This window comes from Pygocentrus nattereri, chromosome 1 (assembly GCF_015220715.1).
Source record: "Pygocentrus nattereri isolate fPygNat1 chromosome 1, fPygNat1.pri, whole genome shotgun sequence".
Lineage (NCBI taxonomy): Eukaryota > Metazoa > Chordata > Actinopteri > Characiformes > Serrasalmidae > Pygocentrus > Pygocentrus nattereri.
Genome location: NC_051211.1, coordinates 39,577,035 through 39,637,982, shown reverse-complemented (window position 1 = coordinate 39,637,982; position 60,948 = coordinate 39,577,035). Strand labels below are relative to the sequence as shown.

Genomic DNA, 60,948 nt, shown 5'->3' with positions numbered 1-60,948 from the left:
TATATAAAATATTGACATACATAAATTCATTACTTTTCATTACTAATTTTGTCAGGTATCTAAAACTTGCACAGTAATTATATATATATGAATGTATGAATTGATGAAAGTATATTATATGCACTGTATCAAGAATAGTCATAACAGTAGGACTGTAAAGTTATAAAGCTGGTATGTCTTACTGGTCACTGGTGTAATGACACCATACAGCAGCGTAACATCGAATGTAATAAGTTACAGAAAGACCTGAAAGAAGAACTAAAATAATGAACGGAAAAATACGCGGCCAGTAGTTTAGACTCTGTTAGACACCGCAGGTTAATGTAGCCCGAAACACAGGACTTTTATTTGTTAGCAGAGCTGAGAGGGCGGAGCCTGACGTCACCTCCCCACACTTTTCTTTTAGTCATCAACATCTGAAAGGCAAGCCGAGGAGCGCATATGGAGAAATAAAGGTAAAACGGGCCGTCGTACCTCAGTATTTACGCAGTCGTCCGGCCTGACGGGAATAAAGGTTAGCTGCATAACAGTCCTGTCAGTGCAGGTGAAGTAGCTGCAGAGAATACAGGAGTCTAACGTGAGCCATAAGCCAAACTGCAAGGCAGACCCACCAACGAGCCTTCACCAGCCTTCATTTACTTCAGCTGTGAAGAGCTTCATTACTGAGTAATGAACGCGCTGTCGGTTGACCACGAAGCTGAAGCTGGACTGAGAAAATGCGAACCGAAGCTGGTGAATAAGGTGCTGCCTCGCCATTTAAGATTGCTTTGGTGTTGTTTTTGTTGGTGCCTGTTTTTCAGGCAGCAGCTGTCGAGCTTGCTCGCGTTACAACGGTCCCCATTAGCTAGTTAGCGTTATGTAGTTCCAGTTTAGGGTCTCTTGCCAATTTCTCCAAGCAGCGCTTTCTGTCAGCTTTGGCTTGAGGAGAGGTGTGAGCCACAATTAGGTCGCCATTGTGTAAAACAGGTAAAGGCGTCACTGACATCTTTTCCTGTTATTTTACTTTGCTTTTATTATGTTTACTGGTATTTACTGATACTGTAATTCTCAGTTGGGTCAGTTTTTCGGTCAGCCAGCTATGTCGAGTAATGCTTCTGGATATGTTTGATAGAATCCAGAATCGCGGTATTTTCCTAACATGTCACAGTATCAGTGTATTTAAGATGATTTTTAGGTTAACGCGAGTAAAGTGAGCGAGCCATGCTTCCTGAATAGTGTTAAGTCAACGTGTTGCACGCCTAGCAAAGGGAACCTGACACAGTGTTATAAAGGCCAAAGGGAGGATTCCACCTTGTTTAATCAAGGCGTTGCTCTGATATAAGCGGAGACATTCAGAGTTGGTTGATGTGAAATGCTAATTTCTAGAGAAACATACCCAGTCAGAATTTTTCACCGCAGTGGTGATGGGAACCAGATGTCTAACGAGTTTAATGCCTCAAAACTCTCACTCACAGAAAGTTTGTACATGAGATGTTTGTCTGAGACATTGATGTGCTATAGTTTTGATGTAAATGTTATTGAAGATATCATGCTTATTATTATATCACGCTTATTACAATCAATAGCGCTAAATCTGAAACCCATGCTGTGCCACTATCACAGTGTACTGGTATAGAGAATATAGGCTATGCTGTATAGTAAGTGTGGTAATGAAATCATGTGTTGCTGCTAACATATTTGTGTAAACTGATATGTCCACTTTTTTCAAGTAAAACAAACCAATGGGGACAGGAGCACCACTGTATGGACTTAATTTTAGAGAAAAAGACAAATACATTAAACTTTGAATACCTTTAAAGATGAAGACTGAGCCTTAAGGTTCATGTGTGGCTAAATTTCTAATTTCTGTCACACTGAACATTTTGCCAGTGTCATACAGTGTCACATGTGAAGTCTTCCTGTGAAGTGAAGTGAAGTGAGTTCTGTAGATGTGCTCTGTGAACTGTGTTTGTGTCTGTAGCCCCGGATGATACATTAGTGTGCTGTTCCCTTTCCCTTCTCCTGAAGACCTCCATCCCCTCCTCTTTCTCCTCCTCCACATCCTTCTGAGACCCCAGTGATGTGGCCCCACGGCTGCGCCTTCCTGTCACAGTACACCCACCATCACCTGGTCGCGTTCCTCCTCACCTTCTTTAGGTAGGCTAAATGCTGTTTGCTGGGCAAACAGTCAACTTCAGTGCTTTCTTAAATTGATATGGTGCAGCTAGCTCAGAGTAAAGCAAGTGCTAGACAGTAGTGCTGAATGATGTAGATCAGGGCTGTCCAATCTTATCTGTATATGACTGATGTGGCAGCAGATTTTGTTGCAACAAAAGCAGGGGTTCAAGACTAAGACTGACCAATTAAACAAGTGGAATCAGGTGTCCTCTTCTTGTTTGAGATGAAAACCTGCACCCACATCAGCCCAGATGTGGTCAATATACATAAATATACAATACAATATACAATATTTTCCAAACATACTACACATTCTGCCTCCCTCTCTTAAGATTATACCAAAGGGAACTTTACACATTATTGCAAATGTTAACCCATTACAGATTTTCAAATTTCCTAAAAGGAAACTTTTTAGTTTTTGTGCATGTTGAGTATATTTGTATCCACCCAGCCAATTACGTACATTACAGTTAAACATCAGGAGCTAGACTCCATGTACAAAGTACACAAAATGCAGTTGAACCCTAATAAATATGTAGAATATAATGTTATGGATATAATTATAATTTATATCACTGGAAAAATGCCATCATTGTACATAGAGCTAGAATGTCATTCATAATGTTGGAAACCACAAAACATTTTTTTGTGAAAGGGCTGAGATTTAGTCCCTGCTGTATGTTGCCTTCCTGTATTGTGTGCATTTTTGCTGGTGTCTTTACAGTAGTACTTTATCTTCTCCATTCCATTTGATAAATTTTACCCCCTTGAACGCTGTGTTTATTGTTTTGATATTATTCTTAAGACTTTATTCAGTAACTACTATGAAGCTGAGGCCCTGTCCACACACATCCATTTTTTCCTCTGTGTTTTGGCATCCAGTCCACACAAAACCACTGTTTTCTGTAACTGGAAACAGTTTTTTGAAAACGCTTTCCAAGGGTGGAGATCTTTAAAAAAGTTTTGAGATTTTTGTTTCTGTGTTTTGGTTCCACTCAACTCAAACCAAACAACAGAAAACAGCAGAAAAAATACATTCAAATATCTCATCAAAAAGAGAAGTGCCATTCTTTTTCTGCCAATTCATATTAGAAACAGCACAAAGACTACAGATAAGACTTAAAAGAAAATCATGAAAATGAGTAGACATGGGTTTTAAAGCTTTTCAGATTTTTAAGCAAAATTGGATTTTGTATCTGTGTGAAATATCAAATTATGCAGCTCTGAAGTTCTGTAGGTCAAAGTCACATTCATGTTGTAAGGAGATTTCTGCTATAGCTTTGACACACTTGATGTTTTGTTCAATGCATATGCTCACAGTGTTCTCCAGTCATTTTTTGCGATCTCATGTGGATGGAGAGATTTACAGAAAACAGGAAAAAACAGTGGGCCTCATTCACCGTTCTTAAGAAGAAATTTATTCTTAAAACCCACTTACACTGTTTTAACAAAGATTCTGACCTTCACCAGTGTTTTCTTATTTGTTCTGAGGTAAGAACGGAGTCTATGCAATCAAGAGCTCAAGGTGTTGAACAGTTCTGCAGTTTAAGAACACATCATGAATCTTATGTGGACTTTTTAAAACTTAAAAAGATGTTGGTGAATGAGGTCCTATGTTTTTAAGCATGTCGTGTGGATGAGCCTTATATTTAAATTGTGTTGTTATGAGAATGAGGAAGTGGGGGTTTACATTAAAGTCTGTTTTTACATGTTTACATGATGAAAAAATGTTCCATGATTACATATCCAGTAGCATTGTGCAGTAGTGTGAACATTTCCATAATGGTGTTCAGGTGCAGGACAATGTTGTCATCCACTGTGCTGTTCCATAGACTGGTTTTAACATGCACCAATGATTTTTCAAAAGGTTTTGGTGTGTGTGTGTTTGTGTGTGTTTTGCCAGTTTGTTGTCTTAATTCATCCTCTGCATCCAACAGCAAAAGTTTGAACAGAATATCTTGTTTGCTGTTGCCCATCTACCATCATAAAAGCTTTAGAGTTTAAGTGAATTAAAGAAAATCCAGACTGATTTCAATAGGGTTGTTTTTTTTTTTTTTTAAGATAGGCAACTATTTTTCTGTTGAGCATTGCACTGGCCTAAAACATTACACTGTGCTGTTGATGTATGCAGCCATCATAATCATACAGCCACTCAGTCAGTAACCCAGCCATAAACCTAATTATGTTGTAAATGTCTCATCTACCTGCTGATAGAATTTAGCTGCTGGTGTGTTGCGATCAACTATGAATGAAAGATGTTGTTATAATGGATTTATTAAAAACAAAAACAGTGTTTTGTATCTGCTCTCATCTGTAATTTTCTTGTTTCCTCATGATCTACTCTGCGCTCACACAGCTATGTCTTGCTGCATGCCTCCCGTAAGACATTCAGTAATGTAAAAGTTAGCATCTCCGCACAGTGGACTCCTTCAGTGCAGAACGCCAGCTCGCCTGCTTTTTCCCCTGGGGAGGTACACACACACACACACACACACACACACACACACACACACACACACACAGTCTCTCTTTGTCTGTGCTTCTTGGAGCCACTGTGAGCTACTGAGCAACTGAAACCCAGCCTTTTTCTGTTTGTTTTTTTTTTTTTTTTTTTTTTTTTTTTTTTTTAAAGCCGAAATCATTTTTAGCAGCTGAAACCAAAGCCCATTTCCATTCAGTAAAATATAAAACATTTATTAGCAACTAATGTAAACCCAATTTCTGAGAAAATATTACAAACATTTCTCTAACTGTTCATTATTAAAGTATGGCAACATAGAGAAGTTAGAAAGTAAAACAGGCAGTATAAGTATATGTGTATATATGGAGCAGTCAAAGTAAACCTTCAGAGTACCAGGCAAATTATCTTAAGAAGTTTAGAGTCATTACTGACATTTTGCAATACTATTGAAATTATGTAATTATATACTTCATTGCACTCTATGGGGCAACTTTATAGGGTCACTTCATAGGGTAGTTAGAGAGTGACCCCCACTCTTGTTTTCTTTCCTAGTTAAATGATGCGGCCAATTTAAATATAGAGGCATTTACTGAATGACTGCGCTTTAGTTCTGTAATTTCATCTGGGTCTCTGCATTCCGAGGATTTATTACACTAGAAACCTTTTGGGAAAAGACATCCCCCTCCAAACAAGGGGCAAAAGGCCACCTTAGCAAATTCCCACAAGTATATTACTTAATGATAGTTAGTTGTTTTCATTTGAATAACTTAAGTTATTCACTAGCGTTTTACTGGTAGCTAGAAGTTATCTGCACAGATCATTGACTAAAATTAGGAAGCCTTTTGAGTCATTTTGATGGAGATTTATATAGGATTTCAATGGAGTTTATATAGCAGTTTAGCAGCTGAACAGAGTTATGTTTACATCTGATCCGTCATGTTCTGCTTAATAATCATTTACACCTAACAGTCAAATGTTGAATGCTGTACCAGTTCCTGTAATAATGTTATAGTTAGTTTTCTCAAACTGTATGTACACTCAAAAGATCATTCTTCGAGGGTTCTTTACTTTTATGTAGAACCTTTTTGAAAATTGTTGTAATTATTGTAACAAGGTTGAGATTGAAGCAATAGCAGAACCCACTTTGGTGCGGTATTGAACCCGTTTGTATGTGTGTGTGTATATATGTGTGTGTGTGTGTATATGTGTATATATATATATATATATATATATATATATATATATATATATATATATATATATATATATAAAAAATGCACGCACACACGTGTATAATATAACACATTCTCCATCAGTCTGAAGAACACTTGCACAATGCTAAGAATCAATCATGCAAGGGGTTCTTTGAGTCTTAATGGTTCTAAATATAACCTTTCTTTACTAAAGAACCTTTGAAAAAATATTTTTTTTAAAGATTGTAGTTGTAAGCATCATTCTGTTCAAGATGCACAGATTTGATTTAGCTTTAAAGAAAATGGACATTGTACTTAAGGAGGCGTTTCCCCTTGTTTTCCCTCACAAACAGTTATATTTACATTAGATTTACATTCTGTTTAAACAAATGTATTAATTTTAAAGTTTAGAATCTGCACTTGTAATTGAATTTCTTGTTTCACAGAGATATGAGTAATACATAATTAATATAGAATTTCACCATGCTTGTGTAATTGCTGGCAGGAGCTGTGACTTCAGAGTGTTAAAGAAAACTGTATGATTAAATGTTATTTTTGTTATTGATCTGTGTTGACTGTGACAGACATGGGAAGAGAATAAGCTGTTTGCAGACAATGGGGAGGCCACACTGTTCTTGGGTGCACTGGACACCATCTTTCTCTTCTCCTATGCCGTGGTGAGTGACGGAGGAAGAACACAATGAGGGTTTATTGCTGTATAATAGTGCCTAGTTCCGCAGGACTTTCTAAATGCTTCAGCTTCTGCAGCTACAGAATGTGTCTAGACTGTCAAGAGCAGGAGCAATAAATATTTGAACAGACACATTCTTTAAGAGCTCATGTCCTGCTATTACTGGTTAGATATAAACACTGTGCTTGAAGCACAGTGTGTGCTGTCGAGGAGTACTCGCACCACCCTCTGCCAGTCGTAAACAGGCATGACTTATGACTCAGACCTTTGAAGGCTTGCTCTAATGCACAGACAAACACAGAAAGGTGAGTAATGTAATACATACAGACACTGCTGAGACGTTGCATGCATGTGCTGGAGATTGGGCAATGTGATGATATAATATCTTAATAAATTCCATTATGACATGTGGATAACATCAGCACTTAGAACACTGAACAACTGCATGTATCATAAAGAGACTGTTTAGGCCAGTTATAGAAAGCCTGTAAACAACAACAGTATATAGTAACTGTAAGAAGTGTATAGTAACAAGAAGCTGACTGGATGACTGTTTTGTCATCATTATTACAATTGTTTATTTTTACAAATAGTAAGATTTTTCTCTTTTTTTCTGTAATTGTTCATTTTTGAAAACACTGAATTAAAAAGTTAATTATTACTGGCATGTTTTTAAATGTAGTGTAGATGTTTCCTTTTTTTTTTTCTTTTTTCTTTTTTCATTCCCACTTGTTTAAAAAGCTCAGAAAAACATATATATGTATATATCTCACTGTTGTTGGACCTTGTATCTCCAAAATGCTAACTTTACAGGAGAAAGAACATGCATATAAAACATATTTAACTTTTATTGTAAGTCAATGGAACTAGGCTTTTTGTCCAAGTAATTTTGGGATATTTCTTAATGAAATTTACACGCAATCTAAAGCACAACAAACTGAGATACGTTGGGTGTGTGTGTGTGTGTGTGTGTGTGTGTGTGTGTGTGTGTGATAGATATATATATCAGATAAAGGAAAATAATATGACTGTCCAACAGTAAAAATACTGAATAATTATTAATTATATTACTCTGAGTATTTAATTGTGATTAATTACATTTGTCTTATTTACTCAGATTTGACTCTGAAGAAGAATGTTTTCACTGTAAACAAAAAAAACTAACAAAAAAACAAGCAGCTCATTCTGTTATAACTGTATAGACAAAATGAACTTTGTCAGATTATATTTATTACTTTCAGTAACACTATTCATTATGTGAAATCAGCTTTCACATTAACCTGAGCATGAAGTAAGAGCAACAGTGGCTGCATGTTCCAACCAATGACTGTATAATGTATATGAATCATTCTACTGAATTGGTTCAAAGTCAAAGTGGAGAACCCATTTCAGAAGTTAATGCCATGTAAAGCTGTGTTTGAACAAGACGGCCACAGTAGTATTCCATCTTAACAAGGTACATTGCATGAACAGCTGGGTATCAGCCTGCGCTACAATAGATAGTTATGGGTCAAAATGTCAGCCCCAGCCTTGTGCTGGGTTTGTTCCCCAAATGCAATGCAGTCTTAATGCTGATTTCTAAACTCATGCTAATCAGCTACTGCTGCTGTCCTCATTTCTTCTTCTTCTTCTTCTTCTTCTTCTTCTTCTTCGTGTGTGATTTGTGTATTGTTGTTTTCCCACAGGGCTTGTACATCAGTGGGGTGATAGGTGATCGTCTGAACCTTCGTTATGTTCTCTCTGCTGGACTGTGTGGTTCAGCTGTTGTGGTATGTTAGTATTTTTGAAATAATATTTTTTTTAGACTGGTTATATTTCAGCACTGCGCTGCAGATTTTTACAGTAAAAAAACATTATACTACAATACAACACAAATATACAGGACCATATGCCATGCATAAGTGAAAATATCCCTCTGTCTCTCTTTTCATGTGCTTATATGTCTATAGGAGTTCCTATTTGGCACTTTGACGGAGTGGCTGCACTTTTATAATGTGTATTTCTACTGCTCTCTGTGGGTCCTGAATGGCCTGCTTCAGTCTGCAGTATGGCCCTGTGTGGTGGCCGTCATGGGCAACTGGTTTGGTAAATCTGGGTGTGTGTCAGCATAAGATTTACTGTATTGCAGAAACAAAAGTAGGCAGATTGGGTTTGTCTTTGGGACATAAATTGTAAATTGCTGTTGTTCTACAAGTATGCCTGGATAGGGATAACAGATAACAGTATGTTGTTGTCATAATAAATATATCATGGATCTCGTCAGGAATACTGAACAACTTTTTATGTATCATAAGGAAACCGATTTAGATCAGTCACAAACAACCTGTTTTCCATAGCCTTCTTCAGTGTAGCACTGGTGTTTTAATTTATCTTCAAACCTCAAGAAAAAAATACTATGATATATAATGTCTTCAAGTATAGTGAGTCATTTATTGCCATACCACCCTTACTACATTTCTAGCAGTCTGAATTGCCTTTTGAACTGTTTGTGTAACTTATTCTAGGTTGTGTTTGTGCTTTCTGTTAGCCGAGGTTTTGTGTTTGGCCTGTGGAGTGCCTGCGCATCAGTGGGGAACATTCTTGGAGCGTTCCTGGCCTCCAGTGTCCTCAAGTATGGCTATGAGGTGAGCGTAGTACAGGAATTACTTTTTGACTCTCAGCAATCCATCTGTTCTCTGTCCTTCCTTATATATGTCCATCCATCCATCCATCCATCCATTTTCTAAGCCGCTTCTCCGTCAGGGTCACGGGGGGGGTGCTGGAGCCTATCCCAGCAGTCTTTGGGCGGAAGGCAGGATGCACCCTGGACAGGTCGCCAGTCCATCGCAGGGCAGACAGACAGACACAGACAGACACTCACACACTCACACCTAGGGGCAATTTAGCACGTCCAATTGGCCTGACTGCATGTCTTTGGACTGTGGGAGGAAACCGGAGAACCTGGAGGAAACCCACACAGACACGGGGAGAACATGCAAACTCCACACAGAGAGGACCCTTGTCGCCCGGCCGGGGAATCGAACCCAGGCCCTCCTTGCTGTGAGGTGACAGCGCTACACACCACGCCACCGTGCCGCCCCTTATATATGTGTCTCTTGGAAATGCTACTTGCCATAGATTGTGTTTTTTTTTTTTTCTCTGATGTAGTTTCCCTCCAGCATCTTGCCCAGTCCTCTTGGTTCTTGATTCTAACCACAAGGAACTTTTGTCACAGGAAAACACCTGAATAAAAGAAAATTGATGAGTCTTGTGCAGGAAATGTATACATGTTTCTGTGTGTGTGTTTTCAGTATGCTTTCCTGGTGACATCAGTGGTGCAGTTTGCAGGTGGGGTAGTTGTGTTTTTTGGCCTGCTCACGTCTCCAAAGGAAGTGGGTAAGTAGCAGAAGAAGATTACACCCCCTTTCAAGTTCTGTCAACTTATCTTTTAGAAACCTCTTTTTGTATTCAACATACTACAGTTACACTACAGTTATGCATGGTTACCAAAGCTATGCTCATATATATAACAACTTCCACAAATGTTGTGTATTAAGTATTAAGGATGGGATGTAGGTAGTAACATGCACTTTTCACTTTTTTAGCAACTCTACTGGCACTAATCGTTCATTAAAGCCATCTCACTTATAAGTGGGTGATGGGTTATATATATCCTATCCAATACAGACCACCATTTCAAATCACTGAAATGATACTCATCTTTTGAATTAGGCTGGTGTGAATTGACACTAATGGAGATGAACCAACTTCCAATTTTGAAGTAAATTTAAGATTTAAAGTGAGATTTAAAGTATTACCCAGTAATGTCTTTGGCTTCAGTGTCTTCAGTGGCCTTACACTATGTAATATAGCATACACTGTCCTGGTCAGTCATGATATTGCCAGATTTCTTTTGTATGTTGGAAAATAACATACATTTTACACAATGACTTATACCAGAGAAACTGCTAATTTAGACCATTTTAGATAGAACATTTAGCATTTATTAAAACAAGTGCTAGCCAAGCTATAATCCAGATGTGAAATTTTACTTTGGGAGTATAACAGTTTACCGCATGCTATGACCCTCTCTTGACTCCCCTCTCTCAAAACATACATAGACAACTCCTGTCCTGGTGGTGTGGATTTCTGCACATTTTCTGTTTAATTATTTTCCTGTTCAGTTATTCCTGATTGATCTCAGAAGTTAATTGGCTGGTTTAGTAGGTGTGATAAAGCAAGGAAATCACCAAACTGTGTTGAACTCTGGCCCTGGGTTCCCCACTGCTGACTCAACACTTTCATTCTTGAAATCTCTGTAGTTTTGCTGCTATAGGATAACATGAGCAAAAGGTTATAAATGTTTTCTTTAATTGCTCAAAGGGAGTGACCTTTCTATTATCTTAATCCCTATGTTAGTTGTTTGTCAAATTTGAAGTGATTTTGCATCTGTGAACTAATTTTGCTCTCAGGTCTGTGTGATGGCTTTGCAACAGGCCTGATACCAGTGGAAAGGGACCCAGACAGCCAACAGCCACTCATGAGTGATGACGAGGAGCCTGATGAAGACGTGGTTTGTGATGGAGGCTATTATTCTATACAGCAGCGGGATGAGGAACCTGTGTCTCAAACCAAAGCCATCGGCTTCTTCCAGGCCTTCTGCCTGCCGGGAGTCCTACCAGTGAGTGTCAGAGGAGATTTGGAATCTCTTATTTGTTATACACAGTGGGTTTTTGAACCTTTCACTGCCATACGCAAAACCCTCTATTGTTATAGCAAATTAGCTTATTATTTATGTATTTGATGTTCAGTGGCTCTGTGATATAGATTGTTGCTGATTCTTGTTTCTTGCTGTACACTGACACAGTTGTGATCCATTTTCTCTCACTCTGCTCTGCCAGTACTCTCTTGCCTATGCTTGTCTGAAGCTGGTGAACTACTCCTTCTTCTTTTGGCTGCCGTTCTATCTGAGCAACAACTTTAGCTGGAAAGAGGCTCAGGCAGACCGGCTGTCTGTATGGTATGATGTAGGAGGGATCATTGGTGAGTGCAATCTCTTTTCACAACTGTTCCATTACTTTTTATTATCATTGCTATTGCACCAACATCATACTTACCTCATAGCTGTGGATTGTTGTGTCATTAGAATTTAGCTTGACAAAACCTGATTAGGATGGTTCATTAGGATGTTACTTTTTGTAAAAAAAAAAAAAAAAGTCAGATTTTGATTGTATATAGTTCTTTTGTGAATGTGGACAAAATTCTTTAAAAATGTCTTATTGTGCAGTTATATAATCACAATCCCTCTTTCTCTCTCTCTATCTCTATCTCTATCTCTCTATCTCTCTATCTATGTCTCAGGTGGAACAGTGCAAGGCTTGATCTCTGATTTCCTTGGTAAAAGGGCCCCTGTACTGTCTGTCAGTTTGCTGCTAGCTATGGGTGCTTTAGTAGGATACAGCCGTAAGTCTGAGCTGCACTGTAAACAAATACACTGTTAAGACCTGCATGTTCATCCACTACTGTATACTTCAGTCTTTCACTCATTTCTTTTCCTCAGACTCTCCAAATGATCAAGCCATAAATGGAGTGCTTTTAGCAGTTACAGGTAAGAAACAAGCATCTGTAACATTCCATAAATTGGTCCACTGTTGACATAATTCAAATATAATCAGACATTATATTTACATTATAAACTAAACCTCGTCTAAAGTTACATAAAATGAATTACAAGGGGGCATTGAGGAATCTAAACTGAAAATGTACTCTAGAATTGATGTGTGACAATGTTTCTCTCTAGGCTGGACCTTTAGTCTCAGACATGTATGCTAAATCTTCATCACCTTTGTTTTATATCAAAAACATCTGCAAATAAAAGGGAAGATCTGGTAGCACTGGTAGTGGGCACTCTTTGTCAGAGCCAATGAGTCTCATACACTTAAAAAAAAATCATTCAGTAGCACATTTTTCTTCCTGGGTAAACAATGTTGAAAGTACATTGCTAGCTACTATTAAGCATGTTCTGTTTTCTTCTCAGGTTTCCTCATTGGTGGCCCATCAAACATGATAAGCTCTGCAATCTCAGCAGACCTAGGCAGACAAGAAGCTCTGCAGGGGAGTCAAGAAGCCTTGGCCACTGTTACAGGCATTGTGGATGGAACTGGCAGCATTGGGGCTGCTGGGGGACAGGTATGACTGGAAAGCAAAAAACAAAACACTAGTTCTAAAACTGTACTTAGAAATCTACCTTATAACTAAAAGTAGCCCACTTTAGTGTATCAGGTAGAAATGGATATGAAGACTCCGGTACAAGTTGATTGCTATTTTCCTAATGCAGCTCTGTGTCTTGTTGGTAAACTTGAACAGTCATAGGCTTAAACACACATGCATTGCAATTACAACAGTGCAGCTCTTGTAACAGGACACCTGCTGATGTAGCCAAAACTGTCTTATGCACCTGTAGTGATGCACATCAATGAGGCTATCCTCATCTGTGGGGTCATAAAGGGAAGACAGGTCCAGTTTTTATGGCTAGAAGCAACACATACAGGAAAATATTCTTATAGTATGACTGTTATTGTTCTTTTTCCTTTGTAGTACCTGGTGTCACTCATTGAGAGCAAACTAGGATGGATGTGGGTCTTCTACTTCTTCATACTCATGGTAAAGTTTTTCCCAGGTTTATTAATTCTGCTCTACTTGTTAAGTAGCTAAAACTTAACTAAAATTGTAATGTATCATATATATTGTGATGTAATGCCCATTTGAAAAATGCTGAAGTCTGTCTCCTTTAGTTATGTCCATAAAGCTTTTTTCCATGCTGTATAATAACATCTGGAGCACTTCTGCCAAAAGACATAAAAGCTTAGTAGCACAAAAGAAAATTTAGAAGCAACTGAAGACTAAAAATAATTTATTATTTAAAAATAAACTGGCTTTACAAGATGTCCACTGGAGTCAATTTAAATGAAAATGGATTCTAGAAACCATGTTTACATAAGCTGAAAAGGGGATCTTTTAGCGACTGGGCATTACTGTGGCCAATTCTAATAAGGAGGAGATTTGAGCTAAGAAAGCTGCCCCTTCAGATAAACTAATGTTAATACTAAAGGTAGCACTGGAGCTAGTATTAAATGCTGAAGAGGGCTCGTCATCTTTTACACTAGGTGTTGTAGCAAACTTTGATTAAATAATTGCAGTGATGGTACACTTTTCAGTCCTGTTTATACTGATGAATTTATCAAGCTGTCAGCAGCGAAGCTAGTTAACTGATTGATCTAAACCTTTCTTTATAATGTAATTTATTATGAAATGTCATTTTAAAACGAGTGTTGGTAAACAGGAATTCAGACAAAGTTCAGTTTACCTTAGAGCTTATCAATAGTTTTGACCTTGAACTGTGAGTTTGATCTTTCACAGAGTTTAATGTAAAAGCTTTTCCCCCTTCAGGAATTAAATAAAAACAGCACCATCCTCCAGATGGTTAGAACAGTGTGTGCGTGTCTGAATTACACATTGCTATCTTTTAGTTTAACAATTCTGACTAATTTATTAGCACCGTCTTCTCACTGAACATTTATTCTGAAGATGTAGTGTTTGGAAATGATTGTAAATACCTGAGAGACGTGTATGTTGCAAATTATTAGTTCCTGCTTTTGGGAGTTATTAATGACTTTTTGTTTTTTTCTTCACAGACAGGGTTTAGCGTTGTATTCATCATTCCTCTTATTATTAGTGAAGTACGCTCCATGTGCAGAGACAGACAAGCAAGGACGCATCAGCTTTGAGACCTTCCTGATTTTTTGGACTCTTTATTTATGTTTGGGTTAGTATGAAGAAGGCGGACAGCATCTCTGTCCAGACACTCAGTTTTTAGCCAGTTCCCTGGCTGCTTTTTAAAAATTTTCAGTGATTGGATTGGTTTAAATGGTTAGTGCATGATCCCAAGGATTCATATGTTATGCCAATGTTACTGATTGGACATTGGTAAATTGGTCATTTGTAAAGGTAAATGTCATCGTCACTGACAATCAGCTCAGCCAGTCTGTTGGCAACAGAGCTGAGCATTAATTTTCACATGTATAAAATGAAAACAAGTTTAATATAGTTAAGGTTTAGACTGAAGCATGCTTGATATTGTTGGCTGTATAACTAGATAGAAAAAGGTTGGTGAGACAATTTTAAGTGAGAGTTAATGAACACACTTATATGATATGATGTATGATAGCCATGGAGCTGGTGCCCTTTATCATTGGCAATGTTTAACGCCACAGTTAACAGCACTTTGGTCTGATTACCTGTGTAACACATCATTTTAGTCCTTCGGCCATTTGGCTACATGAGTTGGACTGTATGAATCCTGCTTATTATGCCGTCAAATGAAAGGTTTCTGTTCTTTCATTAAATGGGTTCTAGCACTAACCTTAAGCATTATGGCAGGTTTGCAGTCCCCGCAGTCAGGGGTGATATAAACATGGCTGTCGTGCAGGGTGAGGATGCATTGACTTCGCTGTAAAATCTCTCATCTTTAGAGACTCTTTTAGGACAAGGCACAGTCTCACAGCTTGAAGGCCTTTAGGAAATAATGTATCTTTCAGTGCCTTTATTTTCAGCCCACATTTTAATTCAGATGGTCTTAGTTCTCCAAAAAAGGAAGTAGTGCAGCAGTTTGTATGAATTTCAATTAGCCAGTCTACGCAGCTCTGTTTTTTCAAGCTGCATAAAGAACTAAAAAATAATAGAAAATGGGTTACTTGTTAATCTTTAATTATGCTTTTAAATTTTGATATTTAAGAATCTTTTTTATTGATATTCTGATTTTACTGGTTGCTATGAAGGGGCAGGACCCTCATAGTTGCGGTCTATATGTATAGATAGAGAGGAACCAAATCACTCAATCATTCCACGCCTGTAGTCTTTTGGGTCTTTTGATGAATAGGCACTAAGAACTGGAATTTTTAGTGGTGCTTTTGGGGACTGTACGAAAATGGATTTTATGTTTTTTATATTGTTTTTTTATTTAACCCTCCTGTTATCTTTGGGGTAAATTTGACCCCATTGAATGCTTAACATCTCTAAATAGATCACAGACTTAATTTTTTGCTTCATATTTAATGACTTTTCCCAATTCAGGGGGGACAACTTGGTATGTTTAAAAACATGATATGTTTTCTATGTCCTGTACACATTTTGTCAGTGTCCTTTGGGGTCAGTTTGACCTTAGGCTATTTTGGTATAAAACAAAAGAAATATCAACATTTTACACATTTTTTTTGGTTGTTTTGCATGATATTGGGGTCATTATAACAGGCAATTTTATGATCTTCAAAAAACTTCCCTCAGCTTTAGGGCCCTAACCCAATATATCCATACATGAAGTAGTGTAAGAACCACTGATAATTCACACAACAATAACTTTGGTATTTCCCAAAAGTTTAAATTGCTGGGATAAAACTGACCTCAAGGACAAAGATGTTAGTAAATTTAAGGATAACAGGAGGATTAAAGTAAAAAAACACGTTAAGAATTTGAACTAGTTTCTAATGCCTTGACAAATTGAGTGTTTGTTTGAAAGGAAGTAACTTTGTGTGTGCTAATGTTATCTAGGTGTTATACTAAGCAGTCCGGACCACTTCTAGCTATAAAGTGGTGTAAGCGGTCACTTATGGCCCCCAAGCCACCAGGGGTCACTTATTATATAATTTTAAAAATTTAATTAATGTTGTTTGTAGAAAAAGTGTATGGAAACTTTCTGATATTTGCCTAACCAGAATTAATTAGGTATGGTCAACTCCAGAAGTACTGGCAGCCCACAATAAACAGCAGATGTGATCATATAAAATATACAATACATATTTTGTAATTGCCTAACATTTTTTTAAATAGAAATCATTTCTACAGTAGTGGTGTTTTATTTTAATAATAGCATATTCTTTCAAAAACATATGGGGCAAAGCTATTGTGACTACAATAATTTAAATAAGACCAAAGAAATTTGCATGTTTTAGGAACAAAAATGTAGCTTTTCGTTGGAAGCTGCACTGTTGGCTGTGACCAATTCCTGTTACTCTGGGGTATAAATATAAGGCTGAGACTTGGCCAGGGTTGTACTTTTCAGCAAGATAATGACCCTGAACACACATCAAAATTTACACAAGTGGGAAAATCAAAGTTTTGCAATGTTCCTCACAGTATTCACATCTGAAACCAATTGAAGTGGAACCAATTGATGAGGCTGGTCCACAAGCAAAGGTCCAAAAAAATCGAGGAACTGGAAACATTCTGCATGGAGGAGTGGGCCAAAATGAAGGGTGGCAATAACTCTGGAGTTGACTCTATTAATTATATTTAAATTCATACATAGAAGAGCGGAAAAACACGTATGTGGAGACTTCCCAAAGTAAGATGTTGCTTTGAGCCCCTAAATGCTCAGAAATGGTCTTAAGAGCAGTTACAGTTTACCGACTAGACACCCATGTTTTGATGTGTATAGCATCTAGATTTTGAAAGGGTGCAGCGTACAGCAATATATACTTATATAATTCTGACACTAAACTCTGTGTATGTGTACATGTGACACTTTGTCAAACATTTCTCGTGATAAAATGTTCTGCAAACCACAGCTAGATGGACACTCATACTTTTAAATTCGCTCACTTGCTTGATCTGAAGATCATCACCATCAGAACATCTTAAGTTCTTAGTCAGATGATGTTGGAAAAAGAAAATTACCTTCAAAAAGTGGTATAGACTGAACTGCACACACAGCCTTTCTTGTAACGCATGCCTTTAAAATCATTCGTACTGTTCAGTTAAAGCTAAAGGAAAACGCTAATATTGGTATTTGTAAAAATATAGTCTTTTAATGGGAATGAGATTGAAGCTTCATCATGTTTATTGATGTGGTGACAGAACTCTAATGTAGAATGAACTTGATCACATTCACATAATGTTGAAATCAAGCTCAGGTCCTTCCTTGGTGAATGCTTTATCTGGCAGCAAAGTTGCTGCTAAGCCACATTTTTAACGTACCTGATTTTAAAGGAATGCGGTCTCTTATTCTCTCTGGTGGTGTTTTTGTTTTTTTTCTTTTTAAATGTGAAAGTTCTTGTTTTATGTGAATGTTTCACACATGCACTTTAGAAAGAACGGCTTACATTTTTCAATGTTTTATTTGCTAAGATGTGATTTTAAAGTTTTTTTTTTTTACTTATTAAAATTGATTTATCTGTTAACTCGCAATGTATGGTTATTATTATAACTCATTGTGTTGGTTATTATGGCTATTATGTACCTCATTCAAAAAGCAGCCTAGGCTTTTGGATTTCATGCGTTTACAAAAACAATTTTAATGTGGTTTGTTTTTGTAGTTTTGTTTTCATACAGTTGTATGCAGATGTTTGGGCAAAATTACATGTTTTGTTGATTTTTGAAGTGAAAAGTAGTAAAAACACAACTTCTGCAAAAAATAAAACAACAAAAAATCATTTAAGAAATATATTTTTTTTGCAAATGTTGAGGCAGTTACTTGTTTTTCTAACCTTGTGTTAACACTCAACAACCATGGCCTCCTCTAAGTGGGTTGTAGAGGATCTGAACAAACAAAGCAGGGGGCGCTATGAAAAGATATCAAAGCGTTTTGTTTTTATTAAGAAATGGCAGTTAAGGGGATTTGTGAAAGTCAAAGCAAGATCTGGTGGATCTGGGGGGTGGATTATACTTTGTGGTTGTGAGGCAGCCAGTGGCACAGAACACATTGCATTGATTCCACTAAATTTCAGCAAATTCTGGAAGTGTGACAGTCCGTCTGAATTGAAGATGAAAAGAAGCTGGCTTCTACAAAACAATGATCCAAATTACACCCCAAAAAGTAGCTGAGGCTTTTGAATTCGTCCCAGAGTCCCCTGACGAGCATCATTGAAAATCTTTGGGTAACTTTTACATGTAACCCAGTCCAAGAATATCACAGAACTAGAAGCGTGTGCAAGGAAGAGGGGGTGAAAAGTCTTAAAAAAAGACCCCCAGCTGGTTACAGAAAGTGTTTGCAAGCTTTTGTATCAGCCAAAGGTTATCGCTAAATTTATTGTTAACTTGTTTTTTAATAACACATCTTTGGCAGATATAACACTTAAGGTCGCTTCACATAGCATGGGCAGGACAAAAAAAAACTTTTGGCACCTGCCACAATTACTATGTTTTATTTTTCTCTTTTTTAAGTTAATCAAATGTAACTGCATATTAACAGTAATATTTTGTTGCAGATGTGTTTTTATCTTTTAATAATAATAATAATTTATGTAGTGCTTTTCATGCTGGTAGCAGCTCAAAGTGCACTGCTTTGCATAAAAGATGGAAAATGTGGGCCTGTCAGAAAGATGATGGGACTGAGAGGTGAATTAATGACAAATAAGTTTTGATAATCTTTCAAACATTTGTTTATGAGAAGATGGCTTCATATTTGTGACCAGCGGGGGGAGCCATTCTGCTAATCTTTGGCCTCATCTGCTGTGACTGGCGTGTGTTTATTTGTCTTCTGTATGTAGGTCAGTTGAGATTTTAATCTTTTGCTGAAAATGAACTCCACCAACTCTCCAAAAGACATTTTCATACAGTTTCTTTTATTAGAATTTTATTCAGATGTACGACAACATTGTGAATAATGTTATAAACAAGTGCGGCAAAAGAGAACTGCTAAAAACACTTAGTAAAACCGTAATCGAATGTTCTTTTTTATTAAAGGAAAAAAAAACAATTTTGTTTTCAACACCAAACACAATCTGTCTGTTTCCATACATTAGACAAAGCTGAATTAAATTACACTATATTATTACAGAAAAATATAGATGGCTACCTTTCACTCATGCATATAAGGCATTACAATACTATGGTGATTATACCTCGGACAATTAAGGCTTAGAAGCAAGGTGTTGGACTGATGGGCTCAGGCTTGTTAAAAGTTTCTGTGCTGCTTTGAGACCTGCTTTATTTTCTCTTAAGCAAACTGTGTTTGGAATTTTGTGAGCCACTTGTTTTCCTCTTTCTCCTGGCAGGCCAAATGCAGGCTGTTTGTTATGCTGATTTCATTTTCTTTAATTCGGCATAATTACAAGGTCAAGATGCAAATAAAAACATTCAGAGTGGTCTGATGTAAAATGCTCCATGCAAGAGAAACTTTTCAAATCAGAATCGTTCACAGTGATGGTGACTGGAACCAAACACCTGGTGAGGAAGTTATTACATGAAATGGTTATAAATGCACTGCCTGACAGTTGTTATATTTTAAAAATTGTTTTATTCATCCATTACGTTTCATCACATTCAGAAACTCAGAAGACATGTTTAAGGTCATTGATCACTCTGGAAAATAAATAAACGGCTATTTTGGGTTGTAGAGTCCAATATAGCCCTCCAGTTCCGATCACCACCACTGTAAAGAAATCTAAGGAGCCCTACATAAATAAAAATGTGTGGCCATGAATTAGTAAGGTATGGGAATGAGATAATTAAGTGTCCATAACTTAGTAAGGATGACATAATTAACCCTTGGCCACAGCTTAATAAGGCATGATCTCATTCCCATGTTTTACTAAGTTGTGGCCACGTATTAGGATCTCGTTCCCACGTGGTAGTATGGCATAAGCACACATTATTTTTTAGTTACACCAGATTTAACCAGATAGAAATCAGAGTTTCTCTACAATGAACCATTTCACATCAAACCACTCTGAATGACTGTGCACATCTCAACCACTGAACTTGACAGTAATTTATGAAAAACAGGTGGAATTCTCTTTTAATGCAGTTTTCCAGAGCCATTCAAAGTTATAATCGCAACAATGGCATTTATAATAGTGCAAAGCTAGTACAAAATCAGTTAGTCATGTCAGAGACCAATTATATTTAGGAACCCTGAAAAAACAGAGCAACAAAATGATACAATAAGTTAAAAAAATATCATTTTTTAAAGGTTGTTTTGAACATGATGGCAGACAGGTGCAATCAAAACTGCCAACAAGCAAAGGCACACACACACACACACACACACACACACACACACACACAAAAAGAATCTAATAGCAAACCATTTCTAAGAAGTGAGGTGATCTGTGTAAACCTGCAGTGTATTACTAGTCATTTACTCCTTTAATCTCGGAGACAACGAGAGCTCAGGCAGAGACGGGATAAGTTTCATAACCATTAAACCGCGTGAACACAGCCTGAACACAGGCTATTTATCTGGCCAAAATTAGATTCCCATTAACCCATTCATGTCCAACATCTTTTTAGTATGATAAGCAAAATGCAACATCATGCTCTGACTGGTCAGGTGATAGAATTGTACATAAAAATATATGTGTGTGTATTTTTAGATCATTTTCACACTTTGTATTTTCTGTTCTTTTGTTACAAATCAGTCATGTGACCAAAATGTTAGACTATCATCATTTCAAATCAATCAAATCACATGGTTAAGAAAATAAATATGTAACATATGGACCAAATTTCAAATTTGGGCATTAATGGGTTAATATAGATCCATCTCTGACTCCTCTGCTTATTTCTGGGAGTGGGGAGAGCCAGACAAGAAAGACCCAAACTGACCTTTCCATGCTCCTCCCACAAAAGCACACCTGTTGGACAAGCTTCACAGAACACTAGCAAAAACCAGATTCAACCAAATGACAAAGTCTAGTGCACATTTATTAATATTTCTTTTGAGTTTCCAGTTTACCAACCAGCACTACTCTATTTTAGCTAAATGAAACTTGGCAGGTAGGTAGCGGTGAACTTGTTGTTCCCATGCTAACGTTACCTTATATACAATAAAAAAACTAGTGTGAAAAAAAAAAATTAACTGATAACACTCTCTTAATTTAGATTTTCTTTACAAAGTCAGCTTGTCAGCATTCTGTAAATCTAGTCCAACCTGATAACAGTTGCTATGAAAGGACGCATTGGGGCGAAGCATGAGACGGCCCTAGAAAAAAGCTTCAAGAAATAGTTGGCCAACGAATCACATTTCTACAGTTTTCACTTAACTACAAAATTAACCAATCAAACAAGACATGTATAGTTTTGCACCGGAGCTACAAACCTAACGTAGCTAACAATTGAAGAAAATCTTTTTAGCTCATACTGTAGGTTCAGTTTTCATCTCATTAGCTTTGTAGCTCCAGTGCAGAACTAAGGAAGCAAACTTGAGACACCAAACATGTTTTGACTCCTTGACTATATTTGTGGTAAGGGGAAACTGTAAAAAACTGATTTTTCAGCGAACAATTCCTTTAAAAAGCCCCTTCAGAGGTGTGTGCGTTGGCTCAACTCCATATCCATGAGTGTTTAGCCTTTTTCCTATTATCCAAAAGCTGACCTTGCCAATTCTGGCATTGTTTCTGTGAGGTAGATGAACCGGATGGCTATTAATTGAAAAATCCAACGGCAAAAACATCTGAACTGCTGTAGGAGGCACTAATTGTCACCATATATGCCACTAACAGATGAGTGTATTTTAATATACAATGGGAGGAAGTGACCACTGCCTAAAGTGAGTAGTGTGAGTTTAAAAGCTGGTTAACTAGTTGCTTCATCCCTTTTCTTGCCTTGCAGTCCAAACGGCTCTCTCAGTTTTTGCTTATTTTTGACAATGTGTGGAGCAATTCTTTGGTCAATTGATTCAGCTGCCTTTTCAAAAAAACCCCCCAAAAAAAAAAACAAAGAACAATTTGTACAAAACAAAACAAAGTTACACACACAATCTCACATTACACACAGACATACTGCAAACAAACAGTACAGCAATGGAAAAAAAGTATTGCAGAAAATACGTCCCTGCTATCTACATGCTGAGCATGACTTTATAGGTCTCTTATAAACAGTTCTTTCACTCGGCACATTTACATCCACTTTGTTTTAAAATGCTACATTCCCTTCACATGGAAAAGTGTTGTGTTCAAAACCAAAAAGAAAAGCTACTATAATGGATGAGATTAAAAAAATGCTACATAATTGAGATGTGAACAAATACAATTATCTTATACAGTATAACTGAAGCACTTTTTTTAAAAGTAATATAGCTGTTAATAACACATAAAACAGATATAAATCTCTTTCTCTTTACATCTTTGATCTGTTGGAGCGACAAAAAGAGATGGACGAAAAAAAATATAGCCCAAAAAGCTTTAAGTCTGAATACACTGTGAAAAAAGAAGGCCATATTAATGGTCAGATTAATAAAACGTCTTTGAGGGAGGACTTCTCATTCAATTTGTCATTCTCTTGCCACTATTTATAATATTTATGAAGATTAATGTTCCAAAATATTATATTTTGTTTTTTTGTTACTGTACCTTTCAGACATTTGTATGTAAAGTAGTTCTGTTCTGATTGGTTGTCATGGCTCATTCAGAAAGCAGAGCAGGTTGTAACACTCTTTATAACTTTGGCATGAATGGGCGGGGCAAGATTGCTATAGGCTGAAGAGGTGGATAAAAGTAAATATGATGTTTTGTGCAGCGTCACAGTCTGTAGCTGTGACAGTCTGTGTAGTCTGTAACAGTCTGTCAGCTGACTGTTTCAGGGCTGTTTTATCAGCTTAATTTCCATGTATGAACCATATATATTACAACCATGTTGAAGGCAATGGGCATTACTAAGTACAGGAAAAACCTTACTGTCTTTGGTAATCAACAATATTATTGCTACTTTTTTTGCGTAATTTGACATTTTAATTTGCCCTTTAAATGTAGTGAAAACTTCTTGTTTGGAAAGGAGAAATCTCTTCAAATACCCATTACATAACCTTCAATCAAAAGTTCTCCTTCCCCTGCAAAGTTATCATTTTGGAGATACAAGGTTTTGTTCCAACTGCAACAGGCTACAGATGCAGCAGACATTAAGATTAAGTACAAAAATCCTTCAACATTCCTTTAACGAACCCTTCCATGAATTCTCTGTTACTTTTTTAATTGAGGCAAATGGACGAGCTAACCAGCAGGATAACTTATGCATAGTCTGGCTGTTTTGCTTGTTTGTACTTCACACTGAATGGATTTCATGGAAGCTTCAGAGGCACAGAGCTCAGGCTTTCTGTTAGAAGAACATCCATCAGTTGGACAGAGCAAGAGAATGACAAATTAAGGAATAAATAATTTGTTAAGCGTTTTTGTGTTAAGGGAACACAATAAGGCCATGGCTTGGGTATACTGGAGTACCTCGTGTGCAGTAAATTTCTATAATGTTCTGTAACATGGAAGAGAATAAAAAAGTAGAAAAATTTGTAAAAAATAATAGGAAACAATATTTTTATGTAGAATACAGGAATTTGCAAAAAATTTTAAACACTTCTGTAATTTGTGTAATTACGTTTTGTAGATTTTCTAAGTGAAAATAAGTTCACATGTCCTCTGCAGAGAACAAACTAAGTTCAGTTTATCATACTAGAAAAAATAAAATAACATCAAATGTACCCCCCTCAAATTCCGCAAAATGTGGAGAACTGAGTTAACTTATTTCCGCTTAGAAAATGCTCAGGGGTGCACAAATTTTGCAAATGACTGTATATATACATAGTAATATACAGAAATACATAGTAAGGCTCTATGTATTTCAAACTCTGTGGGATGTGTAGGTCGGTCGCAAAATTTCTTAAAACAATAAGCCTAATCTTTAAAATCCTGGGTAATGGTGGGGTCTGTGTGTCTGAGGTACAAGTGGGTTCAAAGTTTGACCCCTGTTGTTTTCTCATAAGCAGGAGAGAGATTCTAAAACCAGCTGAGACATTAGGCTTTGTGTGCAAACCCAGACTGAACTCACCCTACTAATTATCAGATGAAGAGGTCATGACATTTGGACCAAAGGTGAGAAAAACTATTTTTGTAACATGACCTGAAGCAAAAAAAAAAGTGTCCTTTTTGGAGTGCATTTTGTACCTTCACAGTATACTTTAGACAGGGTTCTTTCGGAATATAGTTAGTGGATTTCAAAGCTTACTTGAACTGATTTGTTTTGTTGAAAACTTTAATGTTTTAAAGCTCATTCAGAGCTTCTGATAATCTGTCTGAATATCTGAAAAGCTACAATCGCAGACATTGTATATACATTTATGTACACAGTGATGATTTGCGCTTTTTCTGCAGTCTCAGACTCTCTGCTTACTGCCTCGAAGCTCCTTTGTGATGAAGAAACCTCCTCTTCTTCACAGTGAAGAAGTCTAAAAGAGAGAAAATAGGTGTGTTTGAGCAAACGTTATCTATCCAGTCCCTGAAGACCCTCAAACCAGTTCACATTTTCTTATATATGAAATATATAAATATTTGTTTGTGTAGTCATTGTATTTTTAAAAATAAACCCAAATAGTAGTAAAAATAGTCACACTGAATCAAATTATGATGAGATTTCAGGTTGCATTAAATAATTTCCTAACTAATCATAATTTTATCGAGTTGTGGTGAAATTTCATATTTCATGTTGCACTGAACCATTCCATTTCTTAAAGAATCATAATTTTATCAAATTGTGGTGAAATTTCATGATGCACTGAACGATTTCCAAAAGAATCCAAAAGAATCATATTTTAGGTGAATCGTATTGAAAACTGAGACTTTACAACACATTAAATAGTTTCCAAAGCAGTCCTGTTCATCATTTTATTTTACATCTTCCCATTTATCATGGCAAAATTTCAGATTTCATGTTGCACTGAATAATTTCCTAAAGCATCATAATCGAATCAAACTGTGGTTGAATTTCAGATTTCATGTTGCACTGAATAATTTTCAAAAGAATCATTATCTAATTATTAAGTATTAAATAGTTTCCTAGAGAAACATATTATAATGATGATATATGAGACATAATGCTGCATTGATTAATTTCTTAAAGAATCATAATCAAATCAAATAAAGGTCAAATTTGAGATGCACTGATGATGCACTGAATAATTTCGTAAAGAACTGTAACCAATTCTAATCAGTGTGGGGTCAAAGACTTTCACGTCTGTTTCTCTCATAGACATCAGTATTCACCTGTTCTGCTTTCTCTCTCACCTGTGATGGTGGCCTGTCTGTGTTTGACCCCCAGAGGTGCTGACATTCTCTTCTCCAGCTTGACTCCTCTGAATGCTGCTCTGGCCCTCAGCTCCAGGTATTCCTCTCCGCTCACAGCCACTGAAGAGCAGCCCAGAGATCCACTGGGGTTCACTGGCGCCTCCAGTCTGCGTCTGATCGTTCCTGCACGCACCACGCAGCTGCGGTAAAATGCCGGGACATCCTGCCAGCGCAGCTCCTCCCACTCCACCGCTCCGGCCGCCGGCAGCTCGCTCTGGAAGTCGAAGTTCCAGCGCTGTTTGGCCACCTCCATGCTCATGCACAGCAGCCTCTGGAAGTCCTGGTGGAGCTGCTGGTGATCAACTGGGCCAAAGAGGTTCCGCCGGACGGCCGCCGCCCGCAGCTTCACATCCTCCTCCCCACCTTCCAGCTCACAGTGACCCAACTGAGACGAAGTCATAGCCATTAATCTGAGGAGAGACAAAGAGCAAGTGTGGAGGTCACTAATGAATTTGCTCATGCCTCATGAATGTCAGGGTGTAAACTACTGTTCATAACTTGGCAACTATTTGTGATCCTACTTGTTATGGACATACATTTCTTATTATGCTATCTGCCTGCAGACTGGATCACCACTTTTCAAATACAAAGCATTCTGGATTCTGATTGTAACTTCATTCTCAACTTTATACAGCCTTCACGGTTATTTTGGAACCACCTGCTGCTCTGTTCATCATTGTATTTTACATCTTCCCACTTATTATTTGAAATCTGTTAAATTGGAGTACTAGCATGTATAACCAAAAACAATGCTTTGCCTTTTTAAAAACAGTGATTCCAAACTTTGGAACCACTGTCCATTTCCCTCTAATCTCTGCCCTGTACATAGTGAATCAAAGCAGCAACTACAGCAATTAATGTATGTGGCTTATTCACAGCACAAGGTCATAAGACCACAGAGTCTGCTGACTGTTCTTGTCATGAACACGTTTTTATATGATCAAGCCAAACCACACAGCCACCAATGTGAGTACACCAGGCTCTGTTACACCTGCTAAAAATCAGAACACGTAATAAATCTCAAACAAACTCATAAATGCCAGTGCATTTCAACCATCGTGCGTCTGTCCACAGAGGGCATAATGAAAACCAGGAGACGCACGAGTGTGAGAAATGTCTCACCTGTACTTCACATTTCAGAGCCACAAAATGAACTGCAAAGCAAGACTTAATTACTAAGGCAAGACTTAATCACTAAGGCAAGACTTAATCACTAAATACTGTGCCATGCTTCTTTTTTATGTTATTCCAGAATGGGTCAAATGTTGTAAATGGGTCAACATTTCAGTAACTTTTCCCCCCTTAACCAACAATCTCTGATAGATGTTTATGCTACAGCCCATTTAGGTTAATTACTATAGTTAGTTCCACATATAAACAGCAAACATGTTCATCTCATGGTGAGACTATTTTATGTTATACTCTATACATGTATACATTTTATCAATGTAGTCTACAAATCTCCTGTCAACCCAGTTCTAAAATAACCTGCAAAAAATACCTGAAAATCCAAATAAATTCCAATTCCAATGACCTCGCTCTTCAGCCCATTCACTGCATGTAACAGCCTTCTGTTTTTATAGGCTTCTTATCTTGGAGAGAATCCTCTAGATTGACTCTGATTTGCCTCCTTGCAGTGCATTTTCACCCACCAGTCCAACTGTTAAATACTTATCAGTAGAGACTTCAAGAAATCGGTCCATAAACGCTGATAGGGAGTGTATGAAGCTGTTGCTTGGAGTGTGGCGTTATTACAGCAGTGTTAAACACAACACAGATACAGAGTGCAAAAAGCGACTTTTCACTAAAATCAGGCCATTTCTGTTTGCACTGTTAAATCCTTATATATATATATATATATATATATATATATATATATATATATATATATATATATATATATATATATATATATATACAAATCTCGTATCTCAAATTGGTAACTTTACAGAAGGAAAAAACACACGTTTAATGTAAGTCAATGGAACCAGGCTTTCCCAAGGAATTTTTGGCCATTTCCTTTGGTCCATTCACCTTGAAATTTACACACAATGTAAAGGACAACAGGTATTTTCAAATTATGTCAAAAACTGAAAAACACCAAAAACTGAGATACAAAGTTTTGTTCCGACAGCAGCGACATATATAGTCTATTTTATACACCTTTGCATGTCACATTAACATCCCTGACAATAGCCAAATCTGATAATACATCTTATTCACATGAAAATGTATACATTTAAATCAAGCAAATTCAATGCATCACTTTTTTCAGTGCATGAAACCATTTCATGCTTACACCTCTCTCCAATTCACAGCAAACAAAACTTCAATTTATGAAGGGACTCTATTATTACAACAGATACAAATAACAACAACAGAAATATGTTTATTAATGATATGTTTTTACAGTTATATCATTCCTGATCACATATGATCACATTTCCACTATAGGTAACACACCTTTTCTAAACCTCACTCCCACGTCAATCCGCATACATGCTCAGCATATAAACTACACACAGCATACTGTAAATTCAATGCACAGTGAAAGTATTCAGCCTTTCATAGTGAGGAGAGAGATATCCTTTCAGTTAAACAGTTTTTTCCTGGGCTCAAATCTTTCTGAATACCCTACATGGCAGTCTGAGGGAAAGTAGGTCTGTGGGTCACTTTTTTAGCCTGCACACATCTGCAAGCTGTTTTGGAAGCAAAGACAAAAGAGCTCCAGTGCAAGTTGTTTGCGTCAAGCAGTGGGCGTGGCCTGCATGCCAATCACATTCCCACACGGCATAGCGTAGCTGCAGTCCACACCCCCTCTCACGTACTGGGGGGACACTCTCAACCTGACAGAACATTCTGTCCAAACCTAAAATAAAAGAGTCTGGTCCTCAGAGGACAGCATGCACTGTACTTTCCAATTAGGACAGAAGAAATGCTCCCACAGCGAGGGCTCTGACGAAGTGTGACCTGCACACTGTCCATCTGATGCATATGTAAACACAGCCATTGCTACTGCTCTTAAGCCCACCACTTTATAATAGCCTACTTAATGCAACTCCGTGCACGTCCAGGAGAAAATAATGAACAAAATACATGAGCAAGGAAAAGCTCTTAAGCTGAAATGGACTTAAATGACAGGGATATTCAATGCAGGGCTGCCTATCTGCATGCTTGATCTAGAAGAAAGCACCGTTAGGTCTATTCAGTTGAATTCAGTGCAGCACAGTGGGAGAAATAATGAATTCAACAATTGTTTTATCATTGTTTTTGGTAATATTTTGAAATGTGGCACTACATTGTTTGTTCTAGCTTATCAGATGTCAGAAAAATCAATATGACAGATTTTGCCACATTGCCCACCCATAGTTCAACATTTCAATTACACTGAAAAAACTGAACTTGCACTGCAAAATGACGCATTTAGTTTACTTGATTCAAATAATCAATGCAATCAATCACAGACAACTACTAACTGACCCACTAAATAGTATTACATCAACTCTGTACCGCAGAAGCGCGTTGATGTAATTAGAGCACTTCATGCATGTGGAAGTGATGCGCATGTCTGCAGTCAGGAAGGTCCGTGCATCTGTTTTTCTGACACTCAAACTGCTGTTTTGCAGACTCCAAAACCAACCCTGCAGTTTGGAGAGAATCCACAGAGCAGATGCAGAAAACCGCGGAAAAATAAGAGAAAAGCAGGCAGCGCAGTGCAGCGGCGGAGCTGTCAGTGACCGGAGCTGCAGCCCATGTGCAGCTTGTTTGTTTGGGTCTGAGCGCGCGGTGAAGGCGCTGCTGCCTCCGGCTACAGAATAAAAACACCAGCCGCCAGAAAAACACCTAAAAAGCGTTTAACTGCGATAAAACACGATAAAACACCAGAACCGGACTCTCGCTTCACCTGTTCTGGTAGGAATTGTGTTGATGTTAAATCGGTTTATTTATCGACTGTCACAGTTGAGCTATGAGCGTCAAAAATCACCATTTTTCCGTGCAATACAATTCAGGGAGAAGAGAAAAAGAATGAATATCAAAGAATGTAAAAAAGTAATAACATGGCTTACCTTGTCCGAGAGTCTGCGCTTTCGCTGTGAATGAGTTAGTGCTGTTGGTGCGCAGACTAGCGGCGCTGTGCTTTCCCTCGCTCTCCGCGAAAAGTAGGTCAAATATGTTGGCGAGTGGCCGCCATTTACCCTCTCTCGCCCCCCTCCTACTAACTCACTCACTCTCTCTCACTCACTCACTCACTCTCACTCACCCCCTCTCTCTCTCTCTTCTCTTGAATGTGACACACTTTCTCGTGTTTTGCCCGCGTCACGTTTGTCGTTGGCTCTAAGCCAAACGGCCCGAGTCACGTTGACATGCAACGTGACTTGAAGAGCCCGAGAAGGAAAAAATGAGAAAACAGTAAGAGAGTGTGTGTGTGTGTGTGTGTGTGTGTGTGTGTGTGTGTGTGTGTGTGTGAGAAGTTCTGCGTTCCTTAAAGTTGGTTCCACGTTTTGTATTCAGGATCTAACTTGAAAAGGAAGAATGAGAAAGTGCTCTGTGAAAGTGTTTTTCAGGGCTGAAGGTCGATCCGAGCTAAAACAACATTAGAAAAAATAAATTAAAAGTTAAAAAGTTTGATGTCTTTTGAATGGGGGATGGCGGTAGAAATGATCAGTCAGGATAAGATATATCAGGAAAAAAAAGTTTTCCGTTTGGTTGTTTTAATCAGTGTGATACGATATTTAAAAATCCTTATTATTTTATGTATTTATTTTTGTGGCTGAAATTGAAACTGTCAGATAAGATTTAATATTGATCAAAAAGTCTTCTGGAGGTTTTTTCTTTTTCAGCAAAGCCTAAAATATCTGATAAGATGTATAAAAAAATTGGATGAAGCTTAAACTGTCTGATAAGATATAACATTGAGAAAACATCTTCTAGCTACAGTTCCTTTGGGGTTTTTTTTGGCACGAAACATCTCATAAGTGATGTAAAACTGTCTGGGATGAGCAGAAATGAAGACAAATTATAATTGTATTCCTTTATCTCTGAGTAACTCAATAATTAAAGTTAATGTTGATTTTTTCATTTTGAATTTTTTCATTTTGAATCATTGAATTTTTAAAATTGTTTTCATTTCTTACATTGTTATTAATGCTGCGTTAATGACATTAAATTAATTAATTCCTAAATGTATATTAGGAATTACTGGATCTTGACACTGTTATTTAGTACATTGTTGCAGAATAGATTCATATGAGCCACTCACTTGACTCTATGGTATAGATAGGCTCCTTTAGCAAAGTCAACTGTTCTGTGTAGAACCATTTCACGCTTAAATCTTTTCATCTTTGTATGGTAAAAATGTTCTTCAGATTGGTGGAGAATGTGTTGTATATGTTTCTATGTAGAACCTTTTTGAAAAGATTTGTTTATAGCACCAAAAAATGTTCTCCTATGGTTACAAGCTTGACATTGTTACAATAGCAGAAACCTTTTTGGTGCTATACAAAATAATATACAACTCATCATCAATCTCAAATAGTTCTTTGAGTGCATGCATAGAACCATTGTCTTTACTAAAGAACCCTAGAAGAACCATCTTTTTGAAGAGTGTATGAACAAAAGTCTCCAAACACCACTTTATGGAGCAACTTATTGTTGATGCAGGAGTTCAGTTATGAAAACAGAGCTTGTATAATCTCCATAGGAAAGCATTGAATAAACAGAATAAAATGCTCTTGAGGTCATCATGCCGAAGGCCTAAGGTCATCATGCTCAGTGGCAAGCATCAACAAGAGGCATATAAAGCGCCCCCAGCTTCGGGATATGGAATACTGGAGCAATATATTGGAGCAATATATCTAGTGTAAACATGCAGTGTGAAGCCTGTCCAGAAGAGTAGAGCCTGTGACCACAACAAAGATGGACAAACTCTACTTTAATATCCTTGATTTCAGAAGAAATTTGAGCAGATGTCCACAAACTTTTGGACAAATAATGTATTTTGTATGTGTTCCAGAAGTTGCTTTGTGTTTTCTGTAAGTCAAATTTAGGTCATCCTGATTTGGACTGCAGACGGATGAAAACTACTTTTTTGACTTTATTGTACTGACTTTATTGATTTTATTGTTCATTGTGTACGTTTGTATGGAGGTCTTCTGGATGTTTGATGTTTTTCTTGTTATACAATGCTGATGGAATCACTGTGTTATTGGTGGCTGATAAAGCTGCAGGAACTGGACTGCTTTACTGTAGTTGATAGCAAAGTGGATCTGGCTCTTGCAGGACTGTAATAAAAGATAAGGTGTACTGTCTGACTTTCAGTGCACGTGTGCCTGAGTCCACTTTCTGTAAATAGATCTAGAATGACCAGTGATTTGATTAGGACAGACTGCTGCTTATCAATGCAGGTCATGTAAAGGATCTATCTATAAGCTACATGAGCACAGACTTTGGCTTTAACTTTATCTGCTACAAACACAAGCCAGCATGTTTATTGTGGAAGTGTGAGTTTGTGCATGCTGACATGGCAAGGCTATTATAAAACTTCCAGTGTCTTAAAAGGCAGCTTTACATGAAATGAAACAATATGTTGAATAAAAAACATGTAAAACAGAAAAAAATGGGACCTGTGATCTTAAGGGGGATTACCAGGTCTCTTAGAAAACCCTAGTAGGGGCTAAACCAAGCAGTGCTTTATATGACATCAAATCAATATACAATTTTACTAGAGTCCAGTACATAGCAAAGAAAACATGTACAACCCCATTTCCAAAAAAGTTGTGACGCTGTGGAAAAGGTAAATAAAAACAAAATGCAATGATATACAAAGCATTATGTATTTCATTGAACATAATAGAGAGACACCATATCAAATGTTGAAACGGAGAAAAATGATTGTTTATTGAAAAATATATTCTCATTTTGAATTTGATGCCAGCAACACATTCTATAAAAGTTGGGACAGGGGCAAGAAAAGGCTGGTAAAGTTGTGTAATGCTAAAAAAAACACCTTTTGGTTGATTGGTAGCAGGTCAGTAACAAGATGGTCAAGAATGAGAAAGCATTTCACTTTCAAAACTGCAGCAGTATCTCCTCAGTTGCCAAACATTTACAGAGGGCTTTTAAAAGAAGAGGTGATGAAACACAACAGTAAACATGCCCCTGTCCCAACTTTTTTGGAACGTGTTGTTGGCATTAAATTGGGCAAATATTTTTCAAAAAAACATCTTACTTGATTTGCATATCGTTGCATTCTATTTTTATTTACATTCTGCACAGCGTCCCAAATGCCATGATCAGTGATCAATAAAGACAATTAAACAGGTTTCCAAGCCATGGCACTACCTCCGCCATGCTTCACAGATAGAGTGTTGCACTTTGGAATTTGTGGAAATCTTCTCTTACTCCAGTGTTTTTCTTTCCCATCATTTTGATAAAGTTTAACTGCCTAGAAAAAAGCTGACATTATGTGCTCATCTTTTGATTTGGTCTATCAAGATTATGAATATGTTTGCCTCTCACTGTATTTTATTCATGTGGAAATGAAAGGTGAAGACATTTGAACCAAGTTTACTTTTAAATACAAATAGTGCTTCACTATAATTCCTGTTTATCTCCTTATTCCGTTTCTCTAGAACAGACTGAACTGTTTATCATAAAGCTGAACTACTGGAACACACAATATTGCACCACAGTTGTAACTGAAATCGCCAATGGTGGTATTTCAGTGACTTGCGTCTAGTTTGGAGGCCATGTTGTGGTGCAGTTAGAATTGCTTTTGCACCTCAGCAAAAGATTCACACGTCTCACCGCAATGTGAATGAGGAGAGTTTGAGCTCGTGCAGGAAGTGTGTGTCTGAGTTGTGTTTTCTGTCTGTGAGGAAGGGGAGTGATGTGAGGGAGAAGGAGAGGAAGAGTTAACCGCCCAGGTGCAGAAATACATGCATGCACACACACACGCACGCACGCACTCACACACACACACACACACACACACACACACACACACACACACACACACACACACACACACATCACTGCATGCGAACATGCACACAGTGTTGGCTGGTTTGCATTATTACAGGCTTAACCTGAATATTCACCTCAGAGGTAACTTTTTAATTTTTTTATTCACATTCTCATTTAAATACTACAAAATAAAAACCTTAAACTCTAGGCTTATTCTTTATTGAATAATCCTGAGACTAATTATTCAGTATCTACATCACCATTCATCTACTTGATTTCCAGTCAAAACAGCCTTTAAGTAGAAGTTTTTCATTTTTCAGTATCAGAAGGAAAGCACAATTTAACACACTGTAATAGATAATTACATACAAGTCTCAAACATTATTCCAAAATATTCAGCATTTAATGTGTCCACAGTCTTAACAGCTTCCATTATTTTCAGTAGACTTGCTTCCGGGTTAAAGAAATCTGCAGGGATATTTTGTCCAAACCTCCAAAATTCAGTCTTGGAAGTTGGCTGCATTTTCTGCTTCTCATGATCCAAATGCTCTTAAACACACTCAGTGATATTGAAGGTCTGGCCTCTGGGGTGGTCAGTTCAGAGAACTCCAGTCATTTCTTTGTTTGATTTTCTTTTTGTTTGATTATTTTTTCTTATTCTTCTTTTCTCAGCAACAGCTTCTTGACAGCTGCACATCTTTTCAGACCCATAGTGTTGAGTTGTCTTCTCACAGGGGAAGGATGGACAGAAACACCTGTAAAGTTTTTCAGATTTGTAGCTTTAATAATTTTTATCTGATGGTGACAGTTTTGGTGGTCTACCAGGTCTTGTTTGGTTGTTAGGAGTCCCATTTTCTCTATAACCTTCGATTCATTTTTAAACTCCAGTTTTGGAAAATTATTTGTTGTTTTTCACTTATTTTTCTTTGACTTTCTCCTTCATTATGCAATAGGATTATCTCCTCATTAGTATCTTTTGAAATGAATGACCTATAGTTGATGGCCATTTTGACTCAAAATGTAATGATGGGTGACTTTTTCCACTGTACTGTAGTCAGACTGAAAGTCTGAAACTCCATAATTCCTTAAAATTTTTACCCTTAGAAGTCCACAGTTACTGTTATTTTGCTATAATAATTAAATGTAATCATGTATAATAATAATCAATTACATAGTGAGTTACTTATTGAATAACATTCATTGTTACAATACCTACAATTTCTGCATTCACAAGTTTCCACTTCTTTTTAAAAAAAATATAAGAGCGCAGCAAAGATGCATTGTTCTTATTATAAAACATGCCTGTACACACAGTAATAACCCAAATTCAATTCTTATTAAAAAATCTCCTCTTTTACTTTTTAACACAAATGTGGTATCAATTGAAAGCTGTGAAAGTTTATGCTAGTCGGCAGAGGTGATCTGTTTTGGTGGTTAAACAGCGCAGGGTGTTTTCCTTCCAGTTGAGGGAAGGAAAACACCCTGTGCTGCGCTGTCTGATGCTGTGGTCACGCTGGCGTTTCACCGTTAATAACCTCTCTTATTTTGCAGGCCCCCCATTGCATTCAGACACTGTGTTTAATGGCCGAATTATACAACAGTTAGCTTCAATCTGATTGGTGGAAAGGAGCTCTGCCCATGTTGATATTTCTGATAATAGTGTTTTTACCAAACCTGGATCATTTCACTTAGCATGGGTTACTAACTTACAACAGTTGCTCCCCTTTAAGCTGCTAGAACAATTTTTTTGGCAGAAGAAAATGCTAATATAAATGACATATGTTTGAAACAATGTTCTGTGCTTCTTTACTTTACTTTTTTCATTGCTGTTGCATAAAAGCAATAGAACAACACTGTGATGATTGCTCATCTTCAGCTTGTGTTTGAGGCCACATCAGAGTCGAAATTCAAATTCTGTATCATTTGTTTATACTTTTGTCTTCTGCTGCTTAAGTATCTCAGCCATAAGTGAGAAGTGCTGGCCATGACCTCTCATGAAAGGCCCGGAATAAGGGCAGTCCCACAGGACCTTAGGGAGGGAGGAAGAGGGGGGGACAGAGGGGGGGACTGCACTAGGAGGAAAACAAATTCTTCCACTGGTGGAGGCACAGGTGGGGGGTGGGGGGGGTGGGTATGGAGGGTCCGGTTTCAGCACAGCTGGGTATTGTCAGCCTAGTATAGAAAGAGTTCGAGCTAGAGTCCCAGCCCAAAGGGGTTAAGATGAAATGAACCTGAGGGAATAGGAGGAGCTGGGGTGTGTGCAGGGGGAGGGAGACGTACTATAAGTGTTTGTCTTGGGGGGGCGGGGTATATAGAGGAGGGGATTGTTTTTCTCCTTCAGCTTTCGCAGAATGAGAGAGAGAGAGAGCTAGTGTGTGCAGGAGGCCAAGACTGTAATCTGATCTTTTGTTTTTGTCGCTTATATGCAGGTCTTGCTGTATTGGTGTGAATGTGAGTGTGAATCCGTTAGCAAAACCAAAATAACGTCTACCCAAATCACTGAATTTTGTTTTCTTATTTACTCATGTACAACTCTGTTTACAAACAAAGTTATGACGCTGTGCAAAATGCAAATAAAAAAAGAAGGCAGTGATGCATTTAAACCCTATATTTAATTAAAAAAGACAAAAATAATACAAAGACAACAATCATATCAAATGTTGGAAATGAGAAATTTTATAGATTTTTGAGAAAAACTCCTTGCCCCTTTTGAATTTGATGCCGGCATTACATTTCAAAAAAGTTGGGAAAGGGGCAACAAAAGGCTGGTGAAGTTGTGTAATGTTAGAAAAAAATCACCTGGCTGTTAATTAAGTAACGTGATTGGGTATAAAAAGAACTTAGAAATAAAGATGATTTACCATAAACAGAAACAATACCAAAGTAAAAGGTAAAGCAGTAAGGCCCTATACTTTTTAAAAAATGTATGTATTTCATTTTGACACTTTCTTCTGCTGCTAACACTGCTGCTAATAATGATTGCTAGTAGTACTTAGCATGTATATATCAGTGTGTAGCTTATGGTGAACTGAACTCACCTTTTAGGCTTCATCATTACAAAACCCACACTACTGCAGGTTGAAATGCTAAAAAAAGCTCTGTGGCTGGTTAAGTGGTGTTGATGTAGAGGACCTCCATGGTCAGCAGAGTAAAGGGAGGCGAGCCTCCAAATGGATGAGGGGTTACAGTGTGGAGCTGCTTGCAGCTGTGGGGGTCTGTGGTCTGCACGGTGCCTGGGCCTGGGGCTTCCAGTCGTTCCAGCTATCACATCAGGTAACTCCAGTCTGATGAATACACACCTTTTGACCCATTTGTGATGTTCCCCACTTTGCGAAGGTCAAGTCACTAAGCCTGCATCAAGCTGCTCTGTGCAGCCCTGGATCTTTGATTAAGCTTAAAGCTAAGCAAAACAACCGGAATGAACAAAAGCAATGTTCTTCCATCAATCCGAATTGGTCAGAAGTTTGGAATCACTGGTTTCATTCACACAGATGTATGCAAATGTTTGGGCACCCCAGGCAAATCATATTGCATTGATGTTCTAATTGAAAATATGTGAACACATCCTCTGCAGAGAACACATATCTGCACATTTTAATGCACAATTACTGCTTGCTTGCTGGATTTTACATAAAGAAAAAAGTTTCTTCCACCAATAATAGATGAAGTGCTACTGAAAAAAATTGTTCTCACATGAAAAGGTGCAACTATTTGCTGGATTTAGCCTGGGCAAAAGATATGGGATATTTTCTTTTTCCAATATGTTAAACCTAGCAAATAAATAGAAATTGTGCACTAAAATTTGCAAAACAATCACATATTTAAGTGTTTTCGCTATAGAGGATGTCTTATTTTCTTTTTTGAAAATCAACAGAACGTAAGTGGAGCTTCAACTTTCTAAAAATATTTTGTTGAAGATACATGTCCAAATGATTGTTGTGCTACTTGTACTCTAAAAGTACTAAGATCTAAGTCCTAAGTACAACTTCTTATAGGTTTTCAATCATTTGCAGGAAGCTGCTAAACAAACAATCAATCAAACTAATGCATTTAAGTCCACTTTGACTGAATCCACAATGACTGAGAAAGCTGTTTAACAGCTGGAATTAAGTTGTACTAAAATTAACATCCAGAATGCCTTACATTAGAAAAGTAGTGATGAAGAATAATTTGAGGGGACGTGTCCAGAGGGGTGTAAGTGAAATTTTGGGCAAAAAATAGTTATGCATACCAAAAAGCTTAATAGATTTATTAAAATAAAAATAGATTTTCCATTCAAACATCAACGCAGTTTTAGTCTTAAAGATGAACACTAATAAACAGAGACAGGCCAAAGTACTATTGCATTGTGTATTATTTATCGCTTGACTACATCACAACAACTTACTGCTCCCCAAATTTACACATTTTGGTGTTTAGCTTATGGCAGTGCTTAGCTGTATAAGTTAACATTGAATAAAATAACAGGAAATTCCAAACGTCTGAATGCTATTAATGTATTTATGTTCAGAAGTGGCTACCAGTTAGTGTCTTCAGGTTGTCTGTAGTCTGTCTTTCTAAAGGGAGATTTCAGTATCAAGTGCAGTGAAGTGAGCTTTCCTGTGTGTCTTACGATGTTTTGCCTGAGCTAAATGTATAGGCACGCATGTGTTTCCGTTGTGAATGCATCTCTCACAATCTTTTCTCTTTTTTGGCTATATTTCTGTTTTTGGGCAGGAAGTTGAGGCCCCCTTTGTGTCTTAATGCAGATGTGTTTCTGTTTCAGACAGGGAAACTAATCTTTATGTGTGTTTATGTCCAATTTACTGTATATAGAAGGTATATATACAGAGCAAATACAAATGAAATTCTAAGGCTACCATGGCAAATGTCAACAGAACACAAAGTAAGTGGGGAAGGGAGCAAAACAATGGAGGAAGGGTATTGCATGTAGTATAAAAGACAGCAGGTAACAAATAAATATTGAAAGTGCACCAAACAGTACAAATGGCTGGCCCCACAGAAAGAAAATAGCAGGATGTATATGTGTCTATGTGTTTTTATATGTTTGTCAGAGAGAGAGTGACTCTAAATAGAGTAAGTAAGGCAGTTAGCCTATGGTTCTGCTGTTACTGGTACACTTCACAATAGAATCTGTGTTGCTGAAGGCAGCCTGTGCTTTCTCTTGTACTGATTACAGTTCATATTTTTGGAGAGGGAGGGGTGATTTTACTTCAGGAAACAGCAGGCACTACCTCAAGTCAGTTTCAAAGCGCTGTCCTGCCCTCTGGTGGTGGGTTCTGATCAACAAAGGTTTCATTTTACTGCCTTTGTGTAGCCACTAATGAAATTACATATGCATCACATCCACATTTTAAACTCGTTAACGTTAATCCAGTATGGTATATTGGCATTGGAGAAGGCATATTTACTACTCATATATGAAAACATTGGTTGCTAAAACACTTATGAAAATCAAAGTTTAAAACATGACTGTAATGACAGTGGAGAAGACACATCAACAGTGTGTAGATCTAAATATCTTTTGGTAAATTAATTACAATAAGGTAGAAAAAACTCAAAAAGAGTAATTGTGCCATGTGCCAATTTGGACACCCTGTTGTAAAGTCTCAGAACTTGAGCAGACTGATTAGGATTCATTAGGCAGGTCAAGAATGGCCATAAAAATCCTCAGCAGATGATAATACCAGAGCATAAATTCACAGACTTTCCGATACTTGTGCTCTGAAAATGCAGCTCACTGATGGGGACAGGGAAGGATATAAAAAGAAAGCAAAGCAGTTCCAGCTCACAGTTTCCACTGTCTGTAACGTCATTACCAAATGGCAGTTAAGGCAAGGCAAGATCTAGAAAACCAAGAATATTCTCATACCTTGTCCTAAAAGCAACTGCTCTGCCATTCTAGCTCAAAAAGAATGAGGAGAAACTTATGGATACCTGTGACCCTTAGAGTGAACAGTTTGGAGAGAAATTGCTGCAAGACCGCTGGAAGTTAGAAATAAATATCACTTGTTTTCTGTCACTGATTGATTAGGATACTTGGTTTCTTAGCTGAGTAGATTATAAGACACAAGTTAGCAGAAACAAGCAAGCTGTAGGTTGTAATACTATTTTAACTGTTAAATTCAGTGTTTCTGTATGTTTCTCCCCACGACCCTGAGGGAGAAGCGGCTTAGAAAATGTGTGTGTGTGTGTGTGTGTGTTTTCTCTGTCTTTGTGATAATATGGCACAGAAATACAATCAGACATTTGCTGAATCTGTAGAGTCTGATCTTTCGATTCTGTCCTATCGTGAGATTGTATGTGACTCACATCCAGTTATGAGGCTGTGAAGAGGGGATGAGAAACATCTCATCTGCCTCTCACTGTGTGTAATTGGTGGATTTGTCTGTCTGTCGTGTCTTTTTTACATGAAACTGGACAGTGGACACTCAGGAAATCACCAAGGACTGACCCATCACATTTGAAACCTTTCATTCTTCATTCAGTCCACATCAGAGATATATAGGAAATGGTGTGAGTTTACAACCGCTGAAGTTGCTGCAGCTGTTTTGGGAAGTAGTGACAAAGACAACAGAGAATTTGGTTATGAAACATACTGTGACGAGGAGCGATGAGGCGGACGCACGTGCTGAGATAAACAAGTTTTTTTTTGGGCAAATCCAGGGTCATGGTCAATACAGTCCAGGTTCAGGTAGCCAACACGAAGAGCACGAGGGACAGACATGACAAGGAACACAGAAATCCAAACACTTAACAAAACACTTCAAACCATACACTACATACAAACAGCACGTCAAAACAAGCATACATACAAAGACCTGCAACCACACAGGGACAGGTGGAAATACAGGTGGGAACAAACAGGGGTGGAGTCACAAAACAAGGGGGCAGGACTGAAAACCAAAACAAAGAAGCACATGGACGGGACTGGGAAGTAAGCAACAAGAGCACATGGACAGGACAGGGAGGGGCCAATTGTGACACATACAAATATATGTTCATATGGGTTTTTTTATATGCAAGTGCCTTTAAGCGGTGAATTTACAAAGACTTGCAAAATTTGAGAACATGCCCTTAGATCATAGAGGGTTAAATAACAGGATAGAACATAACCCATTATACCCTCTACTAAATCAATGTCCCAAAACAACAGCTGGACAGCTATGATAGTAAAGCAGTTTTTTTATGATAGGTCCATAGTTTGTTTATGCTAGACATCCAAAAGGCATTGCAAAGGCGATGTGATACATTTGGACGCTTACAGAACTGCTTGTGTGCTGACTAGAATGGCAAGACAAAACCCCCCATATAACAACAAAGAACTTGCAGAAAGGTTTAGCTGACACACGAGTGGCCGTGCGCCATTTTTCTCTGCAGATTACTTGCACGAACATGATCTACACTGAAGAACCATCAAAAAGAAACCTTGTCAGTGACCTCATCATGAAAGTCAACATATAAAGTATGTAAAACAACATCTACATAAGGCAGAGACATTTTAGATACAAGTACTGTGGATTGATGAAGTAAGCACAAAAGGAATGTTTGGGAAAAAGAAGTATCTGATGATAAGAACGCAAAGGGTTTTAACGCAAAAGGTGGATCTATTACGCTTTGGGGTTGTGTAGCAGCCAGTGGCACTGGACAAATTGCATCAGCAGAGGGAAGAATTCCACTTAATATCAAACTCTGAAAGTAAATGTGACTCTGTCAGTAAATTGAAGCTGTAAAGAAGCAACCATTCTATAAGAGCACAGGAATTCAAAGCATGCCTCATGAACTGCTTGAACTTGAACATAATTGAAAATATGTAAATCTATATCATAGACTTTAAATATGGTGTACATGCAAGATAGACCAAAACATTTCTTAGAACAAGAATAGAAAAAATAGAAAGACAAATAGCTGGCTACAAAAAGTGTTTGCAAGCAGCCATATCTGGCCAAGTATGGGTGTCACTAAACACTGACAGTCCAAACTATTGCACATGCCTCAATTATTATTTACCATTTAAAATTTTTTTAGGTTAAATGTTAAGTAACAGTGCATTAATATTTGCAGAGAAAGTTAGTTTTTAAGAAATAGTTTGCTGCAGAAATTGTCTTTACTCCTTTTCACTTAAAAATCAACAAATACAACAATCAACAAGCCTTGTAGCCAGGGGTACCCAAACTTTTGCATACAAGGGTATGTCTGTTAAACAAGATAGCCTCTTATGAGCACTGTGCTGGAAAGCGTAAAACTATGAAGGCGCATGTCTGTGTACTGGACCGTACTGGATATTTGGACTCTAAACAGTCACATCCCTGCATTTTGACAGTTCTTTCCCCTCCAGACTACTACAGGCCTATTGTTGAGCTCAGCAATGAAGCCCTGCTCTATGTAGTCAGCGAACAGTGTGTTTGTTCAGGCATTTATGACTGCACCTAAAAAACCCACATCTCTTCCATCAAGTTGCATATTATTATTTCAGTCCAGGTTGAGTCACATTCCATAACAAGCTTGGACAGGAACAGGTAAAGGGCTCGAGTGCTTTAGAGACAGAACAGAGAGAGAGAGAGCTAGAGAGAGAGCTAGAGAGAGAGAGAGAGAGAGAGAGAGAGGGAGGGGGAGCATGAGAATGCCTGTGTCTCAATTCTGTGCACTCACTATATTCTTACACTGTATTCTATGTACTTCACTATCTAGTACGTGGATTTTTGTACAGTAGTATCATCTCTGGCCAAATACTAATGGTTTGCATTAAACAGAAATGACAAATTACCACCCTTCTGCCCGATGACTGCTGGGATAGGCTCCAGCACCCCTGACGGAGAAGCGGCTTAGAAAATGGATGGATGGATGGATGGATGGATGGGACAAATTACCACACAGTTCTGCACATTATTGAATCACACCTAGCTTAGCAGCTAACATTACCAATTTATAACATGCTCAATTACAACATACTGAAATCGTTATTTGCATATTGCAAATAACCTAGAATACAGTAACATTGTGTAGAATGTCACAGGGTCTGAAATATGTTGTTTAACAAACTACAAATAATGCTACTTATCTGCTACAAACAAGCTAATGCTCCTGCACACTGAAATGATGAGTATCTCTACTATTAAACTTCAACAGTGCTATACACCAACACCAGCTACTCAAACTGCAGCCTAGAACTGACACATTTGACAAAGCTCACTGGCTTATGTGGGATATTTTGGTGAGATTGCCAGTCTTATGATGTCAGTTCAGCTGCATTAGCTTGCAAATAGCAATTGGGCGAATTTAGCCATCCTGGGACTCTTGGCCATAGGAGCCTCGGAGATGCACATGTTTAAATATTGCAACCATCTACACTACAAAAAATGGGGATGTCTAATCTTTCTCCTTTTAAGATTGTTATACGGATGGATGACTTTTTTGTCCTCCTCTCAGAACCCAGAAGGACCTTCTTTTCACAATGTCGATTATAGCTTAATGCCTTGTTAATATCAATCTGTCTTTACACAGTTGTGTCATCACGTTATAACATAGAATAGTCCATAATAACAGAGGCAACTGTTGGGACTCAGAGCTCCCTGTCTTCAGCCTACAAGTCCTGGACGATGTGGAAAAGCATTACTAATTAATTAAAGTTAAATCAAAGTTTTAGTTTTAATTGAATCTGTTCTTTAATGTAGAAATGAGTAGCAAATTAAAAGAATTGAAAAAGCATTCTTTCAAAGGTTAAAGAAAAGTAAAGAATCAATCTGGCAAAAAGTCAAAGTCAGATGAAAAAACCAAACCGCAGGTTCGGTTCGAAGGAAGAACAGGCTTTCTTCATTTATTAGTTCCAATGTGAGAAAATGGCGCCTGAAAACCAAAATGTACAGACACTCCAAACACCGTACACTTTATACCACTCTTGGGCGAGGTTATCACCCCTCCCGGGGGTGAGCTCATCGCCCCACCTACTTTTAATATGTCCTGAAATCACCTTGGATACCAAAAGATCTGTTTTTTGTAGCTTTCTTAGGAACCCTTGTTTCCTAGGGAACTCAACATATATTTTTTATATAATTCCCTCATCCTTGCACACGAGATCACCCTGATCAAGTGTTGGGTGCTTCCTCATTAATTTTGACTGATGGTCTAGTGTCTACCGGCTCTTATCTATTTTGGTCATTAGTGGCTAGCTTGTTTTCGCTGAATGTGCAGTGTTTCTCAGGCTCCTAGGCCAGGTGCCCCTACCATCAAAGATCTCTTTCATGGCCTACACTACCTGCTTCTGGAGCGGAAACTCTCTCTAAACCCAAATATATGGAAGCATTAGGCCCGTTCTTCTGGCAAATGGGTCTGTTTTTTTCTGTTTTATGCTCATAACTCTGTCTTTAATAATTTCTCAGTTAATGATTATTACAAAGCTTTTATTAAACAGTGATTTAAGGACATATTTCTTAAAAAATCATGACACAACACTGAAATAACTGTGACAATCACAGCTATTAAAATTGTTATTTTCAAAATGCACATATATTTTGGAATAGCTTATTTAACATCAGCACATACCTTATATCTGATTTGACTCATTAAAATTTTCATGGGGCCCTTGGCTAATGGGAGTTCTAGGTGGCTGCCTACCTTTCCATAGTGCAAAGAATGCTTCTGGTAACAGTAGCTGTATTTCAACTCTCAAAAATGTCTGCATGGTCAAACATATCAGCTTCAGAGCTGTGTTATTCAATTCTATCATAGAGAAAACCAGGTAAGACACCTCAGAGAGGTCACGCAGGCTCACAGACAGACTGAAAAATCTAGACAATAGATAGTAAAGTCCATAAGATACAGTGCATGGTGTCAAGAATTGAGATACAGGGTATGTAACATTCCACATTCTCTATTTAGTAACAGTACAGACATTACATCCTGTTTCATTTCCCATTTGTACTTGCACTACAGAAGCGCTTGACTTGAGACATGACCTGCATACTGTCTCAGTTTGTCCCTTTAGAAGCATGTTATTGAAAATTAGCAACGGAAAACGGCTGTTTTAACATTTTAACACTGACCCCTCCCACCCCATTATTCTCCTGCCCACTCTATGAGGTGGCCCCCTTTTCCTGTTTTTGCCCCCAGAGCTGGTCTGCTCTCATGGGGTCAGTAAAGTGTCCGTCACATTAACATGTAGAATTCTCTAGAAGCTTTTTGCTCCAGGCTGTCTGAACCTCATCCACTCCCAGTTTGTCACTCCCTCTACCGCTAACCAAACACACGCTCTGAGCTGCTCTTCCTGTCATACAGCTCTTTCTGTCTCTCTTGTTGCTTCTTCTAGTCGCTGTGCTTTCTCGGGCTGACTGTGTGCATAAGTGCATGTAAGCGTGTAAGTGAGTGTCCTTATGGCATGTGATGGCTCCTACACTGTGGTTATTGTTCCTTTGCAGAACAGTCTGTACAGCCTGGACGCGCTGCGATTCTTCCACTGGGTGAGCCATGGTGTATGTATATGTGTGTGTGTGTGTGTGTGTGTCTGTGTGTGTGTGTGTGTGTGTGTGTGAAAGAAACAGTTCATATGAATTAGAAAGGTATGGACAAAACTTTTTATAGTTGTGTTCTTTGAATTAGATACAAAGACTGACAAAAGTTGGAGGACGCCTTGTATTATTGAAGTAATGTTTTGTTTGAAATGTTACTATTTGGTAAATATATAAAGTGAAAGTTAAGCAATGAAAAGCACTCAGCTTATGTGCATCAAGCCTCTCCTCGAGGAAGCCCAGTATCACAATATTATATGTAGTTAAAAAGCAGCTCCTGGTTTGACCAATCAGTGCTTCAGTAAATTGTGCTCATGATGTAATTGATGATATTAACAAGTTTCTGTGAAGCCTGTGAAGGTGTCAAGGAAAAATATGGACCCAAGAAATTCTCGTTACTTTTTATTGTTTTTATGTTTATTTGAATTATGAATGTGACTTTATTCTAATGTGTATTGTGATAAAGTCACTCCTGAGGTAAATTGTATAAAAATGTGCTTAGATGCCTAAAACTTTCGCACAGTACTGTATATATGTAGTTTCCGATTGGGTGTGCAGCAAGAGCTCACTTTTGTTTGATTGTGATATAATCAAATAAAATAGCTGAATAGCTTTTTAATATAGCTATTAATATTAATATTTAATATAGCTATTAATCTATACCTTTAAAATTAAATATATATTTTATATAGACCTACAAAAATCATTGAACTACGTAGTTAACTCATTAAAAAGCTCCTTATGATAATACAGGTTTGTTGTGACAGTAGCATTACCAATTCATGTATTCATCATGTTTCAAGTTTTATTACAGGATGTTTAGTGAACAGAGTAGTTTTTGAGCTGTGCGTGTGTGACAGGGATGTAGTAAAAAATTCTAGTCAACAATGTGAGTGTGAGTGCCGTAAAAAGCACACTTTGTTATGGACATGATTTGAAAAGGCAGAGATCTGCGTCTGGCTATGGAGCAGATGTATCTGCTTGGCTAACCACTCTAACTGATGTTAGCGAAGTTCAGAAACAGTGCAAATGAATTTCTCTGACAAGTAATGTGTCAGCACTCGAGGAGAAAATACATTGTGTAGAAGACAAACAGTCCTCTTCAGGATCTAATGTGACATGAGGTATCTCTGTTAGCTCATTTGAAGAAGCAGCCTCTGGTACTCATTCAACAAAAAAACCTACCAGTTTTCCCTCAGCTGTTTTTGAGTGATAAAACATGGCATGCTGCTACATTTTTGTCCAGCACCAGTATTGCAATTAAAGCATACAGCCTTACATTACTTTTGTTGCTTTGTTTTTCATTCCCTGTGGTGGATCTGATATCCCTTCTTGAACTCATATGCATTAGTCAAAATGCATTTTCTTGATGTGTGATTTGTAATTGACTTTATAGCAGAGTGGTTAAATCACTCAAAGATGAACAATGTTTAAGCTCCAGTTCTCTTATATTAGACATGGCTCCTAATGCTACATTACCACCAAACTAACTATATCGCTCTTGTGCAGCACACATGTAATGTAGTTTTATCCTTCTTTCATCACAGCCTTTAACAATATGTTTACTGTCAAAACTTGTAATATGAATTATAATTGTAATACTATTGTAATACGACTAGACATATGATTAGTCATGCAGCCCTAGAAGGTTTTACTTTAAGAAAAGTCTGTTCACCTGACAGCCTTTTTTTGTAATGCCATCAGTCACTTATATTGAGCCTGAAGATTAAAAGTACCATCTACAAATATATTTGAAATCATTAGTAAAATTCGACAAAAATCTCATGAATATTTTGTAGCATTTGGCTCAAAAGAGCAAGAACAACTGTTGACCTTTCTCCGCTTCAAGCATAACTAGCAATTGCCTCTTTTTATTGAAGGGTGGGGCTTTCTCTGCAGACAGATGCCATGTTGAGTGTTAAGAGCTTTCTTATTCATAGTTCAAATAGTGATCATTCTCCCCCTGCTAACACCTCTGGTTTTACCTAAATGATGATCTGATTCTTTTCGAAATCGCTTTTGGAAGCATTATACTCTTCAGACGTCTGGTTCTAATCACCACCACTGTGAACATTAAAAAATGGAAAAATCCTCAAATTATTTCTTAATTTATAGCATCTGTTAGGTGGTATTCCTTGAGTATACAAAGCTGCCATCTGTAACTGCAGAACAGAAACCGTGTGCACCACACTGGCTACAGTATGTGTCCTGAGCTTTGCCTGACTGTTGGTTTGTGCTTATTTACCAGCTAAAGCAACTGAAGGCTCTGGAGCGAGAGAAGGACAGTCTGTGGATGGGCCTGCAGGTTCTGGAACAGACCCGACTCTGGTATCAGCACCAACTGGAGAACATCTCAGAGAGGCATGCCAGGCCTGGAACAAGAGATCAGGAGGAGGAGGTGGGTCTACTACAGGGTGTGATTAGCGATTTCAGGTTGAATATAAAATCAGTCTTGATTTTTTCAAGTTTTTTCAAGTTTTAAAAAGTGATGGTTTGGCCAAAAATCAAATTAGCTAATTTTAATCCCTTATCCAAAATGTAGTCAAGAACTAAGACATCTGCTGTTGAAAGTTTACTTCTGTAGTTAAATAGTGATGGAAGCTTAAAGCCAACAGTGTCGCATCATGTACATCGTATGCCTAAATCATCACTCAAACCATGTCAAGAAATCTTAAGTAGGCTTGCTTATGTAGTTTCTAAAAATGTATGACATAGTGTTACAAATAAAAATGGACTAAAGTACAACCCCAATTCCAATGAAGTTGGGACGTTGTGTAAAACATAAATAAAAACAGAAGACGATGATTTGCAAATCCTTTGCAATCTATATTTAAATGGAATACACTACAAAAACAAGATATTTAATGTTCAAATGGATAAACTTTGTTGTTTTTTGCAAATATTCACTCATTTTGAATTTGATGCCTGCAATACTTCTCCCTCCCTTCTTGTTGTAACAAGTGCAGAATGTGGCTTGGCATTGTCTTGCTGAAATAAGCAGGACATCCCTGAAAAAGACGTTGCTTGGATGGCAGCATATGTTGCTCCAAAACCTGTATGTACCTTTCAGCATTAATGGTGCCTTCACAGATGTGCAAGTTACCCATGCCATGGGCACTAACACAACCCCACACCATCAGAGATGCTGGCTTTTGAACTTTGTGCTGATAACAATCCGGACAGTCCTTTTCCTCTTTGGCCCGGAGGACACGACGTCCATGATTTCCAAAACCAATTTGAAATGTGGACTCGTCAGACCACAGGACACTTTTCCACTTTGCGTCAGTCCATCTCAGATGAGCTCGGGCCCAGAGAAGCCCGCAGTGTTTCTGGGTGTTGTTGATATATGGCTTTCGCTTTGCATGGCAGAGTTTTAACTTGCACTTGTAGATGGAGCGACGAACTGTGTTCACTGACAGTGGTTTTCTGAAGTGTTCCTGAGCCTATGTGGGAATATCCGTTACAGAATGATGCCGGTTTTTAATGCAGTGCCGCCTGAGGGATCGAAGGTCACGGGCATTCAATGTTGGTTTTCTGCCTTGCCGCTTACTTGCAGAGATTTCTCCAGATTCTCCAGATTCTGAATCTTTTGATGATATTATGGACTGTAAGTGATGAAATCCCTAAATTCCTTGCAATTGCACATTGAGAAACGTTGTTCTTAAACTGTTGGACTATTTGCTCACGCAGTTGTTCACAAAGTGGTGAACCTCGCCCCATCCTTGCTTGTGAACGACTGACCCTTTCAGGGATACTCCCTTTATACCCAATCATGACACTCACCTGTTTCCAATTAACCTGTTCACCTGTGCAATGTTCCAAACAGGTGTTTTTTGAGTATTCCTCAACTTTCCCAGTCTTTTGTTGCCCCTGTCCCAACTTCAAATTCAAAATGAGTGAATATTTTAAAAAAAAACAATAAAGTTTATCCGTTTGAACATTAAATATCTTGTCTTTGTGGTGTATTCAATTGAATATAGGTTGAAAAGGATTTGCAAATCACTGTATTCTGTTTTTATTTATGTTTTACACAATGTCCCAACTTCATTGGAATTGGGGTTGTATATTGCATTGCTTAAAACAGTCGTAGCAGAAAGCTGAAGGCTGCATTTGTCTGTAGATACGCACATCATAAAGTGTCATAAAGGGTGTTTTCCATTCTTTTATTCATTATGATGCCTGTTGCAAGTTACACCTGCATTACAGCCCTTGTCAGTGAGTGCACCTCTTAGACCCACCTTTGTTTATGCTAGTTGTTAAGCAACCACAATGACGTTACACTGCATGTGTGTGTCTGCATGGTTATGTGGTTATGTTGTCATAAAAAGGTGTATCTTTTGACCTTTGTCCTAATACTTTGTTAAAAGAGGTCAGTAAGATATGGTTTAACGATTTTAAACCCACCTTTGTTTTTACTGAAGGTTTGTTCCTTTTTCCTCTGAATGGCCTTTTGTGTTGTCCTATATAGTGAGTGATTCGTATATGTAAGTGAAACCAGCCCAGTCTTTGTCCCTGCCAGTCTAACAAATACTAATTTTACAGGAGAAGGAAAAAGTGTTCTTCACGTTGAATAAAAGCTAATGGAACCAAAGGTTTTGGTGACACTTTATTTTAAATGGTCCTTTTTAGTGGTCACATTAGTGGTCCTTTTTAAACAATCAACTCTCAGTAGCATGTAAAAAACATATGAGGCTTAGGATTAGTTTCTGGGTTGAGGTTAAGGTTAGGGTTAGGAGTAGGGCCAGAGCTAGAGGTAGAGTTTGAGTAAGGTTGGGTGTGGTTATGTTTTGCCTAATGGAAGTAACATATTGACAATAAATCTACTTAATGTAAGTAATATTTTAAAAAGACATCTACAAGATATTTAATGTATTCAGATATTTTGTAGATGTGTTACTTATAATCTGCTAAGAGTATTAATCCTCTATAAAGGACCACTCCAAATAAAGCGTTGCCGATTTTGTGTCATTTTGGAACATTTTTGTTGAAATAGGAACACATTATAAAGAATGGCTGTCATTTTCAAATTCTATAAAAATAAAAAGTGACAAAAATGGAGAAAGTTACAAAGTTTAGTTACAACAGTGACTTAATTAGTGTGCTACTTTAAAAAAAATGTGGACTTATTTAGACTTACTTAGACATATTTACAGTCAATGTAGATTTAGATATTATAAACAATAAACCAGGTATTTTTGATATTGGAAACAAAGTGTAATTCAATGATGATGATATGATCATGATGCTTTAAATATGAGGCACTCTGGACATTTTATAATGACTTCATTCTTGCTGTTATACAGTTTTTGTCATTTTTTGATATGATAATTCTGCTCATCACTCTGGACACATCTAAAATGCATTCAAGCACAGGTTCCTGCTAAGGTTGTAATAATAGGTGCATCAGTCTTGTCTAAGTAGGGGTGGGCTATGTGAGGAAATGTATTATTATTGTGATAAATTATGTCAAAACATGCTTTCCGTGCATATTGTGGATGTCATTAGTAGATAAAGCCCTAGGTTTGAGTTGGAGAAACTCACAGCGAACAAGCTAACAATGAACAAAAGTTAACCTACTAAGAAAAACTGAGCCAGCAAGAACATCCATTTGTATGTTTACACCCCATCTCATCTCCAGGCTTTTTATTTCATTGCTCTGTTTTAAAACATTAGGCTATGAAAAGGAACAAATATGTACTTTTCAACTGGAAAAACATTTGTAATTTTTAAGTTGTATCTTTGAGGGAACATTTCCTTTCAGAATCTTTATTTCAAGCAGTGTAGTCTGTAAAACAGTTGATAAAAAATATTGTATTCATAGTTTTGGGTAGTCATTTTTAAATGTAACAGTGGTTCTTTCATGTTTGTTCCAACTTAAAAAAGTAAAATATTGTGATACATAGTACATTATGTTATGAAAAAGTATTGTGATATCATGTTTTTTCCATATTGCTCATCCGTAGTATACCGTTGTTCATAGCAACGAATATCAGAGATCAAAACTGATCTATGTGCATCCAATCAGAGTAAACTGAGTGTAGATGGGAGCAGAGTCTATATGATGCATACACTAATGCTCAAATAATTGGCTTTGTTTTTTGTTTAAATTGCAATGTAAATTCTATTGGTTGCGAGAGGCTGAATTTGTTAGAGGCCTCATAAGCTACTTTTATTTTGCAGGAACCAATCTCTCCAGATTTGAAGACCTCTTCTATACAGGATACAGTTCAATAAAAGACAGACATTGGATTGAATCTTGAATCATACTGAACATGAATAATATATGTTTTGTTACACCCTACGTCCTGCTAATATTGACAAAGACTAGCTTTATAATATCATAAAGTCATATTAGAGTTACTTATCTTATTATTATTCATATCATATTAGAATCTCATGCATTTAACTGCAATATTTTTTCTATCCTACTGAAAGTACTATAATTCTAAACCTTTGAATGATTTAAACAATGAACACTGATAGAGCAGTAAAGCTGCAGCTGTCTCAGGTTAGATGAGTGAGTGTAATCCTGTATGTGTGCGTGTATGTGTGTGTGTGTGTAGGAGGGCTGGTCATGTGCTCTTCGTTGTCGGGTGCAGCGTGTGAATGGCAGTCTGGGCAGTTTGCTGAGTGATACGTGTGGGTGGAGCAGTTTGGCTCCTGATGAAAGAGGTGGCTCGGACTGGGGGCTCCGCTGGAACAACGCCACGCTCACACAGGTGAGGAGACAGAGCAAACCAGACACTGCAGAACACATGGACACTAACCATTGAGCTTCAACAGAGCTTTAGGAGATAAGCATACCGGGCTTTAAATCAAGCTTCAAGACTTAAAGACTGCAGCACTGTCCAGTAATTCTTAACTATAACTATGGTGTCTATTTTTGCTGTGCTGAACCAAGACTATTTGAGCTAAGCCAGGCCAGGCCAGGCCAGAAATGTCAAAAACAAGAAAAAAAAGAACTATATGTATGTTAGTGCTAAACTAATGACAATTAACATAGACATTTTTTGGCTATTCTAGATACAACAAAGACATTTCAAGCTTTCAAAAGACATACAGTGTTTTATTTGAAGCATATGGCAGAAAAATTAACAAACCTTTTTCCTTGTAGCAGTTTTACAGTGATTAATTCTGAGCTCTGGCATAGAACTTCTGCTGTTTTACACCTGACTGAAATGTACTGGTCAGGCTACTACTCATACTTGCAGTCAGTGATGTATTTAGGACTTCCAAAAGGCCTAGAGTGACAATTTGATTGGTATGACGCGTTCAGCCCCCAAAGGCATAACCGGTGGGAGAGCTCATTTGGTTGTATCTACTAAGATACTCTGAGAGCAAAAATCCCAACTGGATAATTTTCTACAAGAGTTTTGTTTCCAAAACTTGGCAATGAATTTACTAAAGGATACTAATTACTAGAGCATTACTACGATACTTGCAGAGTTTAAACTCAGCAAGCATAAGGATTATATGAAACAAAAATAAATTAATATTGCAGACATGTATTTTCTTAGGTCACAGAAATCATTAGACCTTCTCTGATAGCTAGAAGATCCATCGGATTTCAAGTGATGTGAATTGTCGTGGATTGTCTTAATGTGGGTGTGTTGCCTTTCTCTGTTGTGCTTTTACACACAGGAGGTGAGTGAGAGGAATCAGCAGATTTCACTGTTGGAGCTTCAGAAAGAGAGCCTTATTGAACAGCACTATGGCATGCACTATGTGTGACTAAACCTTCCCAACACACAACACACACACACACACACACACACACTCACACACACACACACACACACACACACACACACACACACACTCACACACACACACACACACACACACACACACACACACACACACACACACACACACACACATTTAGCTATGACCTTTACTAAGTTGTATTCAGTTAGGTTGAACCTGAATGTGCACATGTACACATCCAGGTATTTGGTGTCTTATGGCCAAAAATCTGCAAACAGTCATACGTTAACTATTGTAAATATTTTTTTAAAAGCTGTACATAAGAAGCATTCCATATACAATAATATAATTTTATTTTCTTGTTTGGTTCCATAGTATCACTTTAGCACTAATGTGAGACTTTAAGGAAAATGTCCTTGGCTTACTGCATAAATCACTGATACTACTGAAGTTGTGACAATAGAAAAGTACACAGAAAGAGCACATGCAACTCCAAAACAACAGCACACACTTCTCCCAGAACATCTGGCCTGAAAGTGTTTGGTTCACCACTAGAGGGCAGTACAGGACAACATGAAGAAGCCAACAGTTATCCAGTTATATTTTTTGCTGTCAAATATATCCACTAGCACTGCTGCAGAACAGAAAAGCAAGCCAACTGTATAATTGTCATTTTTTAGCATTTACAGTGGACCTGCCATTAACAGCCATACGCTATATAATCTGTGTAAAAATGATGTCGATTTTGCATTTAACACAAGCCGGTTTCAAAAGCACAAAGATTTTCCCATTTAAAAGGTGCACTTTTTGTTAGAAATGGACATTTGCTTACTTGAGTTTCCATACAGAAAAGAATTATATACAAAGTGTATTTATCAAATGCATTATTGCAGTGTATTTTAGTTTTCTGTACTTTGTTTGATGTACAACACTGTTCAAAAGCTTACAATGGTGGTCCAAAGTCTGGATTCAGTGCTTTTGATAATATTATACAAATAACTTCACAATTTTCTAATTATCTGTAGGATTCCAGGAAGCTATAAAAACAAATCAGAAATGCTAGAACCACAGCAGGTTCTAAAATGACTGAGACCAAGTTATTATACAATTTATATCTACAGTTCATCATATTTCAAATGTGGAGATCAAATTGCAATAGACCATAACAGATTGGATTATTTTATTACTTTTTTGTTCACAGAATTCTTGAAATATTGAAGAAACCATAAATACATTTGGGTGTATAAAATATCATTTAAATCCATGTATAAGTTATTATTGTATATGAAATAACAAAACAGGTTAATATAGCAAGTTGTTCCAAATATTGAACAATATTGTATTTCTGTTACATTAACAAGATGCATTTCAAATAAACACCAAATGTACCCAGTCACCCAGTTTCAGTGTCCAATAATATTTATAACATGGTCTTCTCGTGTGACATATATACATTTGTTAACGTTTAAAATGTTACATCTTCATGTTTGATTTTCTCATACATTGTAAAACTGTTTTCTAAAATAGTTTTGGAATGGACAATATAAAAATATGCTCATGCATTTCAGTGTTTGGAGTGCATTTTGGAATGAAATTCTTTGTGTTTGAAATTATTTTTTTGCTTCTCAAAAGTACTGTATTACATTCAAATACATACAAATAAGCAAGTACAATAAAAAAAACATCAACAATGTCTCGATTTCAAGAACATTCATTGTATGTTGTGAGAGGGTTACAGTTCAAGTTCATCAAAGTAGTCCGTCTTCCTTGAGTGCTCTGCAGATTTTGACCTGGGACTTAACAAATAGATGAACATATATCATTTCAGGACCATCGTCTTCATGTTGGTTCTGGATTAATGAACAATGATGTCCCTGAATCAGTGTTAGCAAATTTATCCAGAATCCACCTGACATTGATGCCCCTGAGTCAACATTGCTATTGCTTAACTTTTAGCAAGCTACCTCATTAGCTTACCTAGCATGCTTCCTGAGATATTATAAAGGAGGAGAAGACAGTTCACTGGTTGAAAATGAATGGGAAATCTTGTAACACATTATTATTGTAACACTTATGGGAAATCCCACAGTTCAATAAAAAGAGCCAATCGGTTTGCTGATGAAACTGCAATCAGGGATGTACATGCACAGTAGCCAGAACATAATGAAAAAACACATTTTTGTGTGTTTCATGGCCAACACAATGTCGTGTTGCTGCTAGAGGGACACAGTGAATAGCCACCCAACCAGTGGCAAGAGGCAGGGGTGTAGCTAGAATGTTCAGAATGAAGTGGCCAGGTAAGACTTGGAGATAAGTAAAACTAGACAAACTGCAAAAAAAAAAATACAACAATACAATAATACAATACAACAGCATCTAAACTGATGCATTGGTTCTTATCTGTACATAACCAAATCTGTCCAACACTTTCACATAAAAATTTACATCAGTATGACTACTGCTTGAAGTAAAGGAAGGCTAGCCAGATAGCACTGTGTCATACATGATCTACAGCACATGCATGTATTGCTGTATAACTGTAAAGTCAAAGTATAGCATAGCGTGATAAATGAATATAACTGCCTCATTTTTAATAATTAACTCATCTTACCGTTGCAAACGTCATAATCTAGCTCAATGAGCAGTACAGCTGAAGAGACCCAGTGGACATTCACTTGCCTGTTTGCTAAGTACATTAGCCTATTACAGCAAGATATGCTGATTATTAAATGGACTGTCATCAGATCATAAAGTTTGATTAGTAACCACCCTGGCAGATTTTCACCATAAAGCATAGTTTATACTTTATTAATAATAGCAAACTGACTCACTTTCCATAACTGGGGTGGCCAGAAAGGTGGCAATGCTTCATTCCAGGTTGGCCCTGGCCATCACTGGCCATGCCTGGTCGTCCCTTGGCTACACCTTTGGCAGGAAGCCCTGCTAGACTAATGCCTGTCACCAGAGGGAGCCTTCTGGTCAATCACAGGCAGTCAGCACCACGTGTCTTAGCTCTACTTAAGTAATGCTCTTCCTGCACCCTATGCTCAGTTTTGAGTGCCTGCCATGCAGCAAGCTGTTTCTCTGGCTTGAGTTAAAAAACAAAAAACATAAAAAACAAAACAAAACACACAAACAAACAAAATGCTTCCTCTAACCTTTAATGTGCCGTTGGCTTCCAAATCTAGTCTTGAGTCTTCTGATTCACAGCATAAATATTGAAAAAAAAAAAGGAACAAAAAGAAAAAAATTTCTTTTGTGTTTCATTTGGGTTTATTTCTGGAGTCAGATCTCTGCTCAGCTTCTGGGTCAAAATCAGTTACTAGTGGCTCACCCAATCAACTCTTGCCTTCCAACCCCAGAGTTTGGGGTTGCCACCCCATCACAAATGTGTGAAATAGCTGGTAGAAATATAGAAATATGTGCACTGTAAAGTCACAAGACTTGTGATGCAGGCCCTGTGTTACTAGCAGTAGTGATTTGGTTTGCTCTGGGCTGTTCCTGCATTGCCCACTTCTCATTTGCGTTTGCTGATGGAGGAAAGCCTGTCACAACATGTTACAGTTTCTACCCTGGTGGTCTCTCATTGATCTCAGCAGGGTTGATAAGACCTATCTTCACATCACATCGCCTATGCACACACACACACACACACACACACACACACACACACACACACACACACACACACACACACACACACACACACACTTTCCGCTGCGAAAAACATAAACACACTTAGGCTAGCGATGGCCTGTGGCACTGCCATTCTTGTGCAGGTACACTGAGACTAAACATGACTTCACCCTGCAGCGTGTGGCTACAAGCTGCTGAAACAAAGTCACATCTCATAATAAGAAAGCTCACATTGAACCACCAGTCAGGGCAAGATTACTATAAACTGATCTGGTTTGACAGTTTTGATATGAATGATCTCTAGTTTAATATGTATACAAACATTATATCTACACTCATTAGCCATTTTATCAGAATGGTCATTTAAATGCACATGAGAGGTTTGTGGTTGCAGACTCTGGGCCAGTTAAAAGTCCCTATACCTTATCCATTATATAAAGGAACCACTACAGGACCACCACTTACTAGATATTTGGCTGGTGGATCAGTGGATGGTGGTCTTCTTTGTATGAGTATATCAGGCATAGTCCACCAACCAAAAAACTTCAGTCAACAGTGCCTTCTGGTTGGACCATATCAAAATATGAGAACGGCTGCTCTTTGTCAAATGAATTGTCGCTCTGACAAAAAGTTGCTCCTCTGAGACCAGGTTATTGTCCAGATGCTTTAGTTTCTCTGCTGTCATTTTCATAGAATATTTACTGTAATGACTTTCCTGTTTTCGTTATGTCTTTTAACACCAAATTCTTTATGAAAAAATGTATTTTTCATATGAGGAACACACATTTACTATGCCATTTTGACTTGATTTCCATCTCTCTTTCCATCTCCAGTTCATTTGTTCTCATGGTTAACTTTATGCTTTTTAGCTGTAGTCATGACAGTAAACTCATTTGCAGGTTTCATCAGAGAAAAAAAGGTCTTACATATTACTGAACTTTGTTAAAAGACTGCAACACATGATAAGTTTACAATAACATGAAAGGAAAAATTGCAGTGTTTTGGCTGGTGGACTTAGGCCCAGAGTGTGGGAATCATGTCCAACCAACTAATTATCATGCCCAACTAAACCCACTACCTTTTGCTCTCGCTTTCTGTACTGGCAGGTGACAAAAAAGCAATCAAAGCAAAAGTAAACTTTGTGTGCACCACTTACTGCCAGTTACTGGTGTGTGACATAAAAGGCTACGTTGATTTATTATAGTAGGGTTTGAATGGATCACTCTACGTTGGCTGCATTTTATTGATGCACTGCAATGTGTGGGAAGATAAATTAGCAGAATTTCTAAATGGTTAGAACAGGGATGAGAAAAAGTGGCAAAGTTAACCTATAAGGATGTTTGATTTGCCCTGCTGGAAAGTCACCATAACCCCACATCTAACTTTTGCTGCACGTGTGGTTCTTTTCTTGACTATTTCCTAAATTTGTGGCTTCTTTAAAGAGATCTGTACTGCAATGTTTTGCTTTGTGTGTACATGCGGGTAGATGTGTCTAAATAAGTGGCAAGTAACTGTATGATGCTTTACAAAGTGTGACCCAGGGATATGAGTTACTCTTCTCTTCTGGTATAAATATGGACACCATTATCTGAAGGCAGTTTACATTTTGGTGAAACGGAAATAGCAAGTAGAAGCCAAATTCACTGTCTTTCAGTGGTGTGAAATCCTTACCTATTCCTTAAATGCCCTTTAAGCAAATGCCAGTGTGTCCTTTAAGTGTGACTGAAATCTTTTAACTGTTGACCAATGTCCTGCTCTTAACCTCTTAAAATCCCAGGCTTGTTACATACTAAGGCTTATAATTCAGGAACGTCAGTGCTAACTGGCTGAGCTATTCTTAGCTTATAGAAGTGTGAAACAGCAGGCCCTGGTCATTTAAAGAGACCAACACATCAACCAATCCAAAAAAAAGGACTTGGAATCAACGACTAGCCATTTTCTGCTTATTTGAGCAGCTAACTTTATATAACATACTTAGGGCCTATATTGTGGATATTTTCAAATGAAAGAGCTTGAAGTACTGTGTACAAAATGTACTGCTCACTCTGCCGTCGGTACAGTCCTTGTATGGAACCGTGAACAACCATTCAGCCCGCAGCAGTTTAGTCAACCTGTTCACATTGAAGTAATATGGAGTGTTGTTACTGCTGTCTGTAACAAGGTAATTGGAGCACAAGATGTTGGAAAAGTGATTAATATTGTGCTGTTCCTGACTGTCAAGAAGGAAATCATTGTGACAGTTTAGAGGATCTACACTGAAAAAAAAGTTGCCAAAGTTACTTCAACCATCACTGAAGATTCCAGTCTTGAACTTAACAGTTCCACACATTTCGACCTGTACAACTTTTTGAACAAAGCACAGTAGGGCAGCCAGCTGTAACACAGTTCATTTACAAATCATTCTTTAGAAAAAAAGTATGTTTAACTTCCAGGGATTTCAGTAAATAAAAAGAAGAAAAGACAGAATAACGGCTCATTGACCTGTGAGCAAGAGTGAAATACATGAAGCGCTTTGGTAGTGAATTTTCTTGCGCTCATTGTTTATTAATACACTGCAGCCATTTGCATAAGTGATAGTAACCCTTGTGATTACAAATGAGACACAATTATTTCTTGTGATCTTATTTGCAAGGTGTAAATTATACTTGAGTTAATTTCACCGCAAAAAAGACATTTTCATTTTATTATTATTATTCTTTCATTCATTATCATTGTTTTTTCTGTCTTGGCTCCAGTGACGTACCTACCATTTGACATGATTGCTGTTTACTCTATGGCTGTATATCATCAGCAGTTTAATTTATATGGATGTAACTGTATTTGCTATGTACATATTACCCTTTACTGTGTGAATGAACTTTCTGCAGTCAAAAAAACCCCAAAAACAAACATAATTGTTAATGTCTTTATCTGGTTGCAGTTGAAACCTGTTTCACCTCTCATGCATGCATGCTCTTCCACGAACCGACCTGGCGAAAAGAAACCGCAGTTATAGATCTGCTACTGAGGAATTCGGAGGCCGATAAACATCTTTGTGGGTGCGTATTGGCATCCTAATCCAGGCTTTAATGTACGTGACTCCCAGCAGCCTGCCAGTGAACCATCAAGGCCAGGGTACCAGCAACTTTCGTTAATTACCGCCTCTTATTCGTAAAGACGTAGTAAACACCTTTTGTTGGACCTGTCATGCTCCTGTGACGGTGAAGATCATTCTTCCGTCCCTCTATGGTTCACTGGGCCTGTGCTCTGCTGGCGCACCCTCCTCTCCTCCCATGATCCCCCAGTCAGTCTGGGTGTTTAACGGATTGGGTGTTAGATTGGCCATAGGAAATGCAGACCACTTCCATGCAGGTCTGCTAAAGCGTGAAGGATAAACAGGGAATGGGATTGTTTGGGGGGGGGGGGGGGGGGGGGGGGGGGGCATTTTTGTGGCTTTGTTGGCTTCATTTAGTTTATTCCCCCACTTCCTCTGCCTGCTTAATAATAAGCATTCCAATAGCTATTGCCCAGGCTGTTGTAGACTCTCTTTTGAAGAGCACTTACAGGAGAGCGGAGATGAGATGGCGAACGAGATATAGGCTGATCAAAAAATGTAGCAAAGAACACTTGTTGCCAAATCTTTCCTTTAATCAAAATGTTGCACCTAGCAACCATGGATGCTTCAATTATACCCCTATCACACTGATATCACAGGTTACAATATCTCAGTGTATGTTTTGGCTCATGTCCTGTGCTGGTAGGCATTGAATGTTTGGCTATCAAAACTAATAGTTTCTGTGATAAGACACAGGTAGCTCATTTGACAGAATGCCTAATGCCCCAAACCGTGTAGCTTACCTTTGAATTCACATTGGCTTTATAAACTGAGATAAATGATTAAAAACTCACCAGCATTCAAAATTGAAGGTACATATATGTCAATTAGTTAATAGACAAATTCCGGGTTCATTTGTATAATCTTCTTAATTATTTGCTTAATACTTTCACAACACCAATGCTGTCAGACACACCATGCTTTTATATTTGGGATTTGTTTAAATCCAGCACTTTATAAGCCAATTTTTATAGATGGATGGCTTGTCTTGTATTTTTAATACTTCCATTTTGTTCATTATTCCTGATACAGTCATTTGTGAGATATGTCTTAAATGGGAATTTCCCTGACTGGTCTGTACTTCTCCATATTTCATTCTTTGAGATGTAAACATACTTTAAGTTATCAGCTCTCAAACATTGGTGGTGATAGCAACACAGGATTATGTCAACAACACAAATATTTTATTCACTGTCCATGCACACACACACACACACACACACACACACACACACACACACACACACACACACACACACACACACACACACACACACACACACTCTTTCTTTAGAATTTCATAACCATTCAGAATGACTGAATTTAGAATTTGCATTTTAAACATTCCACTATGCCAAGATTTTAAAAACCTCCCTTTTAAGAATTTGAGATGTTACTAAAACTTCAGCTTTAATTTAATTAACTCCCTTCACTTTTCTCTGAAACACTGGCAGTGAC

The 60,948-nt window shown here is 37.7% G+C and overlaps 3 protein-coding genes across 6 annotated transcripts; 2 read left to right on the top strand and 1 right to left on the bottom strand.

Moving 5' to 3' along the window:
• The first annotated feature begins 368 nt into the window (after positions 1-368).
• On the top strand, positions 369-17,722 carry slc37a3 (solute carrier family 37 member 3). Of its 4 annotated transcripts, none has more exons than XM_017693950.2 (15): positions 369-455; positions 2,008-2,136; positions 4,514-4,628; positions 6,396-6,488; positions 8,188-8,271; positions 8,452-8,597; positions 9,030-9,126; positions 9,793-9,877; positions 10,954-11,162; positions 11,383-11,524; positions 11,843-11,944; positions 12,042-12,089; positions 12,519-12,670; positions 13,079-13,144; positions 14,176-17,722. In XM_017693950.2, exons 2-15 carry the CDS (start codon positions 2,060-2,062, stop codon positions 14,266-14,268), a joined length of 1,509 nt encoding a protein of 502 aa, XP_017549439.1. In that variant the 5' UTR covers positions 369-455; positions 2,008-2,059; the 3' UTR covers positions 14,269-17,722. The 4 variants fall into 4 exon arrangements, with proteins under 4 accessions (XP_017549439.1, XP_017549440.1, XP_037396194.1 ...); XM_017693951.2 differs by having other exon boundaries at positions 390-455; positions 1,961-2,136; XM_037540297.1 differs by lacking the exon at positions 369-455 and adding an exon at positions 472-741 and having other exon boundaries at positions 1,961-2,136.
• Positions 17,723-19,077: 1,355 nt separating this feature from the next.
• On the bottom strand, positions 19,078-29,858 carry cdkn1d (cyclin-dependent kinase inhibitor 1D). Its single transcript, XM_017693948.2, has 3 exons — positions 29,652-29,858; positions 25,525-25,994; positions 19,078-24,689 (listed from the first exon to the last, which is right to left on the bottom strand). The coding sequence occupies exons 2-3, from the start codon at positions 25,988-25,990 to the stop codon at positions 24,631-24,633; spliced, it is 525 nt and encodes a 174-aa protein (XP_017549437.1). The 5' UTR covers positions 25,991-25,994; positions 29,652-29,858; the 3' UTR covers positions 19,078-24,630.
• Positions 29,859-44,788: 14,930 nt separating this feature from the next.
• Positions 44,789-54,156, top strand: sapcd1 (suppressor APC domain containing 1). The gene is made up of 4 exons (XM_017693889.2): positions 44,789-45,005; positions 47,302-47,451; positions 51,617-51,772; positions 52,695-54,156. The coding sequence occupies exons 1-4, from the start codon at positions 44,919-44,921 to the stop codon at positions 52,782-52,784; spliced, it is 483 nt and encodes a 160-aa protein (XP_017549378.1). The 5' UTR covers positions 44,789-44,918; the 3' UTR covers positions 52,785-54,156.
• Positions 54,157-60,948: the final 6,792 nt, after the last annotated feature.

Bases quoted from the DNA above. Each gene is read 5' to 3' on its own strand.
- slc37a3 (XM_017693950.2), top strand. From the start codon at position 2,060: ATGTGGCCCCACGGCTGCGCCTTCCTGTCACAGTACACCCACCATCAC. The intron at 9,878-10,953 runs GTAAGTAGCAGA...TTTTGCTCTCAG, and splicing joins CACGTCTCCAAAGGAAGTGG to GTCTGTGTGATGGCTTTGCA. The intron at 11,945-12,041 runs GTAAGTCTGAGC...TCTTTTCCTCAG, and splicing joins TGCTTTAGTAGGATACAGCC to ACTCTCCAAATGATCAAGCC.
- cdkn1d (XM_017693948.2), bottom strand. From the start codon at position 25,990: ATGGCTATGACTTCGTCTCAGTTGGGTCACTGTGAGCTGGAAGGTGGG. The intron at 24,690-25,524 runs GTGAGAGAGAAA...TCTCTCTTTTAG, and splicing joins CAGACAGGCCACCATCACAG to ACTTCTTCACTGTGAAGAAG.
- sapcd1 (XM_017693889.2), top strand. From the start codon at position 44,919: ATGGCATGTGATGGCTCCTACACTGTGGTTATTGTTCCTTTGCAGAAC. The intron at 45,006-47,301 runs GTGAGCCATGGT...CTTATTTACCAG, and splicing joins CGCTGCGATTCTTCCACTGG to CTAAAGCAACTGAAGGCTCT. The intron at 51,773-52,694 runs GTGAGGAGACAG...TTTTACACACAG, and splicing joins ACAACGCCACGCTCACACAG to GAGGTGAGTGAGAGGAATCA.